The 57355-nt window shown below is 33.2% G+C and overlaps 6 protein-coding genes and 1 pseudogene across 7 annotated transcripts; 4 read left to right on the top strand and 3 right to left on the bottom strand.

Moving 5' to 3' along the window:
* Nucleotides 1-1021: 1021 nt before the first annotated feature.
* On the bottom strand, nt 1022-8781 carry LOC100818828 (probable histone-arginine methyltransferase 1.3). Its single transcript, XM_003546309.5, has 15 exons — nt 8196-8781; nt 7980-8042; nt 7579-7681; nt 6758-6904; nt 6554-6657; nt 5630-5728; nt 5469-5538; nt 5142-5238; nt 4779-4833; nt 4583-4666; nt 2823-2900; nt 2386-2489; nt 2091-2263; nt 1853-2004; nt 1022-1380 (listed from the first exon to the last, which is right to left on the bottom strand). The coding sequence occupies exons 1-15, from the start codon at nt 8394-8396 to the stop codon at nt 1276-1278; spliced, it is 1635 nt and encodes a 544-aa protein (XP_003546357.1). The 5' UTR covers nt 8397-8781; the 3' UTR covers nt 1022-1275.
* Nucleotides 8782-19757: 10976 nt separating this feature from the next.
* Nucleotides 19758-21690, top strand: LOC100818287 (xyloglucan 6-xylosyltransferase 2). The gene has a single exon (XM_041010035.1). It carries the CDS (start codon nt 19993-19995, stop codon nt 21349-21351), a length of 1359 nt encoding a protein of 452 aa, XP_040865969.1. The 5' UTR covers nt 19758-19992; the 3' UTR covers nt 21352-21690.
* Nucleotides 21691-31162: 9472 nt separating this feature from the next.
* LOC100817753 (40S ribosomal protein S21) lies at nt 31163-32933 on the top strand. 2 transcript variants are annotated; one of them, NM_001354848.1, is made up of 4 exons: nt 31163-31199; nt 31299-31384; nt 31519-31651; nt 32570-32933. In NM_001354848.1, exons 2-4 carry the CDS (start codon nt 31335-31337, stop codon nt 32633-32635), a joined length of 249 nt encoding a protein of 82 aa, NP_001341777.1. In that variant the 5' UTR covers nt 31163-31199; nt 31299-31334; the 3' UTR covers nt 32636-32933. The 2 variants fall into 2 exon arrangements, with proteins under 2 accessions (NP_001341777.1, NP_001341776.1); NM_001354847.1 differs by having other exon boundaries at nt 31291-31384.
* On the top strand, nt 32934-40578 carry LOC102661926 (probable protein phosphatase 2C 40; annotated as a pseudogene).
* A 3216-nt stretch (nt 40579-43794) lies between these two features.
* Nucleotides 43795-46044, bottom strand: LOC102661650 (heavy metal-associated isoprenylated plant protein 35). Its single transcript, XM_006597662.4, has 3 exons — nt 45504-46044; nt 45303-45378; nt 43795-44870 (listed from the first exon to the last, which is right to left on the bottom strand). The coding sequence occupies exons 1-3, from the start codon at nt 45825-45827 to the stop codon at nt 44185-44187; spliced, it is 1086 nt and encodes a 361-aa protein (XP_006597725.2). The 5' UTR covers nt 45828-46044; the 3' UTR covers nt 43795-44184.
* A 1556-nt stretch (nt 46045-47600) lies between these two features.
* Nucleotides 47601-51058, bottom strand: LOC100817224 (uncharacterized). The gene is made up of 8 exons (XM_003546307.5): nt 50930-51058; nt 50677-50839; nt 50535-50573; nt 50392-50445; nt 50192-50245; nt 48197-48250; nt 48022-48093; nt 47601-47933 (listed from the first exon to the last, which is right to left on the bottom strand). Exons 1-8 carry the CDS (start codon nt 50965-50967, stop codon nt 47811-47813), a joined length of 597 nt encoding a protein of 198 aa, XP_003546355.2. The 5' UTR covers nt 50968-51058; the 3' UTR covers nt 47601-47810.
* A 2874-nt stretch (nt 51059-53932) lies between these two features.
* Nucleotides 53933-56751, top strand: LOC100527252 (putative vesicle-associated membrane protein). The gene is made up of 5 exons (NM_001250117.2): nt 53933-54217; nt 55163-55304; nt 55409-55529; nt 56204-56266; nt 56349-56751. The coding sequence occupies exons 1-5, from the start codon at nt 54028-54030 to the stop codon at nt 56496-56498; spliced, it is 666 nt and encodes a 221-aa protein (NP_001237046.2). The 5' UTR covers nt 53933-54027; the 3' UTR covers nt 56499-56751.
* Nucleotides 56752-57355: the final 604 nt, after the last annotated feature.

Genomic DNA, 57355 nt, shown 5'->3' with positions numbered 1-57355 from the left:
ATTTAATAAGTTTCAATTAGGACTTTTTGAAAAAAAAAATAGGTTTAATTTTGATCCTATTTAAAATCATGTTAGGTCCCATTTTAAAAAATGAGACCAAATTAAATCAATTTTAAAAAATAAAAAATTTAATTAAACCTTTTAAAAACAAAATGATCAAATTATATTATTTTTGAAGAATTACATAACTTAAATTTAGCCTTTTAATAATAATATAACTAAATTAAACCTATAAATAATAATTATTTAAGTAACTAAAAGATAAATTGAACCTTTTACTATCTCTAATACAGCTTATTACTTAATTTCAACGCCTCCCATCTGAAATATTTAAAATTCTTGTACAATTATTTTAGGTAAAAATATGTTTTAATTTAAATAAATGAGTTAACGTGGTTTTAGTTCTCTAAATATTTCTTTGTTGGTTTTGATTATCATAAATTTTAACATTTTAAAAAAAATAAGTTTTATACTCTTAATGATGACATGACACTCATCTAATTATGTCATGTAATGTTACCTTAAAATAATCATTCATGCATTTTGCATGTCCTGTTATGGAAGTCATGTTCATATAGTCTAGTTTCAAATTGAGTAATCCAGAACACAGGATGCATTTCAAATTACTCAATCTGAAATTATACTCCATGACTTATAGATCATCTATTCAGAAAGTCGTGTGATATAATTTCGGATTGAATAATTCAAAATATATCATGTTTCGGATTACTCTACTAAGGAAGTAATGTAATATAGTTTCGGATTGAATAATCCAAAATGCATCGTGTTCCGTATTACTCAAACTGAAATATTTATCCAGTTCATGACCCTAACAAAGACTCTCCAAGTTGGACAAGCTCCTGGACCTTGAGACGCTATTTTGACAATGAACATAAAATCTAAAATTTTCAAATAGAACTTTCTCTTACATGAATTTTCATTTGAAAACCAAATCCATTTAACACAAAGCAACTCGGCTTCAACTTCAATAATTAGCAAAAGCAATATTTTCACCTGCTCATAAAACCAATAAGGCGTTTTCCCCTTCATGTGAGCCTGATAGTCCTTACAAAGGCAAATTCAATACCTAAAAAATAATTTTACAGAGGCTCTCAATTTTACCAGGCTTGAGGATTCAATGTATTGCTGGATAAATTAAGAATTCAATACAGGATTGATTTACAGGCAAGGGGCATGTCCAAATAAAGACGGACACATTCCCCCAACTGGATGATTCATGTTACAAACAGAAAGTTCACGTTAGTATTCATCAACTTATGATGCATTCTGCATGAGGGAGTCAATCTGAGCACACGACTTAGGCGAAGGCTGTTGCATTATCTCCACTTCATCCAAATCTTGAGATTGGATGTCTATATCCTGTCAAAGAAACTGACTGTCACAGAAAACACTAATGCAGTAAACAGGAAAAAAAATGGATTGCATTATTGCTCTGAAATCTTTATGTAATTTATCCAACAGACCTGCTGTCTTAATGTGTCCTAGAGGGCTCACCTTGGGAGAAGTAAGATCAAGGGTTTTGTCAATGATCAATTTCAATTTAGGAATTTCTCCCAAAAAAAATTCCAATCAAGGAAAAATTGAAAATCATGATTTAAGAATAATACAGTTAGTGTTTTCTCAAAAATGAAACCTTTTTAGAACATGGAATAACAATAATTTCCCAGTTTTTTTAATTCTTCCAAATTGAAATATACTCATCAGGATTTCCTATAATTACCGACACCCCAAACACTTCATCAGAAAGTGTGAAAAAAACATCTCTTCCATAGAATTTAAACTTACAAAATAAGCATGGAAAGAAATAGATATCTGATTATCAATTCAATACCTGTGTCTGTAAAAACGGTTGAGGTTGCTGATCTTGGGTTAATGGATAAGCTTGTGGTTGAGACATTCTATAGTAAGGTTCTTTCAGATCAAGTTTACAGGATGATGTTTGAAGAATCCCTCCTTGTTCAGCACCAGGACCCCACGTTTTAGCTAAATGAAAATTGAAATCTGTTCATCCACTGCAGGAAGATATAATGTAGTAATAAAATGGAAAAGAAAAAAAGACAATTACCAACCTGACAATGTTAAAAAGATCGTATAACTCTGAGCAGTGTGAGCAATCAAGTGCATCCTGCCAGTAATTTCTTGTCCTGCCATGACATATATTGGCTGCGAGAGAACACAGCGTAACTGATACCAGTGGGTTGTAGGTGAACCAGGGGCAGTGGTAAGCCACCTTCGTGCAGTACTGTGGATTTGGAATAAATTGAGTGACAAATTAACTGATAAATTAACTGATGCAAACAATCACAAAGCATTGACGAATAGAAAGACAAGACAATATTGAACTAATAGAAGAGGAATGGTTACCTTCCATTGAACAGTACATCAAACCAACATGCCAACCCATGTAGCCTGGCACCCACAGTGGCTGTGAATCTGAGAGGAATGTCAATTTCATACAGCTCTTCTTCCTACAGAATGAAAAATGATTTTGATCACAAATTCCTTGGAAATTTTATTCTAAACATTGAAACAATATAACCTCAGCATGAATACAACCAAGATGCTGACCAGCAATAGACCCATTGCCAAACACAATGATACATAACCCCAAAATATACATGGCTTTGGAAATAAAAGTTTCAAAGAATTCTTAATCCAAAGGAAAACTGAAGGATGCAAACTACCAAATGGAGGTGATATCAAAATAGATCAGCTTGTTTCATGAAAAAGTGGAATTTATCAGCCAATAGGACTTCCGGAAAATAAACCATCTCACCAAATAAAATTGATTAAATGTTTACCTTTATTTTGGTAAAGTCTAACACATGGAACATAGGAGCAGCTATTAACAACCTTGGATCAAAAGCATCCACCACAGGCTGCATGGATAAGAGAAAAAAGTGAAGTGGGAGAATATATCATAAATTTATCCACAACATAAATTTCAGTAACCATAACAGTCCAATTTTACTCCTTTGACAAAAGACTATATCAAAATGATACACTCAAGAAATCCCTAGAGGCAAAAACTAATAGTAAAGGTTAAGAAACATTTTAATTCCATCCATTTCTGTTTTGCTCAAGGGATTGAGAGGATTCAAAAAGAACAAAACAGATCATATCAAACCAGAAAGCAATTAGTAAAGGTTAGAAACATTTTAATTCTACCCATTTCTGTTTCGCCCACAAGATTTTGAAAGGATTCCTAAAACTAAAGTACTAAACAAATCATATAAAATAATTCATGGTGATAAGGCATCATCAACAACAACCAAGCATTTCCCCAACAGGTAAGGTTAATCCTTCTTAATGATATCAACTATAAATTTTACTCTACCTCTAACGATAGAGGCAATCCATTTAATTTTTTCTCCTAAATCAGGCTTCTACCAGACTTCACCTAAGGCAAGATTCTACAATTTTTTCTATTATAGGCACCATCAATTGTCATAAATTAATTTGTATCTTCCACAAGCCAATTTTCCTATCATCTTTACTAAGACCAACACAGCACCTACAGTATACAGTGATAGACAACAACACCCTATTAGTAGGGTGTATGTTAGAAGGAATACGCAAGGAGCAGAGGATTAGACCTCTGAGATAGTTGAGAGGCAGAAACAGTAGTAACTAACTCCAGTTACTGGGTTGGGAGATTGGGGAGTGTATAAAAGGGGGGGAAAGAGAGATTGGAAGTGGAGAATTCAGGTCCCTTGAATGACTGACTTTTGTTCTTTCACTCATTCATTCAATCAATCAATAAATAATTCCTTTTTGTTTCTTCTTTCTGAATTATAAATACAATTCCAACTTCTTTGACAGACAGACTCCAATTATGTTACAACAAATGCAGATGCTGATTAAACCCATACATTTAAACCATTATCAGTATCACTTAACACTAACCGTCCAGAAGCATGTAAGTATTTAAAAAAGAAATAGAAATAGGCACCAATTTTACTCGGGTACAAAAACAAAATGGAACACATGCATCGGGTTTGCAAAAGGCAGAAAGGGAAGAAAATGAGAGAGGAATATGTCATAACTATAGGTGACAAGGGCAAATATAAACAGAAGCCCAGCATCAAATGTAAAGCTGCATATGAACCAATTGAAAAACATAAAATAATCATCTTCAGCTTGCTATGTAAATGCAAAATCCTATGTTTGACAAAGACTGGTATGAAAAACAGGCAAAGTTGCAATTCAAACATGAACAAAGCATTTCTATGTCTACACTAATGTCATCTCTAAGTAAATTATTAGTCTTGTATCTATATCTCCAGAAGTTATTAGTCTTATACTATCAAAAACAGGTTAAGTTGCAATTCAAACATGAACAAAGCATTTATATTTCTATATCTCCAGAAACATGTAAGCATTAATAAAAGAAAAAAAAAACGTCAGTTTTAATTTGGAAAAACAGATATCACATATAATCTGTTAGTGGGGATCCCAAACAAACATTTTACACTACATGTTCCAAATACATCCTACTCTTATCAGAATGGATCAGTTAGAAATCTTCAGTTCATTTTATGAAACCAAGCTAGAAAGATACCTGAGAAAAGTATCCTTGAAAGGCAGTCCCATGTAAGGGCGTCAAATCAACACCATAATAGTTTTGCTGCTGCCAAAACAGGGCCTGAACAGAGAATAGAAACAATACTGATCAAAGAATTTAAGAAAAATAGAAAAAAGAATATTATCTCAAGAATGGAGACTAAACAATAGTCAAAAAACAAGGATAATTTTACCTTATTAGCAATTTCAACAAACAAATATTCATCACTGAAAGGAGCCATGTGAATCCTACAGCAGTAATAAATTCAAGGTTAGGAGTAGACAAATAATTCTTAGATAATTATTATAAGCAGTTTTGGGAGGGGGGAAGATGCAAATAAAAAATGTAGTATTTTTAACACGAAAAGGCACAAAAATGTTGCATAAGAACAAGAATCTGCATCTTGAAAAATATATTGGGCTAAGAATAACTGTTTTAAATGGAAGATAATTATCCCAGTAACTTGCCTATATAGAATCATATAGTCATAACTACGCTTAATAGTATCACACAAAAAAAGAAAAAGGGGGAAAAGTAGAGAAAGTGTTCAATGTACCTTCCCACTGTAGGAAACATTTTCCCATTAGGGATGAGAAACCTATCTCTGGCAATGACATAAGACTCCAGCATTCTTTCGTTAACTAACAAGGTGCCTGCACAACAACAGAGAAATGTCACTGAATTATAAATTGCCAACAAAATCGCTAAAAAACTGCTAATTCCCATAAAACACTTGCATTCCCATTTTTTTTTTACACAACTTATCTCAACACCACAAAGAAGCAGCAGAAAAATCCATTGACAAAAATATAACTTATCTGTGGACTATCAACATCATTCTCTAATCTCTAGATTGACTGAAGCAAGTACAACAGAAGCTTACCCATGGGCTCAGAGATTAGAATATCAGCTTTCTCTGGCAATTCAACATCCTCAACTTTGCCTTTAATAACCTATATATATATAAATATTACATGGCATGGTCACCTGAAAGATCAGATAATGAACAATGACCACTGAAGAAAACTAAGAAAAAATTCTTACTGTAATTCGTTGACCCAGTATTGGGTTCCCAGCTACAAGTTTTCGTGCATATTCTGCCATTTCAGATGCTTCCACGGCATAAACATGTTTTGCACCAGCCTGGAAAACGAATGACAGAATGATAATGAAACAAACGCTTCTTACCAAAAAGAAAAGAAAAAAAAAAGAGACCAAGCAAAGATCCCGAGTCACCCCCTCGCAGATCATCAGTAAACTGAATTTCAGGCTACTGAGTTGCTGTCCTTCGCAGTAAATTATCCCTACCAAGACCTCCATTGTTTTTCAGCAGCCCTTTTGCTTTATAGTGTATTTTGGACATTTTGCAGCTTTTGAAGGTTACTATAGTTATTTTTAGGTCATTAAATATCTTAATATCAAGATCTCAATTTCTATGCATTGTCACTGTAAAACAAAATACATTGCCAAATAATAAAAAATTATCATTAGCATGATTTTTAAGATAATTATGGTAAAAATTAAAAGTCAACAAACTTATCATACATTGTACATTGTGATTGGATGATAATGTAAAAACCCTTTACATTCTCAATACATAGACTACTTACTCTAATATTAAAATGGTGTGTCTATTGTGGATAGAATTTGACAGGTGATTGTTATTTCAGGATGTTGAAATTACAGGGGATACCCTGCCAAAGTTCCAGTAAATTTGAAGTATAACTTGTTTGAGAAATTTTATTTCTTTTGAAAATGTTTCTGTATTGGTTAGGCTTGTCTATGTGATATTTTATTCTTCTGCTCCAGTCATGGGTCCAGTTTTGGGTCTGAGGAAGATTTCATACTAAGTTTTGGAAGTAAAGGGCAGGGGAAACACCCAGAATTTTCATTTAACTAGAATTTAGAAGCAAATACACTATTAGCATGTGCAACAATAAGACTTGGCAGATTAAAGTGTTAAGATACCTGGGCAGCAAATAGTGACAAAATGCCGCTACCAGCACCAACATCAACTACTACACGACCTACGAAATCTGCACGATTCTCAAGAACTGCAGCATAATAGGTTCCTAAAACAAAAACATCAGGAATTCCTCAGTAAATATATTGGTAGAAGTAAAAAAATAAAATAACTATATAAAAGGCCACTAGAATACAATCAGGTGTAACCTGTCCTCACATAGTCCTGCAACATATTTTGCTGATGCAGAAGTTGTCCGTAATAATGAAAATACATTTTTGCAGAAGATGGCTCTATCTTTTCATCAAATTTGCTTTTAGAAGTTATTACATCAGTTCCATTAGGTAAGTTTCCTCCTGGGTTAAAACAATCAAATATTTAATTAAACAAATATTCTATATTATCAATAAATAACCAATGTAATCATGCCTTCAGTGAAAAGAAACTTGTAGAGTTGTAGGAGCAAGCAAAATAAACACTCAAAAGTACAATTAACACAACTGTAGACAGGATCATGAACCTAGTTGAAAATGGAAAGCATTTAACCAATAGATATTAATTAATGTTATGTCTCCAAACACTAAATTAGGTGCTAGCTGTAAAATGAAAAACAGAAAAGAAGGTCACATGGCACAAACAATCCTGCCCAGTTACAGTGAGATTCAATGCAACATCAGAAGTACTATAATAAAACTACCTCTTTCATCAGTTATACAATATCCTAAGTTCCTCTATTACACGTTACCTGCCAAGCAACATTTCAGCAGTACCAACTAGCATCACAAGTTCTTACTATCCATTTAACCATCCACAAATCGAAAAATACATTGAAAGATGTAAAAAATTTATATAATAATGTCAAAGAAAAATTGCTAAACTCATACACCCTAAGTTTCATGTATCTAACATTAACACATTTGGTTTATAAATGTCATTCAGCAAACAAAAGATGACCCGAAGTTATAAAAATCAACAGAGTTTGCCAAATGCCATTCTACAACAAGGTTTACACAAATTTCCAAAGCAGCACCTTGAACATCGAATCCCTTCTTCCATTGTTGGAATACACAATGGAAGGCCTCACTCTCTTCCTCATTTCTAAACTGTATAGCGACTCCACTGGAATACGATGTCTGGTTCAAAAATAGCACAGTTAAAAGGTATAACTATATAGCAGTACATCATTGAATTAAGCAAGAAAACAATGCACCGTGCAGCGTGCACACCTCACATGAACATAAACATCATTATTCGGGGCAAAGTAACATAAAAAAAGAAAAAAAAAAACACAGAATGCAGCAGGACCATAATACCAATTCTTTGAAGCTCAAATCCTCTAAACACCGAAAAAAATCAATAGAGTTTTAATGTGAATGCCAATGAAACAACACCAGCTGAGATAATAGATGATTACTCATTACAAATTTGTACCTGTTTGTCAGCCTCAGACCCTTCCACCATGCAAACCGATTCAATAGGACCTAATCTGAATAGCTGTAAACCATAAATGCACAACAATGTTACAATACACCGCAATCAAAACAGAGATATCAATACACCATTCACTGCATACTTATCACTAAGTGAACACACGAAAAAATCAAAGCGAGATTCAAAAAAAGAAGAAAAAAGAAAAAAAAAACGAACCTGAATATCTGAAAGGTGTGCATTGAGAGCAACACGGTGAGATTCGTTCCTAATTTGAAGACGGTCACCAGCAAAGAGAGCAACCCCCGGCGAAGCAGAAGAAGGAGCCGAAGACACCTCGGAAACCGACGCTAGAGCAAACTCTTGCTGCTTCCTCTTCTGCGCCGCCGAATCCTCCATTATCGCTCCTCCCTCCAACATCAACCTCAACCTCAACAACACAACACTTGTCTGGCTCTATTGATTTGATTTTTTTCCCATATAAATAAATAAGGTGTGCGTGTAATGATGAAATGAAACTAGGTGTCTGGAGTATGCATGATTTAGGATTAAAAAAAAATGGAACTAGGGTTGGGGGTTGGAGAATTGAGAGCCGCCAAAGAGAGAGAGAGAGAAGTTAGTTGAAAGAAAGAGGAGGTTTCACTCTCGGGTTTGGGATTTATAGTGCTAGTGAGTGGTGGTGTCATGTTTGTGTTGGGTTAGAGAGGGTGTAGTTAGTGTGTGTCTTACTCGAATGAACGTAGTCAAATGAATTTAATGGTGCTGCTGCTGCTGCTATCTCATGTTTCGCGACGCAAGCTAGATTTGCATCATAGAGGACGCATGCTCCTTTTCCACTATCGTGGGCCCCATGCCCCATTCATCCACAATGTCTTTCTGCTTTCGACTCCTCACTAGATTTTTTCTTCCAACACTTTCCATTAATTTTTACTTTAATGCAACTGTTTAAAGTTTACACTATGTCTTCTTTTTTTTTTTTTTCTGGACCAAAGACTTTACGGGTAAAAACTAATTTCGTCTGTCGGACATGACTATGATTATGCGACTATCATTGTCAATATTTTTTAAAAAAAAATTTACTGTACATTTTAGTTCTTATTTCATACTATTGAATTTATTATGTTAGTCATTCATATTTTGCTCATAAAATATATTTTTTTATAGTGGTAACATTGTGGAATAAGTTGAATTGTTAGTTGTAGAACTAACATTTGCTTTGAACTTCATTGTTAGACGTAGATGCAATGTATTGCATTTGAGTAATGTCGCTTAAAAATTTAAAGACATTTCGGTTAGTTTTATGTTAGAGATTTCAAATTAATATGGTGTCAATAATGAAAATCTATTTATTGATTATGTGTTCTCGAGTTATCTAGGGAAGTATTTAGTGTTAGAAAATAAAACAAAAATGAAGGAAAATAATATACGAAAAAGATGCACAATCTTGAATTAAATAACAAAATAATAATAGCAAAATAAATTTAATTGACAACACATAAATAATGTGTTATATCATACAATGAGCACAAGAAAAAATTAAATCAAGGAAAAGAATTAAATAGTTTGGGTTGAAGCGCGTAAACGCTATCTTAGAGAAAAAACGTCCCACTGCACGGGTAAGAAATTTTGATTGCGCTCCTCTCCCAAGATACGACAACCCGTTGGTTCCGATCGTGTGCAGCGAAAGGATCCTCAAACCTTATGAACACCAATACTCTTGCTCTCATAAAAATAAGTTTTATAGGAAAAGAAAGAGACAATTTTTGTTGGGAGAAAGATACGAGACGTCTCTGTATTCTTTTTAGAAAAGAGGAAAAAGATATATATAGGCATTTTGCAACAACAAAATATGACTATTGGAAATATGCCCGTTGGAAAACCAACCTATAGTTATCACAACAAACATAACAAACTAGTTGACTCGTTAAAACAAAATCTTAAGAAAATTTAAAATAAATATTTTATTTTATAAAATAGAATTAATATATATTTATAAATTTTAAATTAAAACACAAATATTTACCAACATTCCCCCACATAATTTAAAATTTTAAAATATATTTTCTAAAAGATATTTTGTATAAAAACATAAAAGAAAGAGCATGTGATATTGAATTTCGGTATAAGGAACCTTCCGGGTTTGAGCCTTATACCTAGTGTTTATGAACTTCCATCCGAGAAAAATGTAGTGACTTGATTGTCTTGAACTACATATTCTTTAACCAGACTTTAGTACACAACCCCTACAATATTGGTGTTCAATTAGGTTCTAATCAGTGGTAGCGTGTTACACGGCCTTGCGCTTGTATCTTGTTTCGTGAGTGTCACTTAGAGATTAGCCCATATCTCACTGTGGCGGCCCCACCACCACAATCACTAGGTGAATCCTCAAAGAGTGGATTGTGACCCCCATCCCTACAATAATTTTCATCAGATTCATTAAGAGGTATTTTTTTTTACCAAAAATACACATATATAAATACCTCAACCTTAATATTGCCACAATTTATAATACACCTCGTCATAGGAATAAGAAATGGAACAACTCCGCCAAATTTTATTTTGGTGTACTTTAGTCAACAAACAATTTTGTTGTTACCCGTTGAACTTCATTCATGGGATCACTAATCACACGGAGACGGGTGTCCATTGTTGTAACTAAATAATGGGTTTTAATCTCATTCCCCTCGACGACTCAAATACTTGTTGACATGTCAACCTTTTTGTAAGCGGATCCGCAATATTATTTTTTGACCTGACAAAGTCAAGAGAAATGACACCATGAGAAATCAAATTTCTAATAGACTTATGTCTCACTCTTAAGTGTCTTCTTTTTTCATTAAAATTTTTGCTAGTAACTTTAGATATAGCAACTTGACTATCACAATGCATTGGAATTGGAGGTATAGGCTTATTCAACAATGGTAGATCACATAACAAATTTTTAAGAAACTCAGCCTCACTAGTAGCAGTATCTAAAGCAATAATTTCTGCTTCCATAGTAGAACATGAAATAATAGTTTGTTTAGCAGATTTTCATGATGCTGCACCACCAGCTAAAGTAAAAACATAACCACTTGTTGATTTTGTTTCATCAGAATCAGAAATCCAATTTGCATCACTAAACCCCTCAATTACTGCAGGAAAACATGTATAATGAATGCCATAATTGATGGTTCCTTTTAAGTATCTAAAAACTCTTTCTAATGCAATCCAATGAGAATGATCAGGATTATTAGTATACCTTCCTAATCTACCAACTGCATATGCAATGTCAGGCCTAAAGAAGTTTGTCAAATGCAACAAAGAACCGATAATTTGAGAATATTTATGTGAAGAAATTCCTTTACCCAAATTTTTCTTTAGCTTGATGGATGAGTCATAAGGAGTAGAAACAGGTTTCACATCAAAATAATTAAACTTCTTCAACAGCTTTTCAACATAGTGTGATTGGGTTAAAATCATGCCATCATTTTTCTTTATAAGCTTAATACCCAAAATCACATCTAGAGGACCAAGGTCCTTCATATCAAAATTTCTAGACAAGAAAGACTTCACATCATTTATGAATTACATATTACTATCAAATATCAATATGTGATCCACATACAAACATAAAATGGCACATCCATTATCATCAAATTGTTTCACATACACACATTTATCAGTATTATTGATTTGAAAACCATATGAAAGAACAACTTGATCAAATTTTTCGTGTCATTGCTTTGGAGCTTGTTTCAAACCATATAAAGATTTAACAAGTTTGCAAACTTTCTTTTCCTTCCCCTGTTCTTCAAAGCCTTCAGGTTGGCTCATATAAATTTCTTCTTCTAATTCACCATTTAAAAAGGCAGTTTTTACATCCATTTGATGAATTTCTAAATTAAAAACACAAGCAAATGCAATTAAGACCTTAATGGTAGTAACTTTAGAAACAGGAGAATATGTATCAAAGAAATCTACACCTTCTATTTGTTTACACCCAATCACAACAAGTCTTGCCTTAAATTTTTATATAGATCAATTAGTTCTTAATTTCTTTTGAAAAACCCACTTACAACCTATACTTTTACAACCAGGGGGAAGATCAATAAGAAACCAAGTTTTATTATTTTTAAGAGAACTCATTTCATCATTAATAGCTTCTTTCCAAAAAGGTGCATCAATAGACCTCATGGCCTCACCATAAGTTTTAGGATCATCTTTAAGCAAAAAAGAGCAAAATTCAGAACCAAAATCCTTAACTTTTTTAGATCTTTTACTCCTCCTAGGTTCAAACACAATGTCCTTATTAGTATTACTACAAGTAGACAAATTAGAACAAGAAGTATCACAAACAGATTTAGATAATTTATTTTTCAAAGGAAAAATATTTTCAAAGAAAGTCACATCTCTAGACTCCATAATAGTACCATTAGAAATTTCAGATACTTCTAAATTAATAACTAAGAATCTATAAGTAGTATTATGTAAAAAATATCCAACAAAATATAATTAATATTTTTTTTCAATTTTCCTTTTCTTATTAATAGGGATATTAACCTTTACTAGACACCCCCACACTTTAAGATATTTTAGATTTGCTTCTCTTCTTCTCCATAGCTCATAAAGATTTTTTTTTTGTTTATAAGGTACTATTTTAAGAATACGACATGCAAAATATAAAGTTTCACCAAAGTGTTTATTTTATTATTTTTGTGTGTTATATTTTCACATGCTTATCTTTTATCAATGAGTTATAAATAAAGAGACAATCAGTCAATATGTAACAGCAAAATACTTGCAGTAGTAATAATAACGCTAAACAATAAAAATTAAAAATCAAACAACAAATGTCCTGATTTTAAAGACTTGTGTTCACAGGATCATTTGACCAAGTAAAAGATAGTTTTCTAATCATATAGGAATGAAATTAGAAGTATGCTTTTAGTTTTTCACATAAACTAATTCTAAAAGCATTTTATCTTCAAAACCATCACTAATAAAGAAAATATATTTTAAATTTCAAATTATAAGAAAATATTTTTCAACAATCTCTCACTAATGTAAAATTTAAGGAAATGAAATAATATAATAAAACATTTTTAATAAAGCATAATACATTGTGTCTTCATCCATTAATTTTCCAGACTTACTAAAAGGGGAGTCAATCATATTCATGACAGATATTTTAGTAAAATAAAATGCTACTGCAGAAAAGACTATGCAAGAAGAAAGTGATAACTAATTTTTCTCTCTAAGACTGTTAGAAAATAAAACAAAAATGAAGGAAAATAATATACGAAGAAGATGCACAGTCTTGAATTAAATAACAAAATAATAGTAGCAAAATAAATTTAATTGACAACGCATAAATAATGCATTATATCATACAATGAGCACAAGGAAAAATTAAATCAAGGGAAAGAATTAAATAGCCTAGATTGAAGCGCGTAAACGCTATCCTTAGAGAGAAAATGCCCCCACTGCACGGGTAAGAAATTCTGATTGCGCTCCTCTCCCAAGATACGACAACCCGTTGGTTCCGATCGTGTGCAGCAAAAGGATCCCCAAACCTTATGAACACCAATGCTCTTGCTCTCATAAAAATAAGTTTTATAGGAAAAGAAAGAGACAATTTTTGTTGGGAGAAAGATACGAGACGTTCTCTGTATTCTTTTTAGAAAAGAGGAAAGAGATATATATAGGCATTTTGCAACAACAAAATATGACTGTTGGAAATATGACCGTTGGAAAATCAACATACAGTTGTCACAACAAACATAACAAACTAGTTGACTCGTTAAAACAAAATCTTAAGAAAATCTAAAATAAATATTTTATTTTATAAAATAGAATTAATATATATTTATAAATTTTAAATTAAAACACAAATATTTACCAACATTTAGTGTAGGCGAATGAATAAGAAAAAATATAGGATGTTGCGCCAAAGGTAAAAGTTCAAAGCTGTAAAATAAAGGATTATAAACGAAAGCCATAAATCAAGATGGTAAAGAAAAGAATACAAAAGAAAGCAATAAAGGCTAAAAAGGTTAAAGGTAAACTGCATGATAAAATAGGCTTTTATTAGACTCATTGTGTTCTTAAAATTTGAAATACAAGATCGATTTATAGACTAAAAAATCAAATACATCTTAAAATTAATCGACGGTTTATAAAGTTGTGGTGAGTCCTCCTATCAGATCATGTCTTACAATTATTATTGATGATCTATAACCTCAAAAAACTCCTCACTAATCATTTTGAATTTCAAACTATTGCAAGAGGTGTTTCTTATTTTTAAGGAACCATGATCTTTTTCTTTTAAAGATTATGATGCACTACCCGTTGACATGTTCTCATGTCATAATCTTAACCAACTTATCCACATTTTCTCCATCAAAATATCTCCTTTTATTTTCATTACTAGTGTTAGACCCTAATTTTGTCTGGGGACTATCATTACTGATGTTTTGATTCTCGCTAGCCGAATTGCATTGTTCGACACCAGTTAACGCACAAGACGAAAGATCGTTCAATGTTTTGATCAAAAATGCAAAAATACCAAAAAAGAGGACCAAAAGGATCTTTTCATTGAGTTTCCTGGACCCTAGCTCGCCCAGGCTAGCCTCTGGCTCGCCTGGGCCCCCAAACTACTTCAGCCTAAAGGAACTAGCTCGCCTGGGCGAGCCAGTTACTTAAGGAGTAAGCCTTAGCTCGCCTGGGCGAGCTGCCATTGTCCCAAATACCTTTTTTTCCCTATAAATAGGCGTGAATGAGAGCTGAGGAAGGGGTTCCAGCATTGAGGAGTGAAGGAAATTTAGAGAAATAAGAGAGAAGAAGAAGAAAGAAGAGGAAACGAAGCTGAGGCGCTGCCAAATCGCGACTGTGATCAATCTCTACATCGTTCTTTGTTTGGTGTTCTTCGTGCTGCCATCGATTAGTTTTGTTTTTAAGATTTGAATGTGATCTGTGCACCCTTAGGGGTCCCCTTTGTTGTTTTGTGCATATTCATTTTCTCCTTCTATTATCAGTAATCTCTTTTCTTTTGTAAAGTTTAATCTTAATCAATCATTAGCGTCGTAAAGTTATCTTTTAAAAGGATTGAAAGTTAACAAATAGAATCAAGATAAAATCAACGCATAACTGAATTTCTTCCTGCCAAAGTCACTAGAGGTTGTTTAAGGTCCAACGTCTTAGCGACTCTTTTTTTGTTCTTGTTAATTAAAAAGAATTTTTCAAAAGTATAAAAACAATTTGACACACAAATTTTCTCATTTTAAAGAACTACGTAGGTCTGAATTTCTCATCACACTTGAAGATACGGAGGAGCAAGGGCATCCTCTTATCAACCCCAAAAAAATTAAAATAAAAAATATAAAAAGGGAAAAATAAATAACTTTTGAAGTCACGTTGCACACTTGATTTAAGGTTACCGTCTCTTATGACGAGCGCGTGAAATTATAATACATTCCCTACGCGCAAACAACTTCTGAACCTTATTTTCAAAATTCGCAAACACCTTTTTCTTTTTGTTTTTTCTAACGTTTTTTTCGAATAAATGTTGATGACGACTTCCGCACGTTATGCTTTTGAGAAGACGTGCCCTTTTCTTTTTGCCTTACCCTCCCGCAGAAGGATAAGTTGTGACAACCAGCAAGTAATTTATTTTATTATTAGGATTCATTAATTTAGTTTTATTATGATTGCTTGCTCGACTACTCTGAATTGAATGTTATTTTTGTTAATGTTATGCTTCTATTTTTAAATAGCATGTAATTTAATACTAGTTGTATGAAAAATTATTTTTCTTTATTTGATGCGCAGGAAAAGATACTTTTTGAATTTTATCCTTAAATTTTTCCTTGATTTCACTTATGATCCCTAAACAAAATATTGATTGGTCTTGGTCATCTTTTGCTCTGTTTTCGTTTTTTGGTCCCCGACATTAGTTTGCCCGTAAAGTGATGAGTTGTGGTTACATTTGGCAATTGGGTGTAAGACTCGTGCAAGGTGTGGACACATCAGCGTTGTTGTGTAATTGTATTTTATATTTTTAATTATTTTTGTTGTGTTTATAATTTGAGATTAATAAAAGTTAATTTAAAATTTGAATTTAACGTGGGGTTTAGGAAGGCCAAAACGAGCACCTTTTTGACTAAAGACTGGTGATCTTCGTTAGACCTTGAATTCCCAAAAGAGATAAGCCATTGGGAGTGTGCTATCTTCTCTTTGTCTGTCCGTTGAAACCTTACAAGGTCGTATTAGCAAACCCACAGGCACAAAACATGTCTGCACTTGGTTCCCTTACAGTGGCTTTTGGAGCAAAGATTCCTTAGATTCTTTCGTGTTGTTGAAGATGAATCTTTGAGTGGGTCGAGGTACATTTGTGTGCTTTTTTTGTTTATTCTATTGTATGTTGTCCATTGGTAGTCATCGTGGCATCCTTTATGTGTGGTCCCAATATTTTTATATTGTTGTGTCTGTGTATGCAATGAAGGCATGTGGGATTTGTTTGGTGTATGTATTGATAACATGTGAGGTTGGGTTGGTGTTGGCAGTGAAAGCTTGGGGGGTCAAAGTATTCTTTTAGGTTTAGGGTTTCAAAAAGGGCTTTTGGGTTAGAGGTTATGCTCTGTTGCGGAAATAAGGACACCATATTCGTGGCAATATTCAGTATTTTATTATTATTTTGATTAAAATTAAAACAAATTTTTATTTGGTTATTAATTGAATTCTAATTTAATTTTTTAAAAAATATGTTTAAGGTATCTCTTTCACAATTTCCATACATCATATGGGTTCTTTCAAAACAGAACCCCATGTGCATTACATCAAGGAAGATGAAAATGGTTATCATTATGCAGTAGTGGATGTGGATACTTGGTTATATTTCGAGGCAGTTGGTATGACGAAGGATGATTTAGGGTACAAAAATGGAAATTTCAAATTGTGGTGGAAAGAAAATGGGGTAGATTTTCAGGAAGGCTGGAAAGAGATATACAATGATATGGAGGCTCTGAATTTATCCAATTATGCAGCCAATATTGGGCTTGTGGTGCATATTTATGTCCAACACCTTCCCCCAACTCATGGCGGACAAGATGTTGTGTCAATTGTTGTTAACAGCATTGATGGTTTCATTCGAAGTGAACCTGATTTTGTGGCTAAACCAATTGAGAATGGTGGTTTTAAGGAAATCAAAAGTGGAAAAGGAAAAGAGTTTTATGAATGTTGATGATTTATTTGATGATGGGACCAGTGATGAAGACTTTGTTTCAAATTCAGAACATGCTAGTGAGGAAGAATCACTATGTGCCAGTGATGTAGAAAAGGAGGCTGAAGATAACAACCGTGTGTCATGGAGGATTCCAGTTTAATCAACCAAATGCTGATGACTTAGAAGAGGATTATTTCTCAGAGGAATTACTTGGTGGGACTGATTTAGAGGATGGGGATGGTAATGTTCCTGTGTACGAAAAGTTCAATAGGCCTACTATGAGTAAAGGCTTCAAGTGGAATATTGGGATGGAGTTTAGTTCATTACAATAGTTCAAAGAAGCAGTACCTCAAGTTGAGAGATTATTCTAAAGAGTTGATAAGGGCTTGCAAGAATAATACGTGTGAGATAATGGCAGACATACTAAATCCTACAGTTGAGCCTGGGTTTGGTAGATTTTATGTGTGATATGATGGGTGCAAAAAAGCCTTCCGACAAATTTGTAGACCCTTCATAGGGATTGATGGATGTCATTTGAAGAATCAATTTGGTGGGCAATTGTTAGTTGTTGTTACCAGAGATGCTAATGACCAAAACTTGCCACTCACTTTTGTTGTCGTGGAAAGCGAGACTAAGGACAAATGGACTTGGTTCTTGGCACTACCTTTTTAATGTTCTTGACACATGGATATAGGGGATCCTTCTCAAAATAATTGGGTCTTTTTATCAGATCAACAAAAGTATGTTTTTTCAAATGTTATTTTGATATTTAATGTTGTACAATATTTGATTTGTTTAATGGTATTTAACATCTGTAATTATTTATGTTAGGGGCTGGATTATTGTGTCTTTTGTGACTCAACATGCATTATGAAGTTGGGATTCTCGAGCTTGTATGGTTTTACTACAAATATGAAGGCTGAGCTTTTAGCAATTCATCATAGTCTAAGTTAGCATTAGACAAAGGTTTCAAGAAGATAATATGCTAATCATATTCCTCGTTGAATCTTGATCTCATTAATAGGGATGCCTCGTTATTGCATCCATATAAAGCCACCATCAATAGCATAGGCAGATTCACGTTATCTGTTGTGCCGTAATTTCTCCCACCAGATTTTTTTATTTGTTAATATATACATATAAAATTGCCCCCATAAAAAACTACACATTGCTTTCATTGGATTTTTTTAACCCAAAGTCTAAATAAACATAAGACATTTAATATAAAAATTACATGCTCAAGCTCAATCCATCTAGTTCAATTCTCATTTACGGTAACACACAAAAATACCACACCCTGCATAGAGCACACCATTTTAAGTAAAATCCCAAAAATAATCAAATAATTATTTAAATAAAGATTATCTAAATATATCTTTAAGTAAATGAAAATATAGATTAAATTGTTTTAATATATTAAATTGTTATGTTTTTTGAAAATATATTAGTATAATAATATATTAGATGGGATAAAGATAAGAATAAGAGATAAAAAAAAGATTGGTTAAATAAATCTCAAAAGATATAATTTCAAATTATGTATCATGCTTATATAAGGATAGACAATTCATTTTCTTAAAATCATACAAATAAATAGTTTCTCTTGACATTAGTTAGTTGCTCAAGGATCGAGAAAAATGAGAAAATTCTGTTGAGACAAAGATAATGAAGAATTCAAATTATTTGCTTCAAAAGGTGAGTAAAACATTTATCTTTTCAAAACTCTCATGATATAATTCTTTTAGGAATGTTTATTTTTACTGTGCTCTTGATATAAAACAAATTAGGATTAATTGAGTTTTAGTGATGGTTATTTTAACGAAGAATGTTATATTTCACATATTAAATTAGTATTGACAATAAAAAAATTACAAAATATTTTTAAAGTATGAAAATGCGTAATTGATAATTGTAATTTGTAAAAACTTAAATATTTTAAATTTCTTTTATTGTGATATTATATATATTTTATAATAGCTTGTGATGTTTTTTTACTTTTATAAAAACATTAGAAAATATTTATTGTTCTCACTATTTTTTTTTTTTTCATAATTTCTTAATTCAGCACTGGTAATAGTATAAAGGAGCTCAAAGGGAGACAATGACAATTTACATTTACTCACACTCTCTAAGGGAAGGTAACAAATGTACATATTGATTAGTAAAACAAGATCTTCTTCAGCAAATGCTTGGTAAGATGGGATGCATGTCCAACTCAATTTAGTCTTATAATTTTGGCAGAAGGTCGCTTTCATTAGGCCTTAGTTGGTGTTTTTTGTAGTACTTTATAATTTTTGAATGATATAAAAAAAAAAACATGTTTTGAAAAAGGTAAGGATGATAAATAAGTAAATAACCATGGGCTCCATGAAGAACCAAATCAAGCGAACTTGCAAATTGCAATGCATATGCATGTCCATTCTTAGCTGTCTACCATCAGAAACAGCTTACCACACGGAGGCGCTAGAAATACAATACATGTGACGCGCTAAGGCAACATTTAATGTCAAATTATTTAGCCAGTCGTGTCATCTAAACCTAAATTTTTTTATACAACTATTCTAACACTAATTTGACCTCTTTACAATCCAAGTCACCAAATTTGTATTTGTATTACACAACACTTGTCTTCCACCGACAAGGCCGTTTTTAAAGATATATTTTAGGATCTTAATAATCATTCCCCAAGACCCCAACAGTTACGCGTTTTCCTTCTTCTTCTTCTTCTTCTTCACTCCCTCGCTCGAGTCGGCATCTGAGAAAGAGAAAAAAAACTCGCCAGATTCAACCGTGTCAACTCAGTTAACAACAATGCTGGAGCGGTGCCTGGGACCTCGGCGCGTCCGGCAGATGCAGCGCGGTTGCCGCCACAGCACGGTGACGTTCCTCTGCCTCTTCCTCACGTTGGTCGTCCTCCGCGGCACAATCGGCGCCGGCAAGTTCGGCACGCCGGAGCAGGACTTCAACGAGATCCGCCACCACCTCTCCGCCGCCCGCGCCCGGCGCGTCCTCGAAGAAACCAAACCCGAATCATCCTCCGAGTCCAATTCCAATTCCAACAACTACGCCACCTTCGATCTCTCCAAGATCCTCGTCGACGAGCCCCCCTCCGACGACGAAAAACCTAACCCTAACGCGCCCTACACCCTCGGCCCCAAAATCTCAAATTGGGACGAACAGCGCGCTTCATGGCTATCCAACAACCCGGATTACCCGAACTTCATCGGACCCAACAAACCCCGCGTCCTCCTCGTAACCGGTTCGTCCCCGAAACCGTGCGAAAACCCGGTCGGAGACCACTACCTCGTCAAATCGATCAAGAACAAGATTGACTACTGCAGGGTCCACGGGATTGAGATTTTCTACAACATGGCTCTTCTGGACGCTGAGATGGCAGGGTTTTGGGCCAAGCTTCCGTTGATTCGGAAGCTCTTGCTGTCTCACCCTGAAGTGGAGTTTCTCTGGTGGATGGACAGTGATGCAATGTTCACCGACATGGCCTTTGAGGTTCCCTGGGAGAGGTATAAAGATTCGAACTTTGTGATGCACGGGTGGAATGAGATGGTGTATGATGAGAAGAACTGGATTGGGTTGAACACTGGGAGTTTTCTGTTGAGAAATTGTCAGTGGTCTTTGGATATTCTTGATGCTTGGGCTCCAATGGGGCCTAAGGGGAAGATAAGAGATGAAGCTGGGAAAGTGCTCACTAGGGAGCTTAAGAATAGGCCTGTTTTTGAAGCTGATGATCAATCTGCAATGGTTTATTTGTTGGCAACTGGGAAGGAGAAATGGGGTGACAAGGTTTACCTTGAGAATCACTACTACTTGCATGGTTATTGGGGGATTTTGGTGGATCGTTATGAGGAGATGATTGAGAATTATCACCCGGGGCTTGGGGATCATAGGTGGCCTCTGGTGACCCATTTTGTAGGGTGCAAACCTTGTGGGAAGTTTGGGGATTACCCTGTGGAGAGGTGCTTGAAGCAGATGGATAGGGCCTATAACTTTGGTGATAACCAGATTTTGCAGATGTATGGGTTCACTCATAAGTCCCTTGCTAGCCGCAAGGTGAAGAGGGTGAGGAATGATACTAGCAACCCTCTTGAGGTTAAGGATGAGCTTGGATTGCTTCACCCTGCTTTCAAAGCTATCAAGCTCCCTTCGTCTTGATAAGATCGAGGAGGTTTTAGATTACGGAAAATTACGGACAAATGCGGCTGATGCAGCTGCAACTATGGTGGTGTTGTGGTTGTGGTGACTCCAGAAACCTTGATGTTGCAGCCAAAATTGCGGTCAGCTTCGTTTTTTTAAAACCTTGGTGATGTCGGTGTTGGCTACTTTTCCTAATTCACACTACTACTGCTACTTGATATTCATTCATATGCTGCCACTATTCTACTATCATTGCTTTGCAGTTGCGTAAGACGATGATGATGATAGTGTTAAAAATTGTAATCTTTAATTTATTTTGCTTTTTTAAGTTATAGTGATTTTTTTTAAAAGAACAAATGCTCTTCTTCTCTACTGTGCCTTTTCTAACCCTGGACTCTGTTGGCTCATTTTGTGGATAAATTGATTGATAAGGAATTGTATAAGTTCCTTTCTATATTTTTGGATGAATTTGTTGTCCTTGCTTTATCTTAGTTCGTGTTTGTTAAAGGGTCGAGGAAAGAATCTCTTGTTAGTAACGGTTTCTTCGGCTTCTGAACTATGGAATCTGTTTGATGGTTTGGACCGTCTTGTCAGTGAGATTTTTCCCACAAACTTGGTTAGTTAGAACGACAAGTTAGATAGATAGAGCTTTCAAGTGTTACGGAGATGGAAAAGGTAGTTGTTAAAGACAATCATTTCGATTCACCCTCTAATAGTCTAAAGATTTTGTAGTTCTAACATTACAGATATTGACAGGTTAACTTGCAGAGTTATGTGTGAAAAAGATTTGTTTTGGAGAAAGCTTTCAAAGGAGGCAATGAATCCAATATGTATTTCTCACTTTTTCATCATATCTTAAAAAGCATACACTATTGGCTCTTGTATAACTCTATCAGGTAGTTCTGTTTTCATTTTTGGGGTTCACAGAGAGGATTTCTCTGCATGTATAGTGGAAAACATCGAGCAATATAACATGCCTATTTTCATTTCAAAGTTTAAGCTCAAGAACAATTGGACGGTCTGAATAAACAATAGATCATTGCTTTACCTTGGCCAGGAACTATTTTGGGCTTAGTAATCAGGAAAAGAGCTCAATTTGCTTCATGTATTTGGTGCGAGGTTTTTTTTTTTCCTAAAAAAAAGTATTACTCATTTTATGATACTATTATTATAGATAGCATTTTCCCTAAAAAAACAATAACATTTAAAAGATGATAAGATTTGTTAGAATTTAAAATAAAGTAGGATTTATTTTGAATTTGAAGATAATAACATAATAATATTAACATTATAGTAGCTCAAGTTAATATAGGGACCGATATTCATATGTTTGTGGCTTGCAAAATCATATGTTTATGGCTTGCAAAATGATGATGCACACTCTCGGTTCTTGAGAGGGAAGATGAAGGGAACAATTTTAGTTCAACAGATGTAATTGGAAGATAACTAATGTGAATTGTATAGGTTATTTCTAAGTTTAAGAGCGCAAGGCTTCAAATGTTAAAAATATATCACGTATCTGTAATGTTTATGATTATATAAAATATTTATTGATAGTGTGGATATGTAGTCAAAGGGCACATAGTTAATAGGTTGTAGTTAATGTAAACTTCTTATATTTAGATTAATAGTGCAATGTTAATTTATATTTGGTAAAAACAATTTCTTGGGTTAAAGAAGTTCTGCATGAATTATTGGGTTATTTGTGATAGTGTAAATTTCATTAATGAGTAAATAAAATTTTATGTAATCGATTATTAAATGCGGTGTCTTGGCAACAAGGATAATTGACAACTATAACATATATTTACTGAACCAATTCACATTTGTATGCCAAACTTTACTAAAATGTTATCTAAGTACATGTTGCATGAGCAATCACATAAAAAAATGTGCATATTAAGTTATTAACTAACCAACCTAAGTACAAATAATCTTCTAAAAAAAAGTACAAATACTCAAAAAGTGACACCAAATATAGATGATGTGCATTTACATCATAAATTCATAACATTCTTAAATTTTTAATAATGACATTCTACACTCAAAAACATTGTAGAAACTCGAGCATCCATGCCATGACCTTAAAATTACACATCTCTCGGCCCACCATGGGAAGAAATGAATAATTGAATCGCGAGAAACACATAATTCCAAAATACAATTGAGCCAAACATGGTTAACTGCCTACATCCAATTCTAAGGTTAAAGTTTAATCACATTATGGATTTATTTAATTTATTTCAAAGAAATAGTAGTTCTTTTTAGTTTTTAATTTCTTTTAGAGAGATTTAAAAAAGAAAACAACTATTTTGTTAAAAATAATGTAATCTATTTAAATGTCAGATCGCAAGAACAATGATTTTTTTGTTTTGTTTACATCTTCAGTATAACCCATTATCCAAGAACTATTGAATGTTAAAACACATTTTGCCAGCAAGCGTCAAATTACAGTACTTGTTAAGTAGTAGCAAAAAAAATTAAATGTCAAATAAAAGGATGTTTTGAGTTCCCAAAATATTAATTACCTAATGCTTAACACCAGCAACACTTAATAACAAATTAAACACTATTGAAAATTACACATTTTTCCTGTGCCTAAGATCATTGATAATCTAAATGGGTATTGATTCCCATCAATTAATTAATAACTACAAAACTACAATCAAATAAACATTAGCTTAAAGCTAACCAGACAAAGGTACGCAGTCCATGTCAAGCATGGTTTGGCTAGATCTCTGGCAAAAGGATTCACCTTTCTAAACCTCAAGTAGCATAAAAAGAGGGTTCCAAAATTCACAAGGCAAGAAATTAAAGCAAGCCAATAAACACCCATAACAAGCACAAGAGGATGCCACACGATACTTAGAGAGACATGGACTATGTAGAGAGACATTGCATCAGTTTCTCCTTGAAATCCTCCATCAGCCCATACTAGCCACATCGCGAGACCCATGAAGAAAGATGAACCCAATGTGGCCAAGTGAATGAACCAAAGTGGTGAAAACCAAAATGGTTTGGATATAATTTGGTTATACTTGCGTCCGGAACCAAAGATGATGATTATGGCCAATGTGAGAGTGAAGGGAACTGCAATGCCTATTGCTAGAGAACGTAATGCTCGCCTAGCTTGGGATTTCTTTGTGTCATGCAAGATTTGAGAAGCCATGTGGAAAGTTTTTTGGGGGAAAATGGAGAAGAGTCATGACAATGGTAAGGGTAAAGATTAAATTGGTAAATGAGTGTTTTGGAGTAAAGTTAGGAGAGTGTTTAAATTAAGAATATGGTATTGACATAGGAAGTAATGATAGGACATGGTTTGGAATATTGATCACTAAAACAAATGGTTAATTATCCACTAAGTACTCCTTTCCTTTTTCAATTCAATGGTTCTTAAAGAAAGATAAATTTTAGTAACTTAGTTAAGTGAGTTAGATAATTGGAGTAATTAAGAATCAAGAAAATGAAAGATATTGATTACAAAGGTGAGGGGCAAACAAATGTAAACCAATATAAAAAGTAATAGTATCGAGTACGTGGAAACATATCCCTTGCTTGAAATATTGAGAATTATTACAAACATATAAACTTAATTATTTAAATCAAAATCTTTATTTACTATATTGAAATGCTTTTCATGAATTGTTGCCACCAGATTATAGGATTTTAAAATCTTTTGAGGGCAAATTTTTGTTGAAAGCCCTTTAACCGCCAGGAAAAAAATTGCGAAAACAACAAGCAAACAAACACATGCATGCATGCAACATATGGGAACATCATCTTTAAGCAATTTTAAAACTAGACTGATTGAAATTGGTGAGTGATGACATTTTTTAAAGTATTATAGAAAAAAATTCTAATGTATTTATTTGAAATGAATGAGGATATGATTATCATTAAATGTTAGTTGAGATTAAATCAATTTCAATGTATTTTAAATTAAATTAAGTTATAAATAACATTCAACAAAAGGTTTTAGTATTATTATAAATAATAAGCAATTGTAAAGAAAACGTTAGGATTTGATTAATTTGATTTGCTTCATATTAAGAACATTTTTTGTGTTTCAATCTAAAAGTCTAGTGTTTTTAGTAGAGTAAAAAAATAATTAATTCACAACTTTTTCCCTTTTTAAAACTAAACTTAACTCTCTTAAATTTAGAATAATTTTTTATCTTTTAAATTTAAAATGAAAATTTTTAGGCTCTATAAATTCAAAATGAATATTTTGAAAAGAAAACAAACATGCGATAGATTTTTCAATAATAATAACAATCCATTGCATTTAATATAAATAGATTCATAATGTAAGAGATTTTTATATTATAAGTGAATAACATATTGACATGTAATGTAAATTTACTAACTTTTCTAACAGTTAAATTCAACATGATTTATATTTAATTTAGGAGTTCAAAAATTGAAAATTCATAAATTAGCTGGTTGGATTGAAAATATTTGGTTTATCTTTGATCTTTCGTTTAGGGAGCTCCAAACATAATTTGAAGAGTTAAATTTATTTTGGTGACATGTTTCATTATTTTCAAAAGTACGTTTGCATATGAAAAAACGTGTTTATTTATTAATTTTTCTAAATGAAAGAAAAGAGTAAAAAAGAATTTAAATAAATTAGTAAATATTCAAATGAAAAAAAAAAGCTAATAACTTGTAAGTTTTTTCCATAAGCTAGTTGTTGAAGTAACTAAAAGTTATTAACTGAAAAGTTAGCCAACTGCTAAATAACCACTTGATTATAAAACCAATTAAGCCAACTTATTAAATTATAAATAGACACTACATGTATTTTGTCGTATCGAATAACAAGATATACCCTTAACATCTTTAAGATGTTGTAGCATGATCCCTTTCTATTAGGGGTGGGTAAGTGAGTCGGTCCGCCTTGCGTAAGGTCAGCCCGCATAAGTCTGCATTAGCAGCGGACCGGACCAGTCCGTCTCGTTTCTTACACGGACCAAATAAATTGTCCGCCCCTGCCCCGCGGATCCTGCGGGTCAAACGGGCCGATCCACAGGCCTAGTTTTAAAAGAATTTCAATTTTAAAAAAATATAATACAATTAAATTAAGTTCAATACAAATGTAAATAAAATCTCAATAATTAATGAATTACATAAATAAAATAAATAATGTCTTAACAAAAGAAAATTCAAGCAATAAATCTAAAATATGAAATTTAAACATTTTCAACAACAAATGATTCCATATTTGAAGTAGCTTGAGCCTTCTCCATCTCCGCGTCTTCATCTCCTTTCCCTAACACTCAAAATAATAATAAATATTAGAATAAAGTGTTCTTAGTCTGCTACAATGATAACGGCTAAATATGATTGAGCTATTTTTTATAATAAAAATATATTGAAAAATCTTTAAAAATATTTATTTAATAATTATTTTTGGTTTAAATGATAAGAATTGGTATTTTTATTATTTATGCCTTGCATATATGAAAAAGATAAATTAAAAGAGAAAAAGATCAAGAAAATATCAAAAAGAAAGATTTTTAGCATGTTATCACTTATATTTTTTATCTTAATCTTTTATATCTGTTATCTTTTATTTTTCTTATCTTATCATTTTTTTATCTTTATCATCTTTTAATATAAATCTTTTATTTTTATCTTTAAATCTTTATCTTATCTAATATATTTCTTTATCTGTTATTTAAAAAAAAATTAAAGTGAAAAAGAGAAAATCAAACCTAATATAATTGGGTCAGGGTCACATAAATAAAACCTAATGCGGGTTGCGGGTTGCGGGTTGCGGGTAACCCGCAGACCCCACGAGCCAAACCCGTATAGTCCGCGGATTAAGCGGGACGGGCCCAAAAATATGATATAATCATAGACCGTTTAAAAAAATTGATCTGTAACTCGCGCGGACCGCGGGCCTCGCGGGCCAGCCCATGGACCTTGGCCCGTTTATCCACCCTTACTTCCTACTAAAGTATGCAAGTACTCGACTAAGTCAGATACTTTAATACTCAAATTTTTGGCATGCTTAAGATGCCCTTCTTGCTAAAGTACTCAGGTACTCGATTAGACCAAATACTTGAGTACTTACAACCTTTTGGCATGCTTAAGATGTCCTTCCTACAAAAGTATTGAAGTACTCGACTAGGTCGAATACCTGAGTACTTAGAACTCTTTCTTGCATACTTAAACATGCCCTTCTTAAAAAAGTACTCGAGTACTCGACTAGATCGAATACCTAAGTACTTTCAACTATTTGCCATGCTTAAAACATCATTTTTGCAAAAGTACTTAGGTACTCGGCTGGCCCAAATACCTGAGTAGTCACAATATTCCCTTCCTTCTAAGGTACTAAGGTACTCACAATCAAAGTATTTAAGGTATTTCAGGTAATATCCATTGTTATTCTTTACAATAGTACTTGTTCTTATTGAATTTGGCATGACTTCCTCATAGTGATGCTCCCCCGTGAATGGTGGTCAGGTGTACTTGTGAGGAACCCCCAATGAATGGTGGTGAGGTGTACTTGTTCAAGTTAGTGGCACAAAGGTATAACATGTATTTGAAAATAGGCTGAATTAGAGTTGGTTTAATTGGACCTTGATAACCCCTTATATAAATATGAAGAATGAATCAACACTGCGCATCAACACTTTTCTCAAGATAAATACTGATCGAATTATTGTACAATTCACAACTCACAACACAAATAATGTTACTTCAAGTGTTACCACACACTTATTCACAACTAAAACTCATGATCACAATTTCACATCTCATAATATCACAATCCACCATCACTTGTTTACATGTATATCACAAATTAACACATGTTCAACTTTGCACTTGACTAAATTTCAATAACAATATTATAATCCCAAAGCAACATGTTATTCCACAATTCTTCACAAATTCAATTTATTGACACTGCTCATGAATTATACAATATCCACGACCTCACACTCGTGTTTCAAACACGTTTAACACATTGTACTACAATTTAACACTGGTTCCTAATAGGAAACCTACACTTTCTCTTTAACATTGCGCATAAACACTTTTCTCAACATAACACTAGTCGAGTTATTGTATAATTCACAACTCACAACACAATACACACATCTCAATACACATGTATTTCACCATTCATCACATGTTCAATTTATCACATACTCATAATTTGAATCATCTTTTCATAATCTCAATATAACAATTTATACAAAAGGTTTATCACAGCATGGGGAGTAAAACCCCTCAAATATATATCAAAATCAATTAATCAAAATCATATGTATAAAAAAATGAAAACACCAAGAGCACTATTTTATCAACCAATTTGTAGTAGGACATCAATATTGTATTTATAATCATAAAGGAGAAATTATAATTCAATAAACATCCCAAAATAAATCTCAATTTAACCCTCTAAGGATCCCTACCCATGTTCATTCTAACCCCAATTGTAATAAACTCATCTATTACCTCTAAGAAGGTTCACGTGTGTATTGTGACAACAATACCAGCATCTTTGGCAGTTTCTTGAGATTCCTTAAGTTTTTCCTATGACCACTCTGTTAGGGTTTCCAAACGTTATAGAGAAGAATAAGGAATTGAAACCTCCATTTTGTACTGTCTTCGTGCGATTCAGTTTTTTCTGTTCATGAATATTATTTTGCAAATCCCAACTATGAAGGTGTGCAGAATTGAATCGTGAACCACATATCAAAATTTCACAACAATCCAACGAGCCCAGGATCATAGTTTTACCGAGACAGTTCTGGGTTTCTGCAGGAAAGAAAAAGTTACAATACGAAGGGTATTTCTATCATCTCTAACATCTTTTCGTAATTCCCAACGGTGAGAAGGCTCGGTGTTGAGTGGTGAACCCGATGATTAAATTTCACGACGATCCAATGGTGAATGAGTCCGAGATCATTTTTCTGAGATAGTTTTGGTGATATGCGAGAAAAAGAAAGAGTTTTAGGAGGAGGAGAGGGAAAAATGAAATTGAGTAAAAGAGGAGGCATCGTGTGAAAACTGACTTAATACATTTCTCTTTTATAGCTAGCGTACTTACAACTTATCATTTACTCTATTAATTTATTTTTATTATTTTATAAAAACAAACTCTATTTTATTCTGAATAAATAAAATGCCCTTTTTATTTTTTCTCAAACCATTATTTTAATTAATAAAGTTATTTCTCTTTATTTATTTGATTATAAAAAAACTTATCATTTTTTTCTAAAACTCTATTTATTTACTAATAACAATCATTTTTAAATTAGTTTACGAAAAATGGGATGTTACAATCTTATTCAAATTAGTGGCACAAAGGTGTAACATATATTTGAAAATAGGCTGAATTAGAGTTGGTTTAATTGGACCTTGATAACCCCTTATATAAATATGAAGATTGAATCTTTGATCTCAATCTCTCTTAGCTAATGGCATAATTAAGAAAATATATGATTTTATCTTATATTTCCTTTAATAGAAGATAACTTCCAATTTTTGGAAACATCTCTATCTTTCTGGTAAAAGATAAAATTTATCTCTTTTCTTGATTATATTGGTAAGGTTCTTTGGATTACGAGTAGAATACTCGGTCAACCACCCCTCCTAAAAATATTTCAAAATCCAGCACAAGCAAGAAAAACACAGAATTCACCTTTTTCTTATTCTTCACACCCTGGATTACGTCCTGGATCGTTAGATAAGAATCCGAAGATGAAAAGAGAAACGAAGAATATCACTACCGTGTAAACAAATAGTTTTAGAGTAAGCATTATAAAATCTCCAAGATAATTAAAAAATGACAAAGAAAGAGAATAGATTATTACAACAAATTTTGGCTTCCCTCGATTAAGTAATAAATACATTACTAATTAATAATATGATAAATGATTTGAAAATCATGATAATAAATATGAAGTTACTGCAGTTATGAAAGAAATATTTCATAAATTTTTTATCCAAATTACAAAATCAATATCTATTTAAGATTTAATGGATTAATCGATTAATTCAATCAAAATATATATTTATTATGTGCATTTTAATTATTATTGTTAGGTATAATAATGTGTTTTATGAATAAGATAATATATAAATAAATAAATAAGAAAAAAATTATAAATTAATGATGTAAAAAGTTTACAAAGTGATCAAATCATAAGTAATCGTGTATGATAAATTTATTAATTTTTAAAAATTATTATCTTAAAATAATTTAAATTGTTTTACACTGTCGTGCAACTTAAATAATCATGTTTAAGTTTAATAAGACCATTATAAATGACAAAGTCCTTATTTGAAACACACCTTATGAAAACTAACTCAATTCTAAAAAATTCTTTTATTTTTCATAAGTGACAACTTAAAAACATGAAGATTTGAGTTTTTCTTTACATGGAATGAATCAAAATTCTTAAAAAAAATGATTATATATAAAATAAAATGAAAAATACAAAAAAATGCCTATTTTATCTTTAAAGTATTTTCTTTTGTTTTTTATAATTATTTTAAAAATTATATCTATTGTAATTTTTGATTGATTGACAATATTTTATCTACATAGAAATTAAACTATTTTTTGTTTAATTATTTAGTTATTTATTTGTATATATATATATATATATATATATATATATATATTTTAAACATTGTATAAGATAAGTCAAGATTAAAGCACTAATTAAGAGATTAGAAGAAAAAAATGTAGGAGTTGGATGTTAGTATTTTACAAAAAATGGGCTTTCAAAACCTGTTATTTGAAGCCCGGCCCAAAATCAGAAGTAACCTAGGGTTTTGAGATTTATATGTATGCTGTCTGTCCCAGTGCCTCCTCTACGGCACTCGTTTTCGTTCTCGTTCTGGTGCGTTTTCTCTCTCTAGGGTTTTTCTCTTAACTATTCCTTATAATATTTGCTAAGATGCTTATTACTGCGTTATTTTAATCCGATTCAGGTTTATAGATCTTTGCGAAGGAGGTTTACAGCGCTCAACCAAAGATGCAGAACGAGGAAGGACAGATCACTGAGCTTTACATTCCTAGGAAGTGGTATGCGCTTTAATCCTGCAATCACTGTTCGTTAATTTTTAATTTGTGGGGATTTTTTTTAATGATGGTTGTTTATTTATTTGTTCTTTGAGTTTTTATTTTGGAATTTGAATGGATTTGTGAATTTGGTGCAGCTCCGCCACAAACAGATTGATTACCGCTAAGGACCATGCTTCGGTTCAGATCAACATTGGGCATGTGGATGAGAATGGCGTCTACAATGGCCATTTCTCCACTTTTGCCCTCTGCGGATTCATCCGTGCTCAGGTATCTATTTTTTTTCACTTTTTTTATATTCGGTTCTGGAATTTCTGCCTTGTTTATTTTTATTATTGTTTTATTTTAGCCTCTATGCAAGTAACCCTTTTATGTGTTTGTTGATTTATGCCAGTTATTAATTGTGCTTTTTCATTGTATCTCCAATGTTGTTTGATGGTGTCGATTTGGTTGATACTGAACTGTATTTTAAGTGTTTTGTTAATGTCGACCCTTTATTTAGCAAAAAATGGAAAAATTCTATTTGGAAAGAAATATTTGTTACATTAGAAATATAAAGTGTAACAAGTGATTTTGTTTTTGTTGCTTAAAATCAGCAAGAACCCTTTTATCAATTAAACTGCATAAATTAAACTGCGTGTTTGTTTGTGTTTACTAATTGATTGGATTGGTATTGAGTAGCTGTTGGACCGGCTATACGTATGACGTATTAAATTAGAACCAAACTGAACTGGTTGATTATGTGCCTCACTTCTATTTACTTGGTCTTTCTCTATTTAAGGAGTTGGGGTCGGATGGGAATTGTGGATTTTTTGGAGTGCCCTGTTTTGTTCTTTGGTTGTGTTTCTTGTCATCAATCTAAATTGAAAATCACAAGAATTTAATTTAATTCCTACACAAATCCTTGAAAAGAAGAAACAAATTGAAAACAAGGCATGCTTTTTGGTGATTATCTGTGGAAAATGGTCATGAAGAAAACAAAACTAATACAGTCTAATATGATTCTAAGAAATAGATTGCACTGTTTTGGTGGTTTGCTTTTCATTTATATTATGTTGGAAATTGTGTTTGCTATTGTATTCAGGTCCCTGTCTCTGCCTGGAAACTCCTACTTGTTCCTTTGATGTACCTTGATAATTTACCTTTAAGAATTGCATTTCTTGGCTCATCTTTGTTTTTAATTTCCAGGGTGATGCTGACAGTGCTCTAGACCGCTTGTGGCAGAAGAAGAAAGTTGAAGTTAAGCAACAGTAGACACCCATGATAGTTTGTTACTTCGTTATGTATTAATTTCTACTCTTGCTAGAGATATTTGAGTACTATGATTGTCGTTTTGAGCAAATACTCATTCTGAATTTTCGTCGGCATTTGGTGCCTCCAGCTAAGGTGGTTACTTTTTTGACAGTTTGCCAGTGCGTTGATAAATATTCTGTCATATTTCAATCATATAAATTTTGTTACCGTGGATTTTATGTGAAGTTTGATTTAACTGCAAAACAGAACGCTTCACTCAAGGTGAACGTGATGAATGACATAGTGGCCTTCTATAAAACCGGAGTGATGAAATTTCTGTAGACCGTGACCATCTGAAAATATTGAAGAATGTAATTGTTGGGTGGCCTTTAAAATGCTGTCTAGTAATGATTGGATCCTAGATTTAGAATTTTAAAATTCTCCTGGCAATTTAAGGATATTCTTCAACTAGAGTATTTAACATTCTAGTAAACGGGCACCAAGCTTTGCCCTCAAACATAAGCTTATCCCTCCTACTGATTAAGCACACTGATTGAAGGGAGCATACGTAGGGAATTGGACCCAACCTTGATGACTATACGAGGTTTCAAACATTTTTATTAACTCTTTAGCATACGTAGCTTTGTGAGTTTATGCTATGGTCTGGACGGTCAATAGTAGGTGTGTGTTTAGCATAAACCTACGGATCCAACTATTTTTTCCCTTTAAACCTACGGATCCAACTATTTTTTCCCTTTTCTCTAGGTTATCTTGCTACCGTAGCAGTGAAGTTAATTCCAAGAGTAACCTCACTGTAATGAAAATGAAGGAATTGTTGTGATAATGTTCTCCAACAAAGATGAATTATCAGCAAAATTCAGTTCACACCAATGTCGAGACAACAAAAATAATTTATAGTAAATTTATTAGCTAAAAAAAAGAAGAGAAGGGTGCTGACTGCTGAGGATGAAAGACTATTCTACACGCACACCACTCTTCTTCCCATCTCTGCCATCCGAATTTCCAACGACCTCGCTCGCTTTCTTCCTTTCATTTCAACACTCATTCTTTCTTCTTCAGCCATTTTCTCTTTTCTCTCTTTGATTTCTCCCTCTCTATTCCACTATATGTTTGCTTTTCACTGCGTTTGCGTAGCTGCATTCTGAGCTCCTTCACTCTCTTTGGCGTTCGCTTCCATTCTCCGCTATCTATTCGTAAGTGCCTTTCCCCCTTTTTCCTAATGATGGAGTTTTTGTGTTCTGTATTTCCTTTGTCGTTTCCGTCTTCCTCTCTTTTGGGTTTTGTTAGTTTTGAAAAAAAAAAAAAAAGAATGCCCAATTGGAATTCTATGGAAAAAGTTTTGATCTTTTCCCCTCTTAAAATTAGGTGAAAGAATCACCCCATGGGAACCGATGCAAAATGCGTTTTCTAGGTGTGACTTATTGTTAATTAGATTCTTACATTATAGTATGATGACAATTGTCACTAATCACTATCAATGAAGCTTCACTGAGGGACAGATTGGGAGTGAGTAAACAAGTTCATTGTTTTAAAAATTTTGCCTTTTTTTCCCAGTCTTTACTATGAATAAAGGATGATGAATTGATGTTCTTTCTTCCTCTCTTCTTTGTGGCAACTTTAACTGTATGGAAACTGTGACAGATAATCTGAGTAGGAACGAATCTAGTATTAATTAACTTAAAAGCTTAAATTTTATTTTAATGAATTTCTTTCAAGGAATGAATCTAGTATTAGTTAAATCTAAATTTTATTTTAATGCTTTTATTTTCCTTCTCCAGTTGTTGTGAATAATTTGTTCTAGCTTCACGGTTTGGTTTATGTTGTTGCTATCCTTGTCTTGGTGTCATGGACCTTCTTCATATTTTATGTCTGTTATAAACTTTCCACATATTCTATAGCATGAAATCCTCTTAGATGGGCATCAAAATATAAAATTTTATTTCCTAAATATGGTTTAAAGAATGCAAGCATAAATATCTGAGGAACTCTATTAAAATGCTAGATACTCATTTGTACAAATTTATATCAAGGAAGCGAGCACTGATACTGTAACGTTCTTCAGCCAAATGTCTATAAAGTTTTAGGTTTTAATTTCACCCTTCTATTCCAATGCTTGAAGATTTACTTCGAATTGGTTATTGTTTGAATGCTATTTGTTTTTGTTCCAGCTAAATTTGTCTTAGTGTTTTCATGTCTTTATTTGAACTGATGGCAACTAGTCCTGCATGTGATTAAAGTTTATTGAATGAAAACTGTTATTGCGGCATTATTAAGTATATAAATTGAGCCCTCTTTCCACAATATGGAAATTCTTTTGTTTAAGTTTTCTATATAACAAAATGGCTCTTTCTAGCAGATTACACACATCGGGAGCATATCAAGTGAGAGTGTAAGAACATGAAAAGAGTTAATCTTGACCAAACAACTCTATATGGATGGTTAGGATTAGTTGAGTGAAACCAATCATGATCATCCGTGTATTTTTGCTTAGTTAAGATTGACCCTGCTCACCTTTAATGTTCTGACTTGATAGATGTCTCTGTGCATGTGTTTTGATACTGTTCAATTACATTTCAGGTGTCTGAAAGTTCTCTTTAGATCTAAATACCAGTGATGTGATATTGATAGTGTTGAGAATGGATTTCTTAAACCAGGAGATGAGCATGCTTAGCCCTGAAGGTGAACTTAAAATAAGTTTTGGCTATCAATGCAATAGCGAGAGGTATGCCTTGCAATGAAATACACAGAACAAGCAGCTTCTCTTGCTTGTCGGGTGCTGCCTTAAGTGCAAATGCTACACTTGCCAACACAAACATCTGCAATGGTGTAATAGGAGAAGACAAATCCTTCCGATTTTGGACTCTCCTAAATCATTTCGTAGGGTACCCTCTTCACCAAGTTTTCCAAAGTTGGACATGTTATCATCTTCTGTGAATAGTAGTTTGTCAAACCTAAGTTGCAGCCCATCCACTCCAAGTAATATGCTTGAATATGACCCTTGTACGTTCACGTCCATGAGTGCTCCTTCCAGAAGTGAAGGTTTTCTTAATGGCATGGAAGTTCCAGTTGCTGGAGGAGCTGCTGGTGAAGATAGAGTTCAAGCAGTTTGTTCTGAAGATGAGTGGCTTTTCTGTGAAATTTATGATGGTTTTAATGGGAGAGATGCAGCTGACTTTCTGATACCCTTTATGACTTTATCATATCTTATTTTAATATGTTATACTGGGATTTGGAACCAGATTCCATAAAAGCTTCTAACATTGCGAGTATGGGTGGATCCTTTCAATATAATTTTGATGATAGTCTTAATCTTCAGGAGCATCAATCTCTGTCATCATTTAAGGGAAGCGATTCCAGTCTTGACTGTTTCACAGACAGTACTCCACATTCCAATTCAGAAGCATCTCCTAAATCATTTTCACAAACTACAGTACTTAATGGCCTCCAACATGTTCTTAGTCAGGTTGAGAATGATTTCCTGTACATGGTTGAGTAGGAAATGGAGGAACATCCAGATTTGGTTTCGATTGGATCTTGTGTTTTACTTGTGCTTCTTCATGGGAATGATTTGTAAACACTTAATCTAGGCGACAGCAGAGCAGTGTTGGCAACATGCAGCAGGGATAACAATTTGAATGCGAGTGAGAGATTCAAGGCTATCCAACTTACGTAGAGTCACACTGTTGACAATGAAGCTGAAAGAGCTCGACTTCTTTCTGATCATCCTGATGATCCTAAAGCCATAGTAGCAGGGAAAGTGAAGGGAAAACTGAAGGTTAAACGAGCTTTAGGAGCGGGCTACTTGAAAAAGGTTGGCATTATTTTCTATATTTTAGTCAATAAGGTTCCAAAGGATTTTGAATTGTGATTTTCTTTGTTCAAAGAAGCAAACACATAGGATATTATAAAGCTTTAATAACCCTATGATATCCAAGCTACAAATGATGAGTGGATGAAAATGTTGAGTTTTTTGGTTTATAAACCCCATTTATTTAAAAGAGGCTTGATTTTTCTTTTTCTTCCCCACAAAAAACTCTAAATGACGCATTGATGGGAATCCTTGAGTTCGTGATCTTACAAGCCCATCATATGTGATATCTTCTACCCCTCACATATATGTATTAATAGTAAAAGGAATAAAAAATTAAAATCAATTAAAATTTTTTAAAACACATTTAAATACAAGTCTTTCAAAATGGTAGAAGACTCACATTCACTTTTCTAACATCATAATAAAACTTGTCCAGATAAATAATAAATCATCTCGGCTCAAAATAAAGTCATCCAAGACTTCACGCAATTAAAATAGAAACTTATATTCCAATGTCACATCTTATCAGAGTATTGTGTTCCCGTGTCCTCTAGCATGAGGTTATTCATAGTCATCCACCTAACCATCTGCTCCCACGAACACAAAGTTCAGATCATCATAGGATTCAAACACAAATAACACACGGGGAACGAGTTATCACATTCTCAACTAATAGAGAAAAACAAGACAACATGTAGATATACATATCATATAAATGAAATATAACTCACTTAAACATAACTTACGTCATTCCATCACTTTGTCGCGTAACATCACAACACAACACGTCTCATTCATTTTCACATCATTCATGTACTCAAGGACCAAAACACAATATCACTAAATCAATCAATACTCAAGCGTTATGCAATAGATACACTAAGACATAATCCTATATGCAATGTGGTACCGTGTCAGTGAAAAATCTCATTGGGCGCTTAGGAGTGCATGACAAAACAAACCACATACTAGTAAGTCGGGTCATTCTCACTAGGTAAAATCATAGGGAGACCAGTCGGGGTCACGCTGTTTTGTAAGAATGCTCCAATCATGTGAGATTGGCACAGGTTTAAAAGGAGCACTCAAATCGGGTGTATTTCGGGTGTATTTACCCCCAAGGCCTACACTCCGAAGAGTCTGTCAGGGTTTCTCCCTCCCGATTTAGGTCCAACCTAGAAAATATTGTAGCACGCAGACTCTATGAATTGTACAAAATACATAACTCCTCAATTGTTCTCAAAATAATTTTATCTCGTCGCGCTTGTGATTAAACTCGTCGGGTCCCCTTAGTGGTTCCCATCATAGTACTCGTCGTGCATTAACTCGTCGCCCTTAAAGTCGTGTAATTGTACAATTCATAGCTCACAATTCAATGCACACAATATCTCAATGAACATATATATTACAAGTCAATACATACTCAATTTATCACATACACTCGGTCTCAATCACAATGGTATAATCCCAATTTAACATGTTATCACACCTCATGAATCATATATACTTTACCTATGAACTGTGCAATACACACGACTCCTCAATTGTTCTCAAAATAATTTTATCTCGTTGTGCTTGTGATTAAACTCGTCAGGTCTCCACAGTGGATCCTATCACATTACGCAAAAACTCGTCGCCCTTAAAAGGTCTTACAATTGTGTGATTGCACAATTCATAGCTCATAACTCAATATAAACATCTCAATATACATGTATTTCACCATTTATTACAGGTTTAATTTGCCACTTACTCACAATTTGAATCACAATTTCATAATCTTAATGTAACAGTTTATACAAAATGCTTCTCATAACATGGGGAGTGAAACCCCTCAAACAATTTCACATAATCATATTAAAATCAACGAATCAAATCATAAGTCAAAAATATGAAAACACCAAGAGCACTCAAGTTTATCAACCAATTCGCATTAAGACATCAATTGGTCCATCAACACAACAATATCGTATTTATAATTGTAAAGGAAAATTATAATTCAATATGATTAATGAGTCTAAATTTCACGATGAGTATTGTGATGAGATTCACTGTGAGGACCCAAAGAGTTTAATCACAAGCACAACAAGATAAAATTATTTTGAGAACAATTGAGGAGTCGTGTGTATTGAACAGTTCATAGGTAAAGTGTATATGATTCATGAGGTGTGATAACATGTTAAATTGAGATTATGCCATTGTGATTGAGACCGAGTGTATGTGATAAATTGAGTATATATTGACTTGTAATATATATGTGTATTGAGATATTGTGTGCATTGAGTTGTGAGCTATGAATTATACAACCACACGACTATAAGACCCTTTAAGGGCAACGAGTTAATGCGCGATAAGTATTATGATGGGAACCACTGAGGGGACCCGACGAGTTTAATCACAAGGGAGACGAGATAAAATTATTTTGAGAACAATTAAGGAGTCATGTGTTTTGTACAATTCAAAGATAAAGTCTGCGTGCTACAATGTTTTCTAGGTTAGACCTGAATCAGGAGGGAAAGACCCTAACGGACTCTTCGAAGTGTAGGCCTTGAGGGTAAATACACCCGGTTTGAGTGCTCCTTTAAGTATGTGCCGATCCCACATGATTGGTGCATTCTTACAAAATAGCGTGACCCCGACTGGTCTCTCTATGATTTTACCTAGTGAGAGTGACCTGACTTACTAGTGCGTGATTTGTCTTGTCATATACTCCTAGGCGCCCGACGAGGTTTTTCGCTGACATGGTATCACATTGCATATAGGATTGAGTCTTAGTGTATCTATTGCATAACGCTTGTGTATTGATCAATATTGATTAATTTAGTGATATTGTGTTTTGATCCTTGAGTACATGAATGATGTGAAAATGAATGAGACGTGTTGTGTTGTAATGTGATGTTACGTGACAAAGTGATGAAATGACGTGAGCTATGTTTAAGTAAGTTATATTTCGTTTATATGATATATAAATCTATATGTTGTCTTGTTTTTCTCTATTAGTTAGGAATGTGATAACTCACTCCCCGTGTGCTATTTGTGTTTGGATCCTGTGATGATCTCGAATCTTGTATTCGTGGAAGCAGATGGTTAAGTGAATGACTATGAAGAATCTCATGCTAGAGGACATGAGAACACAATGCTCTGATAGGATGTGACATTGGGGTATAAGTTTCTATATTAATTGCATGAAGTCTTGGACGACATTATTTTGAGCCGAGATGATTTATTATTTATTTGGACAAGTTTTATTATAATGTTAGAAAAGTGAATGCAAGTCTTTTATCCTTTTGAAATGTTTTTATTTAAATGTGTTTTAAAATTATTAATTAATTCCGTATTTTTATTCATTTTATTATTAGTACATATATATGTGGGGTATAAGGTGTCACATAAAATATGTAAAATTTTGTTTTACTTATTCAAACTCAACTTAACAAGAAAGATAAAATAGTCATAAGCAATAACCAGTTCAAATTAATTATCATGACTAAGTTCTAAGGAATAACACTAAAAATTGTGTTATTTAAAAGGATCCCCAAGCTAGGACTATTTTTCAATTCAACTCAAACGGTCAAACCTACAAGTAAAGGCATATAGTGAAAACAATTACACATCATGCCATGACACTAGATATGTGATTGGCTTCTGTGAAGTAAAGTACCAAGCAATGACAATTGTAACGTGTAAAATTCAATAGCTAACCTATCTTGTTTAGGATTTCAGGGTTGCTTTTAAAACTCCTTTCCTTTTCTGTGATAATTAATCTGCCCTGCATATAGTTGCGAATTCTTTCTTCCATAAATAGACAAAACACTTTAAAGTGGATAATCATATAGTGTGTGAAAAGAGTCAACAAGGCCTAATCCATCTTCTTCCCGTTCCCTCTTCACTATAATTGGCATATGCATATACTAAATTCAAGCTTTTTGTCGAATTGTTTAAGGTGGGTCTTATTAACATATATTCTCCAACTTGCTAGGGGTAACAAATCATACACAACATTTGGTGCAAGATTGACACATCATTAGTCATTTTCATACACTTTGTGTTTTCCCTTTTCTATGTAAATATTGTTATTTAGGATGTTTACAGACATCATTTTATTCTTTGTAATTATGTATTTGGTAGCATAGGAAAATATTCTCTTTATTTATAATAAGGTATAAATATTATTATAGCAATTAAAAAATCAATGGAATGATCTTTTTTTTTTTTTGTCAGCGATAAAAGAACTTTCATTAATAGCACAAGTAAGTGCTGAAAACAAAATTGCAAAATAGCAACAAGACATTCAGTTACCTCTCCAAACAAACAACAAAGCCAACCAAATTTTGTCCGACCCCAACACTTATAGCCAAAAGAAAACATCTTAAACTATACTAGCAATGTGCCGCATACAGTAAGATGTAGGATCTAGTGACAATAGCCCAAAACATTACAAAAAGGATATTGCCAATAAAAAAATGCAACGTGCATGAAAGCTTTTGGGAATCAAAAAGAGATGCACTCGGATTGATAAGCCACTGTTGATATGAGATAACAAAATCCTTTTGAAATGCTTTCAACCAAGACCATGTGAAGAATAAAATCTTATGCCACTCCCTTTCTCTGTCAAAATCCTGTCTTTCAAAGATGATTGAATTACGTTACACCCAAATATTCCACACAATTGCACACCAACCCACCATCCACCACCTCTTGAATTTTCCATTAAGCAACTCATGAGAATGTTGCCAAAAATGCTCCTTTGCAATATGAGGGAGAGCTGAACTTAATCCAGCTAGATGGTGCCACCATTTTAAAAAATGATGAGATTCCACACAAGAGAAGAAAATATGGGATGTGTCTTCGATCACGTTGTTGCAAAACATGCACAAAAGCTCTTGATCTTGTAATGGGATACCTCTTTTAAGTAAATTCATTTTTGTTGGATCCTATCCAAAACTATTCTCCTCAACAAAAATGAGACCTTGGGAGGAATATGAATTTGCCATATCTCAACGGAGTCAATTCTCAAATCATACAAAGCTAATTAAGTATGCCTATTCAATCGTGAACAAGAATGAATCATCTTCTAACCACGACCACCTATCATCCCCGACATTCCCAATGATAGCATAAAGAAAGAAATTCCTCAACCAAAATCTTCTCCCACTCAAACTCTTCTCTTCTCCACCTTAACTCCCACACCCACTCACCATTAACCTGTTTACCATAGCTACCAATACCGTCCCCTTTATTCTCCGAATTTAACAACAATCTTGGAAAAGAATTTTGGAGTAAATCGTCACCTAACCACACCTATCCTCCCAAAATCTAGTAGAAAATCCATCTCAAAGATTCACTTATCCCCTCCCCCGCACACACACCATTTTCAAATTCCTCCACCACAATGACTCACAAGGTTTATTTCCCCTCTCACAAATACCTTGCCAACCCCAATATTTTGATTCAAGAACCCTCACCCACAAGTCTCCCTTATTATAATCAATGGAATGATTTCATATTTTCATCATTTTTTTGGTTTTGTTGTCCTTTCGTGTATTTCATTTAACTTTATTTTCTGATAAAAAAACACTTTTGGGGTACGTGTTTAATTTTAAAGGTTAGAATATTAGATTAATTGCCCCTCATATGTTAATTTAGACCCGACCAAAAAGTGTTTTTTTAGTGAATTTCAACTTTTGCTCCACAAATATAAAGAGAACACGTACGTGTCCCCAAAACTTGAACCAAACTTGGCACAAATCACGGCTTAGCCACCAAGGAGTGTCCCCGTAGGTGGAGTGAATGGAACTTATAATGTTCAAACAGCACATTATTTCAATACTGAAAAATTGACGTGATATATAATACTACTGTATATAATTATTTTTACCTTTCACATTTTTCAATCTTTTTTCATACATTAATAAAAAAATATATTCTAAAACCAAACGACATAACTTTTTGTTGTCCTGCGTTGATAACATTTCATTGTTCAAAATTATTCATTCCTAACACCCAAGGAAGAATTTGTTCAGCAACGTTGCCTTTGGTGGCCTGCATTTTACATTTCAAAATTTTAGTACGTTGCTTTTGATAGTCTGCAACTCTGCATATATCCACTGTTCCTTCACCAACTGAGATCCGATAAAACCGATCAAATAATCTCTTATAATAAGGTGAATTAATATTTAAAAATGTACCCATTTAATACCTAATTATACCTTAATAAGATCGCCTTAAAAAATAATCCACTGGGGTCGGTCTAGTGGTGAGAGTTGAAGTAGAATACATGAGATCCTAGATTTGAATCTCAATGGGACCATTATAAAAAAAAAATTGCCTAAAAAAATGCGAGAAAAAAAATACATTTCCTTCCCCTTGGGCCTTTTTAGGACTGCAACAGGAAACAAAGATTCTTGTTCCAAGTTGCACACCTAGAACCAGTTTCCAAATTCGACCCACCTGACATTAGATGTGTCCCCCACCATTCCTTTTGGTTTTTCTCTTCTCTCTGGTCCATTTGAAAATGCACTGTTACCTCTTAAAGCATCAAGAGAAAATGTCAACCTTTAATTTATTTCATTTATAATCCATATATTGCTTCTTTCTACTACTGTTTCAACTTTGCTTAAACAGCTCTCCTAAAAAATTGCGCTTTGCACATGACAAACTTTTTTCACCTGGATTATCTTGGGGGCCTTACCCTTTTGCAAATGAGCATAGATTTGATAGGGGATATTATCCCTAGCCTCCATAATGCAGTCAAACTTTGAAGGGAATATGACCCCGTTAACAATGATGATGATATGCACTTTTTCTTGTTACTATCAGAGAATTTCCTTCTCCTAAATTTGAATTGAATGCATAACATATACGATTATCAAATGGTGCCACATTAGGCCATGATTTACAATCTGATACATAAACAAAGCTAAAACCAAATATAGAAAATGTCACCAAAACACTTTTAATCCTCTTTTTAACATATTCTCTATTATCAATAGTAATATAAAAATTGTTCGATCTTTGTTACATATCACTTTTTTTATGCAGTACAAGCCCATTTTTTTTTTATCCCTTCACCCTCTCTCTTTGTTTTTTATTCTCTTTCACCACTTGCAACACACAGGTACACATCTAGTTAGGTTAAATTCATGTAAGTCTGTTTTTCTTTTAACTTGAAACTTTGAACATAAATCTAACAATTTGTTATGGTCAACAAATATATAAGAGTTCCATTTCTTATTTGGTGGATCTCATTCCTAAAGTAATGGGATCTACATGAAATTCAATAAATAAAAATAAGTGTGTTAAAAAATAATGGTAGAAAATATATAGTATGTTTGGTTTGCATCTACAAACCCCGCAAATGTACATAAGAAAAAAAAATACAACCTCTTCTTATTTTCATGTTTTAGAAAGTGGAAACCTATCAATATTGCAAATAGATTTCCAAACACATCTTATCCCTATCAATATTTCAGCTTTTCCAATGCGTGAAGAGCAAAACAGTCGGTTATAGTTAAGACTTATAAGATTGACTTGATAGTTGAGAAAAAAAATTAAAACTTAAAGACAGACTAAAAAATAAGATTATTAATTTGAATCTCTTAGACTCCCACTAATATTCTAACAAAAACTAACCACTAACATTCACTAAAAAAAAAAAAATTAAGTTCCCTGGATCACGAAACGATGTCAGACCATAATAATAATAATAATATCCATAGTGTAACATTCTCTTTACTTATAGGTCTCACATAACAGAACAGCCATTAGCATTTTCATCACTGAAGATCTCAAAGGAAACCAACGGTGCTGATTGAACGTGATAATAACCGTCTTGGTCTAGACCAGCACGGATGTAGGGTGAAGATGGAACATAGTAATAAGAAGGATAAAATCTGTCATAAACTGAAACATAAACCATCGAAGGATAATAAGCAGTTTCTGGGTACGACAACGATTGCTGACGTGGCGGGCTAACATTCACCTGGCCCACAAGATCCTCAAACTGCAATCCAGTGTTTGCAGGTGCACCAGTAGATGCTGCTGCTTCTGAACTCAAACTACTTCTCCCATTGCCATCACCACTCTGAACTTTCTTTTTCTTCTTCTTGCCAGAACCACCACCACCACTCTCCGCCGGAACATGGTCACCGGAGGGGGACTTTTCCGGCGAGTTGTTGCTGCTCTTGTTGCCACTGTTACAATTGGCAGTAGTAGCATTTTCAGTTCCCTTGTTTTCCAAGCTCTGTGGTTCTCTTGCTTCATTCTTCTTGTGCCCTTTGCCGGAGATTTTTTTGTCACGGTTGAGATTCTCCGGCCACATCTCGGCGTGTTTTCCTGCTCTGACGAGTTTCCTGAGAAGAATCTCTACGCCAACACTTCCAGTGACTGTTACTTTCTGCTGCTGTTGGTCTATTGTTGCAGTGAAAACACCTACAAAGGTGTAACATTCACTCTTAAAATTCGGGTTTGAACCTAATTCAATTACAAAACTTAACTCATGGATGGTATAAGAGTTGCCCTTGTTTACATACACTTCCACTGATATTTCTAACAAAAACCAACAAATTAACATGTGCTAATAAATAAATAAAAGACTATTTTGTCCTTGTCACTAGTCAATGTGGGATCTGTAACATTTTCTGTGTTACCCAAAACACTGTTTCTGTTTACTGGTTCAGAATGCTATGTGGGAATAATAGTGTAATTTACTCGTGCATGGAAAAACAAGTGTACCAAAAAATAGGTGAAATAATGAAATATGAAGCTAGTTTTTTGTTCTATTTTTCTAGCATATATTTTTAGAGTACTACTACTACACGAAGAAGGGAAAATTTTTTGTTCAAACTGTGTGCTATAGTGTACCGTCAATGCTCTTCAGAACCTTCTTTACTTTCCTCCTGCAACCTTCACAGTGGATGGAAACTTTCAAGAACCATGTCTAGGAGAACAAAAAGAGTTAAATAATTAGTTTTAGTGGATTAAAGAAGATAAATTTGAAGAACCAAAAAATGTGCATACATATGCATTATTATGCATCTTTTAATTGAGGTAAGGTGGTAGTACCTGATAGTTCAAAGGTTGTGTAGCAAGTTGAGGACGTTTTGCATCCATTGAGAGAGGGAAGTTGAAACTTGAATTGAAGGATTGAAGGGATTTGAGACTTGGAAGGAGAGAAAGAAGAAGTGAGTGTGGGGCATACAATAAAAAAAAAGGGAGAAAATGCCAAGAATGTACTTGGGGGTGTGCACTCTGTTGGGGAGCAAACTGTGCAGGCAAGGATGGATGGCTATCAAAGTATAATGTGACAATGACAGAAGGACACACTTCTCCTACTGCATTATTTTGCAATATTAGAGCATGATTTTTTCTACCTTCCCCTTCTTGCATTTTCACTTAATCTCCCATCGGTTGTGGTTGTGGAAGTGGTTAATTATTTTTTTTTTTAAAAGAAAAGTAGGATACTAGGAAAATAGTGATCCTTACTTTATTTTTATAGGCACTCGTGTACTGTGATAATTATATTCACTCTTTCTTTTTCTATGCTTGCATTGTTTTCTTGTCTCTTGTAGATGTACTAGGCTTTTGTTTCATCTGCAAGATATTTGTTTGTTGTTTGTAGGAAGCTATTTGTTAGAAAAGATTCTTTTTTGTAACTTTGTTATCTACATTTATTGACACTTCTACCATATTTATCATGGATAATTCTATCATTTTTTTAAAGATTGTTCTTAGCTATTGTTGACCTATGTTGGATTAGGATTAAACTGTCTTCACAGTATGCCTTGAGAAAGCACATATCAACTTCCTTGCACGAACAATGCCAGTAAACTATTTAAATACTTCATATAGTTTGACATTTTTGAGGGGGGGGGGGGGGTGGTCCTCTATTCTAGGAGGCAACAGAGAACCAATAAATAATGCGGGACTAGGCATACGAGCCGAGACTTTGGATGAAGAAGTGAACCTGCATGACAATTAAGGAGAAAAAAGGGGCCCTTCATTGCTTCTAGTTTGAACAAAAATCACTTCATTTCACCTCACCTCACTCAATTTATTGCCAAGAAAAGTAAAAACTAGTCTGTTCTCAGGTAATCCATGAAGGAAGAAGTGACTGCAGCAAAGTCTAGGGAAGAAAATGTCCAATCTGAATTCCATCTTTTCTAGCCACTGCAAGATGACCAAATCTAACATAACCCCTTGAACATTGGTTACAGTGTTCTTTCATCTCCAGTGTCTACATGCCACATCAAATCTTCCCACGAGGAAAATCAGCATGTCATGTATTTTCACCTGAGAATGACAGTGAAACCCAATTCTCAAGCAATGCATTTGTACATGATTCAGGTAAGATCTCTAGATGATATTATCGATTGGTCATTTGAAAACAAAAACTCTCAATATATAGTTATTTATCAAAACATATATGTTGGGATAGATACTGCTGATTTAGTAAATAAAATTACGACAATTATCCTTTTTGCTCAATGTTTCTACTATTCAAATAGTTAATGCAGGATTCAGGATTGTACATATTCCTAATAAACATTTAAAGAGCTTAAATTATTGAATAAAAAAAGAATAATAGTTTTGTTACATGTTTTAACATGTTTTTTTACTCGGAGAAATATAATTTATAAACAAATTCTTAAAATTCTGGTGATAAAAAAGTTTTAATTAATATCGTAGAAATATTAATACCATTTATAAACAAAACTTAACGAACAAGCGAAAACTCACGAACGACTTGCCTAATCCCATGTACACCCAGCAATCCACCATTACTGCAAAGGTCAGGTGATACAAATTGCAGCAGAATTTTTACTGTGGTGAAAATTGGAGAATGGATAAGGACGAGACAAAAGCAATGGTTCATATCCCATCCAAAACTGCACTTTTCCAAAGCATGAGGTAAGCTCGTTAAGATCTTATAATAGTAATATGGTAGGTAAACTAAATAAATCGGCCATCAAGAGTTCAGACCTTCCACCTTTTTTAAAAAAAACAAGAATAATAAATACTAATTAAATAGATTAAAATTATGATACTGTGGTTATGTATCAATAATATTATATTTTAATTTTTTATTATTATTAAAGTTCAATGCATTCTACCTTTTTATGAAAATGTTTAACAGAACCTTAATCTTTGCTGGCAACTCAGTTAGAAGAATATGAAAGCATACCATAATTTGTTCAATTAATATCGATTATACCCGAGGAAGGGTAACGGGAAATTTACCATTGATTCTTAAGTCCCGCATTATACCCAACAGTAGTAATCAAACACATCAAATATCTACCATAATACAGAGTCATTCAGCTTCTCTAGGGTGTACACAGCGAGCAGCAAATACTCAAATTAAAAAGCTATTTAAGTTTCAGCTACTTTGCTGCTATTATCTTCTTCAGGTACCACCACCTGTTCTTCCTTGACAATTTTTTCAATCTTTGTCTCCTGCAACGGAGCATGCTTGACATCTGAGGCATCCTGAAGCTGCAATGCATTCATTGATGTATGTAAATTTAATAACTGAAAAGCAACCTAGAAGTTGTAGAGTCAAATGATTCTCCTAAAGACTTACCCCCAAGTTTCTTAAGCTAGCAGTGACATCCTCTTGTTGCTGCTGAAGGGTAGTCCTCAGATCTTGAAATTCCTAGTTTTAATTTTATAGATAAATTCCTAGTTTTAATTTTATAGATAAATTACATACAACAAAATCAATTTGAAAGAGAGAAATAATCTAGAAGCACACTTACTGCTCGAAGTTGGTCCACTTCAACATTAAGTGTTTTCTTAAGTTCTGACAGCTCCTGCATGAACAAAAGGAAACACATCAAAAGTTGAAAAACAACAAATTTACTACATGCACAAAATTAGAGCGAAGCCGAAGTAACATCCAAACCAGTTAACCAGTTATAAAAGAGTTCAGCTACCTACCAATATAACCAGGAAAACAAGACACGAGGGGCAAACCTATTATATCATCTATCAGCATAATAAAATATCATAATGATTTCTTGTCGGTTGTTCAACTCTGAAGGTTAAAATCCAATAAATGGGTTTTTGAACAACTAGCTAGCTATACTTAAAGAAGGGACAAATATATTTTAGGTCCCTGTATAGCATATACATTAATTAAAGAAATTCAAGATAAATAGTAAATAATAAGTCACAGTTACACACAATCACCATCAATCTAGAAGCAATAAGAACATGGTAATGGAATCAAAAAATGAAAGATGGTAGTGAAATGAATAGAAAGGAACAAAACAAATTAGATAAAAAAAATAGCATAATGTGAATTAGGAGGTCTAAGGAAGAAGAGAGAACAGAACATATGACAAAAAAATGTCCTATAACGTGTTAAAAAATAGACGTCAAAACAAAGGTAGCTGAGTTTGAATTCTGAGGATTCAGTGTTTTCAAATCCCAAAAACACCATGTTGCAGAAACCTGAAAAGTTCCTGGTTCTTTCAAAGCCGTTCTCCATCACAAAGGCATTCAAGCCTTACATTTTGGGATATGAATTAGCAAGGGTCAGGGACTCCGGTTTTTTCTTGGAACAGACAGCCTTCAAAAAATAGAAATGAAGTAGGACACTTCACAAATTGGAATTCGTAACATAAGATAACAGAAACAGAGAAATAGGAAAGGCAGAGAATTTAAGAAGACAAAGAATGAAATAGAAAAAGGAAGATCAAGAGAACTACATAACATGACTTGTAAGTTGTAAGATTGAAATGAAATAAGGAAAATGATAGGGAAATCTTGTTAAGATGAAAAACAACTCCAATGTAGTTTATATAGAGAATAAACAGTTTGCCGCTGATGGAGCAAAATTGCAGGTTTCTTCTGGTCCTATTATAAAACAGCAATGTAAAGTCTAATATAGATTACGAACTATATCACCTCTTTTGAGCAACACTCAAGGGTGCACTGTACTAACTCCAGAAGCCCTTACACTTCTAGAAAGCACGGGTTCAACACAATTGGTTTTATCTTTGACTTAGGAAAAACAGGCTTTGCAAAAAGATCTTACCAGTTCTAAAATTGACAAAATCAAATACAAACTTGTTCAATAGGAAGATAACAATAATGAAGGTAAAGGTTTCAAATTACGGTCCCAAAGCTTTCCTATCTGATACACAACAGATTTGGCACAAGAAATGCCTAATCAAGTTAATTATACTAGCAAAAGCACGTGAAATGTTATTGTCACACGAATATGGAAACAAACTAATTGGTACATCATAATTGCCATTTCCCTGGTCAGCACAGGATTACACAGAAACAAATTTACAAGACAGAGCCAGTATAAACATATACACACATCAATACATGAGTCCATACACACAAAGGCAAACACATTCACCTAATAATTGCCCTTAAAAGCACAAAATTCATCATAGAAAAATAAGTGTGCATATCATAGACTATCTTATGTGCACCCTAAATGGTACTTTATTTTATCAGAGTACAAGGCATGACAAACCAGATAACAATGAAAACATTACAAGAAAAAGAAAAACAAGTTATTTATGATTGCCTCAAAACTAAATGGTACTTTATTTTAAGCGATAGATTTCTATACCAAAACTCTATAAGGAATATACATTAGAAAATGAAATTTACCCCCCTCCCCTCCGCGCCAAGTCTCTTATTTTTTCTGGAACTAGTGATATGAAGCAAAAATCATTAATGTGAAGCAAAATGCGGTGATAAGCAGACATAGATCAATCATCATCACTTACGTCGCGATAGACCTTGACTTGTGTATCTAACTTCGACCTCCAACTTTGCAAATCCTACAAATAGATCCAAAGGAACAATTTTTTTTTAAAAAAAAAGAAGAAAAAAAACACCAACAGTGAGCTAGCAGGTAGAATTGAATCTTCATAACTAACAAACAACGGCATTAATTAATACGAAACTAAAGGATAAAATGTCACACCTGTTTCAAACTCTGAACTCTGCCCAGAAGCTCCGATCTCGATTCATTAAGTTCCTAAGAACAATACCAAGAAGATTTAAATGTGGGGAGTTCATTTATGAATAAATTCACAAAATAATAATAATAATAATAATAAATCTTACCGCGATTTTAGAGGTAATGGGAGTGACGTTCTCCTTCTTCTGAAAAAACAAAACAAAAGTGAGGGATTATTAGTACGGATTTTGAGGATTATGGTAAAACGCAGAATTTGAAAAGTGATGAAACGAAGATTAGAAGACATACGATGGAGAGAGGAAGAGAGGAATCCGGGTTTTCCATTGAGGATGGGATCGGAGAATTGAGAAGAAGAAGGTTTCGTTGGATTGTTGTACTAGGGTTTGATTCGGAGTTGGAATTTGAATCGGAGCGTGGTTTGGTGAGTGTTGTGTTGGGGGTAGTACTAGTACTAGTACACGAGTCAAGAAACACCAACGTTATAAACAAACGCGACAAAAAAACCAGCTCAAATTTTTAAAAAACACGAATAAGGAGATACCGTTGCGTGGGATATCGAAATTTGCCAGCGACGTGCATAAAAGTTTGCTTGAAATCCCTATTTATACCACCAACTTTGCTTCATTTTTTTTTAAATAAATAAATTCTTTCTTGTTTCTTACATTTGGACTTGTATTTTTTCAAGAATTTGATTGAAATGGACTGGACAAGTAGTATAAATTTTTTTACATGACTTTTGTAATGATTATCTTAAAAGTAATCTCAAATATGATTTGTAAGTTTTTATATTTTTTAACTTTGCTGGTAAAATTGTCGAGAAAAGAATTAAAACTTAGATAAAATAATATCTCTTGTTTCTTTTAGAGATGAAGAAGTGGTGGGAAATAAGCAGACACCACCACCAAAAGAGAAGGTGGATCTTATTCAACAAAAATTACTAATTAAGAATTGAGTATGAAGATGGAAATAAGCTTTTACTGAAGGTGTATATGGAAGATATAGGGTTTTTCAAGAATTTTGTGGGCCTTGGGAGGATGCTACTTTGATTGAATTGTTGACAAAAATCATTGGATATGGAATCTTGAAGGAAAAGCTTAAGAAAATATGGATTCTTAATAGTGGTTTTGATATAAAGGATGTTAGCAAAAGATTTTATACACTGAAGTTTGATCAACAAGAAGAAAAGGACAAGGTCATAACTGGGGGGCTCTTGGATGATTTTTTACCATCACTTGACAAACAGAAATTGGACCCAATGTTTATTTCGCTAATGGCACAAGTGGAACACACTCTAGTATGGATTAGATTCCAAAGATTTAATTGTGTATATTTTGATGAAAGTTTCCTTCTAGCTATGACCTCTGCAATCGAACAGTCAATAACAGTTTATGTCAATACATTAAAGGTCAAATACCAGAGGTATGCTGAAATAGACCTTCTCCACTCTTTTTTGTTAAAAGCATTCACCTCTTTTGGTATCATAAATGCATTTACAAAAAAGATTTATACATTATCTCTCTTATATCTCGGACAACAAGTTTTTTTCTTCTTTATATCTTAACACATTATTTCAAAACTAAGTTATTTTAAATGAACAATGTGAAATAAGAATAGCTCTACTAGGAGCTTTGATCTTGATACAAGATAAAGAGAAAATCAAGTTAACTTATCAAAGAACTAGTCTCAAAGCAGCCTAACAAAAGGAAAAAGGAGAATGTGCTCCATGCATGACAAGAAAGAAAAAGTACTTTTTAGTATAAATTGGTATGGTTTCTCCCCTCAACTTTTTTAGATTTAATATCTCATGCATTTAATGCATAATCAAAACGGGATAAAGCTTTCTCTCCACAGACATTTTCTCAAGATTCTGTAAGAAGTCACAAGAGTCTTGAAGAGGATAAAATATGATAGAACGAGTTACAAACTATGCATGTAAACGCTCTTTGAACAATCTTACTCTGATTTTTCATATTTTATTTAACAAACTTATTCTCTCGTGAGTTTATCTTTCAAAAACTACCTTTGTGAAAGTGAAAAAGAATATTTGAATTTTTTTATCTTGGGTTAAGATACTAATGCTGTAAAGCCTAAAGAGACTTTAGAAAATACTTTAGTTTTAAATTAGTTATTTTAGTGAAATCCTTTAAGTTATGAAAGGACGAGATATAACTCTTATTATGGAGTGAGTCTAGAGAAATTTGTTATGTGTTGTATATATTTACTCTCGTCAAACATTATTAATAAAGTTAGAAATTAATTAAAATATAAAAAAATTAAAATGATCATGGACAACTGGCTCCAAATATGTGAACCTAGATTCATCCACACACACACACACACACACATATATATATATATATATATATATATATATATATATATATATATATATATATATATATATATATAATTTTAAAAAAATCTTATTGTATATTTAGTGCAATTTATTTGAAATTGTTTTTTAACTAGTTAAAATAAATCAATCACTTCTAGAGCATCAATATTACCGGAAAGAGGCTTATAGAGAGAAATAAAGAAATGAATTCATGAATCATGACAAAAAGTGTGATACAATATCTGTCTTGAGAACAACTTTTACTTTAATTAAAAGGAAAGTAAGGAAAATAATATTATAGTAATAATTAGATGTATATCTTCAAGCATGCATACAAGCAATAATTAGGGAAGTTTGTGCGTTTCAAAAAAGAATTACCACCCAATGAATGAAGCAAAATGGTATAACACAGGCTTGGCTGCGGTTACTTTCACTTTAATCATACAATTCAGAACATTTTAATAATCACAATCACAACGATCTACTCCTACTTACTTTAATTAAATTCGTTTATCCAACCCTAAATTACAACTATTAAAACACAATTAACTTTAACATTTAAAACACCGCCGAAAGGAAAAGATAAATGTTGTGTATATGATCTCGTTTCATAATCTGTCACCGATCATAACTTCCAAATCATTATGCATTATTTTTTTATAGATAAATATTATTTATTAATATTATTAATTTTGTATTAATGAAAATTTAAACTCTATAATTTTTTTAACTACACCAATCTTATATCGTTAAGTCATTGTATATAATTAAAGGGCAATTTGATTATTAATGTTCAACTATGATATAAATGGACAAAACACAAAGGTTTCAATGTTTCATTTTCATTGATTTTATGAATTGAACAATGTTATTCGAGATAATAAAGAAAAACATAAATTTATTATTGGAATTCTGACTTTTATTAATGGTAAAAAATTAATGGAAAATAACTCAACTTTGAGTATCTTTAAATCTCTCGAACAGATTAATTAATGTAATCTCGGTAAAACAAATAAAACCACTTCTTACAATTATATTACTTGAAAAACAAAACATTGCTTTCAAAAATGAAAAACAAAAATTATTAAACTTGTGATTCCTTAATTAGTGAGGGAAAAAGGCAAATTCTTTCTTGATGACAAAGCAAAAAAAAAAAAAAAAAAAAAACCAAATAAAGAATAAACAAAAGGGGTCCTAGAAGTTGCTAACGGTAGATGCAGAGCAGAAGAAGCAGCGCAAGCACGCACGCATTCTGTGTGTTGTGGTTTCTCTGAGTTCCGAGTGGACTCAGTTACGGAGCAATAATGAGTCAGGAATCGTTTATATATAGCTTCGTGGCTCGTGGGACGATGGTGTTGGCTGAGTACACGGAGTTCACTGGAAACTTCCCTGCCATTGCAGCTCAGTGTCTTCAGAAGCTTCCATCTTCCAACAACAAGTTCACTTACAACTGTGACCACCACACCTTCAATTTCCTAGTTGAAGATGGTTATGGTAATGCCCCCCAGTGACTTGATCATGAGTTTAAATTGAATGTCAATGTTTGTGTGAACCATAGATGAAAGTGGAGTTTGAATTGATAGATTTTAGGTGCTGGATCTAGTCTTGAAATGGATGTGTCACTTTAGGTGGTGGGGGATGGGTTAAGTGAGCATAAAGGTTTCATCTTTTGGGTTTTGTTTGCCTTTTAAATTGATTTTCCTGGTGGGTTTTGTTTGCTTTTTAATGGGTACTTCTCAAATTTTGTAAATTTTTCCTTTGATTGTTGAAATGGAATCAATAGATGAATGGTGAGAAGCAGAATTTGGGTTGTTAAGTTCTAATTAAGGTTTGTTAGTCTGCTATAAGTGTTTGATTTTGCCTTTTGGTGACATTCATTATATATAGGAATCAGTAACACCTGATTTCAATGTCATCTTGTGCCCTTGTCCATCAGCAATCAGGGATCTTGATGGGATATCCTATCATTTTGACTATCCTTTAGAGGTAGTTGTGCATCAGATGGTCTTCAAACAAGGCCTAATCTTGTGAATGTGAAGTTGTGTATAGAAACAAAATGATCCATAGACACCTAGTGCTAATATACACCTACAGAGAGAGAAGAGTAGATATGATATGTAATATAATGCAACAAGAAGAGAGTAATAGAAAGAAATGAGAGGTGTCAAGGAGTGTTTACACTCTTGTAAATGTTCATATATCATTATTCATCACTCCAATAGAAATGCGTAGTCAATGGAGGTCTTTGTGTATGAAGACTTTTCAGGTTTTATTTTCACTTATACCTAATTTTTTGTTTATATAGCCGACAAACAATGCAACCTCTACATATGTGAGTTTGGAAGCTGGTGGTTTTTGTCGACTTCTAAGATTAAAACTTTCATTTGCAGTGCAATGAGTATTTTAGTGCTTTACATATTGGCTTTCTGTAAATTGCAGCTTACTGTGTTGTTGCCAAGGAATCTGTTAGCAAGCAGATCTCTATTGCTTTCCTTGAACGTGTCAAAGCTGACTTCAAGAAAAGATATGGTGGTGGAAAAGCAGATACAGCTATTGCCAAGAGTCTGAACAAGGAGTTTGGGTACACTCATTCTGTTCTAAATCTTTGATGATGTTTTGGATATGTTAATGCTTGGATTAGACAAATTGTATAGAAAGTTAAATCATATGGGTGCTCATTTGCAGACCAGTTATGAAAGAGCACATGAAGTACATCATCGATCATGCTGAAGAGATAGTAAAGCTAATAAAAGTGAAGGCTCAAGTTTCAGAAGTTAAGAGTATCATGTTAGAAAATATAGACAAGGTACTGTATTGTTTAGGAGTAAGCCTTTTTTTTTTAAACCCTGGTATTCAGTCATTTCCTAGTGCAGTCATCACTATGCATCTTGGTGTAACTTATAAGTTATAATCCATTAGTGTTTTTATGTTCTTCACTCTTGAAATAAAGTATGAAAGCAAGGGGATAGAGGGATTTGATTCTGTGAGGATTGCTATGTTTGTCTGCAGACTACTTTATTGCAACTTCTGGGTAAACTTCACCATCATTCTGTGTCCCTCCTATCTCTTTAAAAATTCAAGAACTAAAAATTTGTAAAACAATGTGAAATGCTTGGAGAAGCAGTATGCTTCTATACTTGCTCCTTCTTCACTTAATTGTTGGTGATGACTTGCAATGACAGTTTGATGTGTATTCCTGTGAATCTATAATTATAGAACTATTTGCTCTCAATCGGTCATTTGCTTCTCTTTGTGGACAACCAGTTCCATTCCACTATTAAAACTTGACTAAATTACAACCTATTAAGTTCTGTATAATTATTAAAAAATTTCCTTGCATTATTCTGTTTGTATCTGTTGCCGTAGCTCATGCGATTGCCTTATTTGAAGTTGTATTCTAGGATAGACAATGTGTTGATTGCTATGATAGACAACATAGTATTATACTTTGACATCTTTATTTTCATTATGTGTTTTCAGGCCATTGATAGAGGAGAGAATCTAACTATTCTTGCAGATAAGACGGAGACATTGCGTTCACAGGTGAGTAAAGTTGATTTAGGTTAGACAATTTTTTCTTTTTTTAACTTATGCTTTATAAGGATGAGGATTTCCTAAATTTCAGGCTCAAGATTTCAGAAAGCAAGGAACACAAGTCCGTCGGAAGATGTGGTATCAGAACATGAAAATTAAATTGGTTGTTCTGGGAATTTTGTTGTTTTTGGTCTTGGTTATCTGGCTTTCTATCTGTGGTGGATTTGACTGTACAAACTAGCAGTGATTGAAAGTTTCCTAATAGTTTTTTTTTCTTTTTTAAAATGATGTATAAGTGAACTATTTAGCAAGAAAATCAACTGAGAAGGGGGAGTTTGGCAACTGGAAAAAAACTTCTCACCTTCTTTGGTGGTTGATAATGATATATATGTTCTTTGAAATTCTTGAATAGAGGGAGAGGGGAATGCATGTGTAGCTGTGTACCATGTGATAGACTGTTTGATCTACAAACAAAATACAGTTGCAATATTTTTCCTAATACACAAAAGAAATGTTATGAGCTTCAGTTTTTTTTTTCTTTTCCAGTTTTGAACAACTTATTTGATCTTTACTCCCCAAGAAACAGAAATAATTTTTGAAAGGCTAAATTATATTTTTTTTCCTTTATTTTATTTTTAAGATCCATTTTGATCTTTTATCTTTTAAAAAATTTATTTTCATCTTTTATCTTTTAAATTTGGATCAATTTAGTTTTTTCAAAACAATAATTTTTTTTTTTATTTTGGGACACAATTTTGATTTTCTTCTACATGAAAATTTGGCCCCCTCATTTCTCGCATACCAACATATGCATGCAACTCGACATCCCTTCATTTCTTTGATCTTCGTTCGAATTTTTTTCTCAACATACATTAAAAATTAATTAAATACCAAAATATACATATTCTTGCATTATTTACCAAAACATGTTTATTATTCAGGTGTAGATTCAGGTTGGGAGGACCTAAATTTTACATTGTTTTTTTCAAAAACCTGTGGAGAATTCAGGTTCCCCAACCTCAATTCTCAACGTGAATTTTTTTAAAAGATTTACAAATAATATAAATAAAAGAAATTAATAAAATTAGAGAATATTAT

The sequence above is a fragment of the Glycine max genome, chromosome 15 (genome assembly GCF_000004515.6).
Source record: "Glycine max cultivar Williams 82 chromosome 15, Glycine_max_v4.0, whole genome shotgun sequence".
In the NCBI taxonomy this organism is placed as follows: domain Eukaryota; kingdom Viridiplantae; phylum Streptophyta; class Magnoliopsida; order Fabales; family Fabaceae; genus Glycine; species Glycine max.
The sequence above is the reverse complement of the archived record's forward strand: the minus strand, read 5'-3'. Positions and strand labels throughout refer to the sequence as shown.

What these genes read in the sequence shown, in the direction of transcription:
- LOC100818828 (XM_003546309.5), bottom strand. Translation starts at nt 8,396, where the DNA reads ATGTTGGAGGGAGGAGCGATAATGGAGGATTCGGCGGCGCAGAAGAGG. An exon ending in TGTCACTATTTGCTGCCCAG is followed by an intron (nt 5,729 to 6,553) that starts GTATCTTAACAC and finishes TTCGTTTTCCAG; the next exon opens with GCTGGTGCAAAACATGTTTA. An exon ending in TTGTTGAAATTGCTAATAAG is followed by an intron (nt 4,667 to 4,778) that starts GTAAAATTATCC and finishes TTCTCTGTTCAG; the next exon opens with GCCCTGTTTTGGCAGCAGCA.
- LOC100818287 (XM_041010035.1), top strand. Translation starts at nt 19,993, where the DNA reads ATGCTGGAGCGGTGCCTGGGACCTCGGCGCGTCCGGCAGATGCAGCGC.
- LOC100817753 (NM_001354848.1), top strand. Translation starts at nt 31,335, where the DNA reads ATGCAGAACGAGGAAGGACAGATCACTGAGCTTTACATTCCTAGGAAG. An exon ending in CTTTACATTCCTAGGAAGTG is followed by an intron (nt 31,385 to 31,518) that starts GTATGCGCTTTA and finishes AATTTGGTGCAG; the next exon opens with CTCCGCCACAAACAGATTGA. An exon ending in GCGGATTCATCCGTGCTCAG is followed by an intron (nt 31,652 to 32,569) that starts GTATCTATTTTT and finishes TTTAATTTCCAG; the next exon opens with GGTGATGCTGACAGTGCTCT.
- LOC102661650 (XM_006597662.4), bottom strand. Translation starts at nt 45,827, where the DNA reads ATGCAAGAAGGGGAAGGTAGAAAAAATCATGCTCTAATATTGCAAAAT. An exon ending in CACAACCTTTGAACTATCAG is followed by an intron (nt 45,379 to 45,503) that starts GTACTACCACCT and finishes TTGTTCTCCTAG; the next exon opens with ACATGGTTCTTGAAAGTTTC. An exon ending in GGTTCTGAAGAGCATTGACG is followed by an intron (nt 44,871 to 45,302) that starts GTACACTATAGC and finishes ACACCTTTGTAG; the next exon opens with GTGTTTTCACTGCAACAATA.
- LOC100817224 (XM_003546307.5), bottom strand. Translation starts at nt 50,967, where the DNA reads ATGCACGTCGCTGGCAAATTTCGATATCCCACGCAACG. An exon ending in CCATTACCTCTAAAATCGCG is followed by an intron (nt 50,446 to 50,534) that starts GTAAGATTTATT and finishes TATTGTTCTTAG; the next exon opens with GAACTTAATGAATCGAGATC. An exon ending in AAGTGGACCAACTTCGAGCA is followed by an intron (nt 48,094 to 48,196) that starts GTAAGTGTGCTT and finishes AATTAAAACTAG; the next exon opens with GAATTTCAAGATCTGAGGAC.
- LOC100527252 (NM_001250117.2), top strand. Translation starts at nt 54,028, where the DNA reads ATGAGTCAGGAATCGTTTATATATAGCTTCGTGGCTCGTGGGACGATG. An exon ending in CCTAGTTGAAGATGGTTATG is followed by an intron (nt 54,218 to 55,162) that starts GTAATGCCCCCC and finishes TGTAAATTGCAG; the next exon opens with CTTACTGTGTTGTTGCCAAG. An exon ending in CGGAGACATTGCGTTCACAG is followed by an intron (nt 56,267 to 56,348) that starts GTGAGTAAAGTT and finishes CCTAAATTTCAG; the next exon opens with GCTCAAGATTTCAGAAAGCA.